We start from the raw sequence: 72089 nt of genomic DNA, 5'->3' as shown, positions 1-72089 counted from the left end.
AGTAAAAGTTTCCTTCATCAAAGCTTCACATAGCAATCTTGGAATTCTTCCTTTATCACCAAAATTACATCATTTTCAGACAATTTGATGATTTATTCTTTGCGATTACGAGTAATATGTCATAATTATAAAAAAAAAACACAATTGACCATGCCAAATTATCATAAATTAATACTAAAATTTAGTGGTTAGAATGTGTTCATGACACACACTAGATTAATTCCAATGAAATTGTTCTTGATAATTATATTGGTATTCACTCTGCTCCTCGAAGTCTAGCACGGGCCTTTCAAAATATATATATATTCTCGCATGCCTTGGACGGGCATACCATTCTCAGATGTACCATCAAGGAAATACCTGGAGAATATATTCGGAGTAAACTTGATCAATGAACTAATAAATCCTATAATGAGTTGTGGGTTGACTCAACAGACATGGCGTCGTGAACATATTATTGACATGTATGGATCTCCAGGTTTCCTTCCACTGATGAAAGGTTAGCATTCCCAGATTCTGAGCATGAAGCAGTTGCCAAACAACCTTCCTTGAAAACACTTTTGGTCTTCCCGGAACGTGATTATATCATCTCTAACAAAGGGGAAAAGGTTCAAATTCAGAGTCTTAAAGATAATGAAGTGGCCTTGTACATGTTTCTATGAAGATTGTATTATTCGTTTTAACCCAACATAAGAACTAATTGCGGCTTACCAAGAGTCGGCAAAAAGTCATATAAATTTCGAGGTTGTGCTCATTTACCTTAGTGACCACACATGACACTTACAAGTGTATCTACTATAAAAATTTAAATGAAGTATTTCTTTTTGAGTCGGTAGCCTGTAGGAACAGGAAGACTTTGGTATGTTGGCCCGAAAGCAAACCTGGACTCTATTCTCCGTTTTGGACCAAACCCGTTCTAATTTGTGTTTGAATACATTTGAAATAGTTTCTTACTAATGTAGTTAATTTACTTGTTATATACAAGAGAATTGTGCCCGGCTCCTCGAGAACCTATATTATCCCACAATGACTTTAAAGACTACGATATGGGGTTAAATTGAAATAGGAAAATTAGGAACACCCAGTCACCCACATCCCACACATGATAGTGTATGAAATTAGGCTCCAACTCACTGCAATGGTAAAACTGGCCCCTAACTGGTTGTGTACAGAACTGTTTTTTCAAACTACACCTTAGAAACATTTTTTCAGTTACAAGTGTACTGGTGGTTGTGTTTCGTTAAATCTTGCTGGGAAGATCAGCACCACATCCTCCCTTGTTAATTTCAGACAGGACTTCAAAATGTATTATTTTAACATATCCTCAAGAGTTAAAATGGGCCTACAAGACAGTGTGGGTAAAAAATATTGATAATGAATAAGCTACAACAGCAGTGAGCTTAAAACTTGTGTATGTGGGCAAAGTGTTAGAGAAGTCTTTTGTGGTGGAGAAAAAGGGGGAAGAGTAGGGTTTCAAGTCACAACCAATAATATGTTGAAGATATGAATCTATCTATCTATCTTATTCTTGGATCAGATATCTGGAAGTGGAGGGGCTGTTTGTTTCCTCCTCATCTCTTTAAATTTGGATAATATCTTAACATCACAGTTCATGATTCTCAATCTTTGTGGGGACTTTGTTAGACAGATTGGCAAACATACCCTACCACCCCACATGTACTCCAACTCCCTCGACCCATCCCTGCTTTCTTTAATAATTATCACCTCCTTATTTATACCCCCAATCTATCAATTCTAACCAAATACCAGATAACAAAAGTACAGAACCTTTGATGCAAAATAAAAATACAGAGACTTCTCTCTCTTTTTTTCTTTGTGAAAGTTTGTCGGCATGGACGTTTTGGATCATGATGATCTCTTTTATGCAGACATAAGCAAGCAGATTTCTCTGCTTATAATGGAGGACGACGACGATATTCATCTCCCTGTCGCAGGCTATCGATACCCTTCTGCTTCTCTTCAGGTACTTTCCATCTTTTTTTTCACTCTTGTTGAAAGTAGACAATTTTGTATAGTCTTCCGTTTTCTTGCATTTTCAATTCATGCATGAAGTAAAAGGTTACTAACACGCAAGCATGAGTTACATATTAATCCCTCCTAACACAACGGGAGAGCCGGTAACTTAAAATGATATGAGTGTTCTGTTAGATATAATAACTTAACAGAATATTTGAATTTTATAATTTTTCCAGCCATTTTGTGGAGTTATTCATCCGAGGCCAACAACACAATCACAAATGTTGTATGAGCAAACTCAGCAAAAAGAACAGAGCAAAGGGACGGGTGTATTCATCCCTCTTTCGACTCAACCAAGAAGAAAGAACAAGCAAGGAAGGTTTACTAATGCACCGTCAAACACCAAGTTTCAGAAGCATTCTGATGATAACTCAAGAGGGCTTCCACAAGGGTTGGCTTCCACCAATTACTATTCTTTTAACCACAAAAGAAGTTGAATGAAGTTCCTCAGAAAAGGCCTAAAGTATAAATTTATATATGCTCAAGCAGTGTGTAGCCAAATAATTCTCTACATTAAAGGATAAATGTACGAGATTACACGGTGATGATGTAGATCAATGCCAGCTGAAAATAGAATTATTAGTTGTTTGGTGGGAAGTTTCATAACGGGTTTGGAGCTAGCTTATTCTTGTAAAATAGCATTGTATGATTGGTTAATTATGTTATCAAGTTTGTTAATTATGTCATTTTGATGTTACACATTTGATTTATTATTTCCTAATTCAACATATTAGTACACGCCTATTTCTTTTAGATTTTTCTGTTAGACATATCTTTGAAGTCTTTGTAACAAGAAATATCTATCTTAATCTACGGTATTTGCAAATGACAAAACTAGAATCTCCAATTTATCTGATCACCGGTTTCGTTGAGTAGCATTTCTGACCACCGCCTTTGTTAAATAGCATTTTTGTCTATCATATTTCGAATTGAGCATATACATTTTTTTTTCTTAATAAAAATTGTGTAATCATTTATGAATTAGATATTAAATAGTTATCATCGTTCTAAATACGCTACATGTCATATTCAACCACTATCCTCACTCTACTTGAACTACAAGCTATATATAGAACTACCATCTACAGATCTGCAGATTTTTAAGAACTCTACAAACATGCACATTCAATACAACTACATAGTCATAATACAATTTCACCGAACACAGATATTTATTAAAATTAATTAAGCAGGAACATAAATAATTTCCAATATACTAAAGGTAGGAACGGTCTCAGAAATCAGGAATTTCTACTTTAGTTCATAACTGTATTTTTCAAACTAAAAGATGTTTCTTCTAGGTGAAGATTGAACTTTCTGTTCCCATAGGGAGCTTTTAGGCCAGCAGTTATGTTATATATATGAATCTCCACTTGTGGGTAGGGGCAATAAAAGCTTGAAATTTCTACCAGGAATAAATAGAAAAGCTCCCATGTGAAGGGAATTGCAAGTTGGAAGCCAACCTAAAAGTTGTATTATGTATTGGGTTCCATTATGTCATCAACAACAAAGTATGATTACAAGATTTAACTTTACTAATGCAACCGTTAGCTAATCACTTTCCAACTAATTACAATCATCACTACACTTTGATTTCCAAATCTAAGAATTTTTATATGAGGTGATATGTTCAACACGCTATTATGAAAATTTAGATGGCGGGATACTATTCTTAAAATTCTCTGCTTTAAATAATTTGCCACATTCGACTCTAGATTGATTAAGATAATTTGGTGAATTGGGTTAATTTATATACTAGTAATTTGTTGTAAACAAAATGTTGATGCAGTGTTTGAGTTATTGTCCGTCTTGCGAGAGTTCAAGAGTTCAACTGTCCAAATAATTAAAAAATAAATAAATTATGTTGTGAGCAGAAGGAAAAAGGTAGGAGAAAGCTATGGAAATGGAATAATTTATAAAAAAATTGAAGTGGCAAGACATTTGGATTTCAAAATCTAGCAGTAATTTCTCACTCGGCCTCAGGACATACAGCTGTTCACGTGTACAATGTTCAAACACCGACTGATTAATAATTTAACAATGATGTAGAGGAAAAGCTATGTGGCTCCACACCTACAATCAAGTAGAAGACACAACTCTGATTCAAATTCATAAAGATTCAGTCATTTAAACTAGTTGAGAAATAGTCATAAAACTATATTGTTGGTTATGCCTTACTGTCCACATTCCATAATCATATTTTGTAGGTTCTTCTGATGTCTACTTGCTATGGACAGAAGATTAGTTAGTTTGAGCCGAAGCATATACTACATGTGAATATCTTTTTTATTGTTACACTTACGAAAAACAAATAAAGGTTTTTTTATTGTGTGCCTGTGGACACATCTATGATAAGCGCGGAAATCATTTTAGGCCAATTTAATTGGTGGAGTTGGCGTGAATGCATGAGTCCACCACTATTATAAGGAATTAACAAATCAGATGCACTAAAATTATAAGTTTCCGGGTGTTAGAGTAAGGTCCCAATAAGATCATATATTTAACACTCTCCCTCACTCGAAAGCTCCTTTATGGGTCAAAGTGTGGAACACCGGTGCCCATCTTATTTGTCTTTAGTGTCCACAATAAATTGTGAGAATATTGGGGAGGCTGGAAATCGAACCTTAGGATCATATATTTAATACTCCCTTCACTCAAAAGCCCATTTATGGGTCAAAAAGTGGAACACTGGCGCCCATCTTTGGGGCATTATTTGCCTTTAGTGTCCACAAATCGAACATTAGTTTTTCGCCAGCCTAAGCTCTGATATCAGGTTGAGTAACCAACTCATCTAAAATCTTAAGGTGTTAGAGTAAGACCCCAATAAGATCGTATATTTAACACAAGAATCAGAGATATGTTCTAAGTGTTTCACAACACGTAACATTGATGAATCTATACTTAAAATCAACTAATTACGTATCTGCTATTCTGTACCTTTCAGGAATTGAAATTTAAGTATAACGATGCATCTGTTTCATGCTTTACTCCAGATATTACCTCAATCCTTTTTTTATTTTTTTAAATCCTGAAGCTGCTCTAATGCTTTTACCACATTGTTTGCGTCAGGTCTTGATTTAGGACTTTCTGAGAGGCATTCAAGTGCAAGGGAAGAAGCCCGTAATGCTTCTTTCACAGTATATTGGCCTTTGATATTTGCATATTTATTCTACATCGTGAGGGATACTTCTCAGCATATCGCGACTATCCGGATAATACGAATTCACTGCTTAGAATATCAAGAACTTATTCAGTGAGTAGTTACCGTACAATTAATTCCTTCTACCATGTAATGTCACGATTAAATATAAGGCAGGGAACTTGTGTCAAGCCTATCTTATTTAATCACCTGCTTTCCCATTCACTATGTTTAGTTCTATTTAATGTAAATTAGAAACTCCTTTCTAATTTCATTCACTCTGGCCAGAGATTCCTGAACTAACATAAGTGGATCAGCATTGAACATTCCCTTCCTACACTGGAAGGGGTAGATCCTTTATTGATCATATACTATCTTCATGTACAAATTTCTATACCCAGTAGAGCCCTTATAATTGTCCCTTGAGACTAAGAACTAAACCAAAGCATAGTTCAGTGTACACAAGATGACTATGATGACCTCAAGTCTAAGGATACTTGTACAACTATCACTATGTGAACAACTGCTGACGCGTGAGTGAACTCCATCAGTTGTTCAGATGTGTGAGTCATGCTCAGTGAACTTATTCTATAATAAGCACCTACATACTAGCTATAGTGTCACCACACAAAGGTCTATTAGAACAGACATCCTTCATAATGAAGCAAGCATAGTATGTACCGATCTTTGCGGATTATTAATTACCAGTTAGTAATCCTACGACCAGGAACTATTTAAGTTTAGAGTTATCATCTTTTAGGTCTCATTATTATGATCTCATCACAATCCATAAAAAGCTTTACTCTAAACTATGGTATATCTTATTTAAACATTTAAATAGATAGAGCCCGCAATAAAAACAAAACAAGTCTTTTATTAATATCAATGAAATCAAAACAGATTACATAAAAGTTATTCTTAAATCCTCATACATGATTGGACTTAGGACATATCTCTTTCACTTACAAGGTCAAAACACATGGCAGTGGTAATTACTTTTTAACTCTAGTTGATGATAAATCTAGAGCTTCTTGGTTGTTTCTGTTGTCTGATAAATCGGTTGTTCATCCAATTATTTCAGACTTTATTCAGACTATTCAAACATAATTCAAAGTTGTCATTAAAGCATTTAGATCTGATAATGGGACATAGTTTGTTAATCATAAAGTTCAGTCTCTTTTTGCTTCATATGAAATTATCCATCAAACTTCATGTCCATATTCCCCAAAACAAAATGATCTTGTTGAAAGAAAACATAGACATTTATTAAATGTTGCTAGGGCATTGAGATTTCATGCTTCATTGCCTATATCTTTGTGGGGTGATTGTGCTCTTACAACATGTTATCTCATCAATAGAACACCAACTCCTTTACTTCAGGGTTTAACTTATGAGGTTTTGTTTCAAAAGAAACCAGATTACTCATATTTAAAAGTCTTTGGCTGTCTTTGCTATGCCACTGTTGTCCCACAATCTACTGATAAATTTGCCCCTAGAAGTATTAAAGGGGTATTTCTTGGTTACCCTTATGCCAAAACTGGCTATAAAATTTTGGATTTAAACACTAGACAAGTGTTTGTTTCCAGAGATGTTAAATTTGTTGAAACTCAGTTTCCTTTTCAACATGTCACATCTACTACACCTTCTGTTCTCTTCACAAACACTTCATCTTCTTATGATTCTGATCCTTTTACTGTCTTTGAGGATGTTTTAAATTCCACTTCTATACAACCTTCTTTATTAAGGGACTACACATTGTCTCCTCCTACGTTGGAACATGGTACTAGTACAGATACTAGATCATTAGTTTCCCCTAATAATTCAGATTATGCACCTCATTCATCTACTCTTGCCCCACAACCAGCGTCACAAGCTCCAGTCAGACCTTCCAGGTCGAGACAACTACCAGCTAAGTTTTAGGATTTCACAGGATTACCTGTTACCCTTCTTCCTCAGACAACAACAAATCATTCAATTGTCAATCATTTGTCTTACTCCCAATTTACTCCTTCATATTCTGCATTTCTAGCCAACATTACTAAGGTACCTGAACCTCAATATTTTAAACAAGCATCTATGTACAGTGAGTGATGTACTGCAATGAATGTGGAAATTGCAGCCTTAGAAGCTAATAAGACTTGGACAATTATACCATTGTACCATTACCTTCTAATAAGAAAGTGGTTGGCTGCAAATGCCTGTATAAGGTTAAATACTTACCAAATGGTCAAATAGAAAGATATAAAGCTAGATTAATCGCTCAATGTTTCACTCAAACTGCAGGATTAGATTTTTTGTTACATTTGCTCCAGTTGCTAAAATGACGACCTTTAGAGTCATTTTAGCTATTGCTGCAATGCAGAACTGGTCACTCACTCAGTTAGATGTGACCAATGCCTTTCTTCATGGCTCCCTACATGAAGAAGTATATATGGTCATTCCTCCAGGTTATCAGATTCCTTCTGAGGTTTTAACACAGTATCCAAATGTACAATTAGTCTGTAGATTACTTAAGTCACTTTATGGGCTTAGAGAAGCCCCTAGGGAGTGGTTCACTACCTTGTCTGAGGCTCTCTTACAATTTGGTTTTACTCAAACATTCAGTGATTCCAGTTTGTTTATACTCAAGCAAGGGGATAAAATTGTAATCTTGTTGGTATATGTGGATGACATGGTTCTTACCGGTAATAATAAGGATTTGTTTTCTCAGGTAACTATTTTTTTGTCCAGTAAATTCATGATTAAAGACTTGGGAACTTTGAAATATTTCTTAGGGACTGAAATAACAAGATCTAGTACTGGTATCTACGTTAATCAGAGAAAATATAAACTTGATATTATTCAAGATGTTAGTTATATAGACGCTAGACCTGCTCAGGTACCTTTAGATCAAAATCATAATCTTACGGCAGAGTTCGAGTCTTCTTTACTGTAACGACTGAGAATTTCGCGACGTAATTAAGTGAATAAAGTATGATTTCAGTGGAGTGATTATAAATTATGTGATTAAATATTGATTAATTGTCTTCATTGTATATTAGTATCTGGGAGCGTAGTTAGATGCGTTCCAATTTAAAGAGTCAGCTTAGGGGTTAAGATGCGTTGTCGGGCCGTCAGATAGAACAGAACCCGTTTTAAAAAAAGATTAAAGTGTTTAAATGTGAAATATGTGTGTTTATGTGAAATGGAATGTTTAAGTAAGTATTACGTTCCAGTGACGTGTCGGTTGGTAAAGATAATTGTGAAGCGTAATTGAAACGCTGAGCGTCGGGCCGTCAGGCAGAACGTGACCCGATACGTGAAAAGAGGAATAATATTAAAAAGGGGAAATTGTATGATCAAATATGAGTTGTGATGTGTGAATATATGTGCTTTCTTGTCTGTATGCATGATTACGCGATCTGATAATTTTTAAACGGATTTAAGGGAATTATTTGATTTAAAATAAGGATTATTGGACCTTTATTTATTTTTATAAAATTATTCAAGAATGGTCAAGGCATGAATTTTATTTTGTTATCTTCAAAATAGTCCTAGGGACTTTCTAAAAGTGATAGACGGATTAATTTCGTGATCGTTGCATTTTTAAAATATTTTATGGAATTAAAATGCTATTTTCAGCATAAACTTGTAAAATCCGTATTAAATCAACCGTTCACTCAAAAATTATTCTGAAAATATGGATGGAAAGATAATTTCGAATCCTATATTTTAAAATTGATATTTCTTCCATTTTCATCTTTTCTGAGAGAGCTATATAATATTCAAATTCGTTTTTGGGAATGAGAATAAAAGAAATTAGAAGTAAAAATCTATTTGTGTCATAATTACCATTCTACCCTTGTCATATCATTATAAAAAGCCACCCACCCTTCTCTTTTTCTCTCCTTCTTCCCCCATTTCTCTTCTTTCTCTTTTTTTCCTCCCTCACTCCCGAGTTCTCTCTCTCTCGGCTCTCTCTCCATCTCTCTTCTCTCTCTTACATGCAACAACAAAAACTAACCCAAATTCAAAGATCTTGTCATCTATAGCTTTAATTTTCGATATTCTACTCATACACCACTTGCATGTAAGTGTTTATGTAAGTTTCATAGTTCCATCTCCTTGGTTGTGTTCAAGAAAATGTAATTTCTTGATATATGATCATAAGAGAGTCTAAAGTGATTTTTGTGGTTTAAAGCTCAAAGAGGAGACCCGTTATGGGCACTCTTAAGTTTGACCACCACCGGCCGTGATCCAAGGAGAGCCGGTGGAATTTTAGGAGTGTGATATAGTTCTAAAAAAAATTAAAAAAAATTCTTTTTCTGAATAAAAATAGAATGTTTATACTTTTATTCAAAAAAATTAAAAATAAATTATAGAACTATACTTTCTATTCATCTTAAAATACGTGACGGACATTATTTTAGAAACGATAACAATTGGAAGGGATAGAGGGAGTAATATATAATTAGAAATAAAATATAATCTTATTAAATATAGCTAACGATTATAAATAACAACACTAAAACAAAATATCTTTTTTATCATCTATAATTTTGCAAATCAATATTTTACTATAATTTAACTACATAAAAATGTTGGAGATGCTATTACCTTGTCACATTATACATTACCGGTTATGTGATAACTACGGTCTCAACACTTTTTAACAGGGTTGTTCCGGAATAAAATCAGGGATCAAATAATTTAAGTGAATTCAGCTTATTTTGTTTTATTAAATAAATCGATCTTAAATATAAAAATAAGCTCGGATACATAAACATATTGAGCTTTTTTATCTATAGAATGATATGAAAACACCAAATCATACGATGATATTGGGCTTATTTGTGTGCAACTTATAAGTGAGCTTATGATTTATAAATCCGTAACAGCTTACCGATGACTGTTTATCGACCCAACTTATAAGTTAAATTTACAACTTATAAGCTGATAAGTTGAATATTAGCAACGACGTACTTTTTTTCAACTTATTATGATTTTTTTGCTTTTTTATTTATTTTAGTTTTATAATATGTATTTGTAAACATTAATCGAATATTAAATTCACGAATTAAGATAATTATATTTAAAAGTTATTTATTTTAGTTTATTTAAGTAAAAAAAATTCTGGCTTATAAATAAAATTATCCAAACACTTATTTAACTTATAAGTATTTATCTATTTATCACTTATTAGCCACTTATTTATTTAAAGTTATAAATTACTTATCTTAAAATTTCCCAAATGGACACATTATATAGGGCTCGGAAAACATGCATGCTACTCTTTATAATTAATTAAAAACATATTAATTAATTATATTAATCCGTAACTTAATCGAATTAACCTGATCCCATATGGCATGCCTAGAGGTAGGTACAAATAGGCCTGTCAATGGAGCGAAAATTCGATCCGATCCGAGGCCATTTTAACGGATATGGATCGACCTATTAAAAATTTGATCCGGGATCCGATCCGATAAAAAATATTCGATTATAAATGGAGCGAATATGGATTTAGGCCGATCCGATCTGTTAATAACCCGATTCGGTTATATATATAATATTTTTTAATAATTCTAATTTTAAACGTATTATCCTCGAGTCAAGTTGTATTATCTATATTTCGTTCGGTTCGGTCACAAGCGTACAGTCCATTTCTATAACCTCATTTCTATAACCCTAGTTCTTTTACCTTTTAGAGCCGCATAATCCAAAGTCTCAATTCATATAACACTTCCATTTCGCAACATCAATTTTTTCGTAGTTAACATTAAAATATTGTACAACTCGGTATGTTTTATTTTAAAAAACAAATTTTAGTTTATAATTTATTTTTGAATTTCGTTGTATTTTACTTGTATTTTAATTTTTTCAGAATTGTAAATATTAAATAAATTTTGTAATAAGTTAAGTTAAAAAATAAATATACATAAATGGAACGGATATCTGATCCGAAATCCGTGATCCGAACGGATCCAGATATGAATCGGCCTATAAAAATTCCGGAGCCGATCCGACCCGAATCCAAATCCGAATTCGAAAAAATAAATGGATATGGATATGGATATGGATTTAGGCCGATTTGATCCAAACTCGATCCATTGACAGGCCTATGTATAAATCAATCATAAATTTTTGTTTCAAAACAGAATTAATTAATTAAGTTTACCAGAACGAGTCCATAATTATTCGGCCAAATTTTTTGCTACATTCGTGTCTCGAACGAGTCCATAATTATTCGACCAAATTTTTTGCTACATTCGTGTCTCTATACTTCGCACTCGAGAATAAATGTAAGGCTTGGTGAACATAGGTGTTGGAGCAATACACAAGCAACAAATTTATATATTACATAAGTGTTTTGCCAACAAAATATTGGTGCGGTGATTAAACTCGTGTTTCATTGCGGAAGGTCACGAGTTCGACTAATGATGTGTACATATATAATATGTGATTAATTATGAGAAAAAAATGTGGGACTTGCATTTTTTTTTCCACCAAATTTTCACTAGAAAATTTGAATAATCATATGTTATTCATTTGTTATTTATTTTGAGTGTTTCAAAGTATTTTAAAAAATTCTCCGAGAAAAGAATGCATTTCAAGTATCACTCGTTGCGGGTACGCAACATCCATTCCTCCACTCAAATTAGGGTTTAAATTGTGGGACTAAGTACTCACATTTTCCAACAAGATTGACAATTTGTCTCCCCGCTTCCATTTCTAATTGAACTTACAGATTTGTACAAGCAGGAACTTCAGATTCACCTGTATTCATTTGAAAATTTAATGCAGTTTCTGTTTCTCCACTTTTCCTCCCTTTCTCAAATTCTTTTGTTTCCCTCTTCTCACGCCGAATTTCCGTTAAGATCATCATGTTTGGATGTCCCGCGATAACAGCATCAGAGCATCTTGTATTTCTCCATTACAGAACGGCTAATTTGACCCTGCCACGTAGTGAAGTTCAAACGCCGCGATGATTCTAAACCTTTTCGGGGCCTTCAATTCTGAATTTTCAAATTCTTAAGCTGCTTTTCTAATTCTATTACCACCTGGTTTGCGTCAGGTCTTGACTTGGGATTTAGAGAGAGATTTAAGTGCAAGGGAAGAAGCTCTTAATGATGCACTTACAGTATATTCGCCTTTCATGTTCGGATCCATGACATGCAAAATCTTGCGCTTGCTGGTAAGATGAGGCTTAGCCCAAGAAACAAGGTCTTGTTTCGGTTCTGAAAGATTTGTGTCTATTACTCTTCGTCCTGCCAAAATTTCCAGGAGAACAACTCCAAAGCTGTAGACATCGCTTTTCATTGTTAAATGACCTTCATAAGATGAGATTGGAATGTGATTAGGAGAGCTATAGATTGAGAACGGCAGCAATTGAATGTATATAAATTATACAAAAGCAAGGAGTCTGCTATTTCTAATCTGTGACATCTATAATAGTCTTAAGTCGGTCGAGAAAATATTATAACTGTACATCATGGACATGGAGATCACCCGCAAACAAGCCTGCTCGACTGGCTATACAGTAGTTACCTTAAAACTAAAGAATAATATGATTTCTTAACCTATGATATTGATGCAGATAAGACGACTTTATAATACGTTTGGGATGACTTTGTTATCCTCTCAACCCTTAGAAAGAGGGGAAGAAGTGACTACAATATATGTTTTCCAGATACTAAGGGCCTAAGGCCACGGACAAAGTTTGATCAACTTTATAAAGGAAAAAAACAGCATCGTTGAAATATGTACAACCGATTTTTGCATATGGTATACGAAAATAAACCTGTAGCCACATATTCAGGAGCAGCATAACCAGATGTTCCCATGATTCTTGTGGAGACGTGTGTTCTTTCATATTCCGGTCCGTCTTTTGCCAACCCGAAATCAGAGAGCTTGGCATTGTAATCCTGTCATTTAGGAATAGATAATTTGAAAGGCTAAATTTAAATTTAATGGGAAGACTTGTTGATTCTTTTTAACAGTCAAATTTCCCCACTTACAGAATCAAGCAATATGTTGGATGTTTTAAAATCACGAAATATCACTCTTGCATCTGGACCGTGGAGATATGCAAGCGCCTTTGCTGCACCAAGAGCTATCTTTATACGAAGATTCCAAGAGAGCGGTTTAACGACAGGGTGCCCTGTATCAAGTAAATTAAGTGTAAAAAGACAATTGTACGGCAGAATTACTACTCAGAAGTTAGAACTAGCTAGATATTTCGTTCTATCATTACCCCTGTTTTCATATTAGACAGAAATTGGTCCTCTTGGAATCAAAAGACTCAAAATTTTCTAAAGATAAATCACGTAGGGACTAGAGTCAAAATTCTTAATCAAGTGGGAGTACACTTGTGTATCTCATTGCAAGTTAAATTGAGATTAAATGGTTAATTTCCCCCAACTCCCACAAAGATGGCTATCCCCTCTTCATGCTACAGGAATCTATTTTTACTATAACTAAAACGAAACACGTATTTCTTGTCTTCATCAACATATACTAGAAATTTTGAGCTAATAAATTTACAATAGTAGTCCTCTAGTCGGGGAATGTCTGACTTAATTAGAGCTAATAAATTTTTGAAACTCACCGATGAGTAGACGTTGTTCCAAGCTCCCCTTAGACATAAACTCATATACTAGAAATCGATCGTCATCTTTTAAGCAGTACCCGATTAATTTTACAAGATTAGGATGAGTGAGTGTCCCCAGATAATTGATTTCTGCCTGTAGTCAAACAGTTGGCAGAGAGTTATTCAACCCAGCTTAACTGAAATTTGAACAAGAAAAATTAAGAAAACACAAAACTAATTACGCTTACACTGATGGTTCCTGGACAAATGCAGGTGGTAATATTAAAGCAGGTATTGGAGGTTATATAAAATGCAAAGGCAACAACCTACAGTTCATTTTTACTTGCTCAGAAAACGGTACAAGCAGAAACGGAGGCATTACTCGTCATTCTCACAGAACTGCTGGGAAAGACAAAACTATGAATGTTTACACAAACTCACATAACCTATATAGGAATTTCCAACTATACGGGCTAGGCGCATAAACCAAATTCCTCATGGTGAAAATATATCCCTAGATCAAAATGATATTATTTATATAGAACACATCAACCGGTTATACAATACGGGTGTGGATTATCTAGCTAAACAAAGAGCCCAAAAAACCAACTTTACAAAGGGCTGGACTTAACGTGTTTGCTCCACCTACTGCTGTCATTCTCCAAGAAGTAATGGAGGAATCTAAAGATTATCTTAATTCTTTTGCCCCTCCTGTAGGGGTGTATAGTAAGGTTGGGCTTCCTAGTTTTGCTTGGAAGTGTTACCAACCTATATTGGAATGAAAATCCTAAATATAAAAAAAAAAACAAGAAAACAACTTAGTTACCAACCACTCCCGGTGATCTTGAAATCCTTCAACATTTAATCTCTTAACTGCAATAGCCAGACCAGCACCCCATTCTGCAGCAGCAAATGTGTTCTCATCAATCCAACCCTGATGAACACGACCTAACCCACCTTCCCCTAAGACACCGTCAGGACGGAACCTGCTAGTAGCTTTCTTAAGATCATTAAATTTAAAACTATACAACTTTAAAGATTGCAGATATTCCTTCTCTTCCCGAGTTAGTGGCGGCATTGCTACATATACTGGTACAAAGGTCCGAGTATTGGTGGCCTGTAACTCGTTCCAATTAACTGACCGTATACCAGTCCTATCTCTTGATGTCTTTGCATCTCTATTGCCTGACAGACAGAAATAAATTCTAGTTACACATATTATATATTAAACAATAAAAAGATTAAAATCACAAGTAGAATGATAACAGAGCCATTCTTTCTAAAAAGTGCTCGTCACAGTGAGAAGTAAATACTCTTAACACAATTTCCCTATGCGGACTTATGTTCATGGACGCAAATCTTGATTTATTCGGTTACACGTGAGAGAGGAGAAAATGGACAGGTTTTAAATTATTGGGACAGTGATAAAAGACATTGCTAGAATACTAATTGAGACAATAAGTTTATTAACTATTTATAAGGACAAGGGGATGAATTATTTGATTTCCATAATAATGATTCTATACATACTTATAGTTAAGATAATCATTTAGATCTGTTGAATATAACTCGATCTGTAAAATGTGTATACATTATAAGATGTAAAGAGTTTAGGTTTACCTGAGAACGAAGATAATGAAAGAAGATAACTGAATTTCATTCAAGGAAAAGACTGCTTATTATGATGCCAACCGCTAAATGCATTTACAATTTCTTCTCCTGTACATTCATGTTCGCGGTTATAAGTAGTATTTTTCACCTTAAGTGTTGAAGAATCTACATCTTCATCGGTATTATATTCACTAGGTACTATCACAGGCAATGAATAATATGTACTTTTTTCTTGCAACACCAATGCAGACTCAAGACTGACCACAACCTGAGCCATAGTAGGACGCAGCTTGGGTTGGGCATGTAAACACTTGACAGCAATGTCAACACATGTATTTAAGGAGTCAGAGGAAATGTCTGCCTTGATACAGGGATCAATAATCTGTTCCAGGAGTCCCTGTTTGTAGCAATGCTGTGCCCATCCGGCTAAACTAATTTGCTCTTCAGGCAGACTTTTATCCACTGCTGGTCTTCCACACAAGACCTCAAATAACACTACACCAAATGCATAAACATCAGTTTTCCTAGTTAGTCTGTGAGTTGCAACATAGTATGGATCTAGATAGCCAGGTGTGCCCTTGACTCGAGTGCTTACATATGTACAAGTCTGGTTTGCTGGACCTGTCTTGGACAACCCAAAGTCCGAAATTTTAGCTGCCAAATTCTCATCCAGCAGAATGTTGGATGTCTTAACATCTCTGTGTATTACTCTGTCCTTTATGCCTGTGCCAGTGTGAAGGTAGTCTAGTCCATGTGCTGCGCCTATGCAAATCTTAAGGCGCTGCACCCATGTTAAAGAAGGCAAAGAAGTATCACCTTTTCTGACCCTTTTATGCAGACGATCAGCAAGGCTCCCAGAAGCCAAATAATCATAAACTAGTATCATCTCCTCACAATCATCACAATAACCAATGAGAGAGACAATATGACTGTGTTGAACCTGGGTAAGCATTTTAATCTCTGTAATGAACTCCTTGCATCCTTGCTTTGACATAGATTTGGATCTCTTTATAGCAACAAACCTATCTTTGAAGTCAATAATACCTTTATAAACAATTCCAAATCCACCTTTTCCAATCACTAATTCTTCCTTAAAGTCGTTTGTTGCTGACTTGATGTCTCCAAGGGAGAAACGCTTACACAGTAGTCCAACAGACAACGGTAAGCGTCTTTTTTGTTGAGCTTCTTGGAGTTTGTGGAGCTTATAAACCAAAATATTTAATAGAGTGATGAGAATCACCACCCCGTTTGAGTTTTCTGTCATTGGACCAGAGGGAAATCAATGTAGAACAAGAACTTTCCTTCCAGCAGATTAGAATATAATCCAAGAAATTAAATTTATAAAAATAGACAATTTTCTAAATAACAAGATGAGAGGAAATAGTTCATGAAACAGATAAGGGCAATGATTGATGAAGTACAAGTCAAAGTCAATTTAGGACAGCAACATATAAGATTCAGATGTGACCTTGGGCAGGGTGACTAGTGTTAAGCATCGGTCCCTTTGTAATCTTAAAATAAAGTGTCAAAGGAAGGCCCTCATTAAAGAATGCTTCCTCGAATTTTATAATATTCAACACTTCATGTCGGTCACATTTATACCAATACCAACAAATAAAAAAATGGGGGTTGGACCTCTCAATCAACATAACCAATACCAACCCAAGACTATTTCCTTAACCATTTTATTAAATATCTTTTTGCAATAATACGGTTTGTAATTGTAGTTGGAATAAAAATAATAGTAGACTTATAAAAAAATAGATATTTCAAAAAAGTTTTGACGAACAAAGTGATTCGAACAATTGTTATCAAATGTGGGGTAAATATTAAAAATCTCAACTACAGATAAGAATAAATGTCTTTATTATTTATTATAGTGTATTATTTTTTAACCGCATGCTACAGTCTTAAAAAATATATATGACATTTTCAAATATTATGACTTATTTGTACTATTTTTTTTAAAATTTAGTTGTTATGAGCTTTTATATTTCTATTTTACGCCATAATATCATCACAATTAAAATTAATAATACCCATAGTTCGTCACAATTAACGTACGAATCGAGTTTTTATGTACGAAAATGATAATTCCCATGAAATAATTTATGTGAATATTGTATAAGATAATTTAACCTACATTTAAGGTCATGTTGATATCACGTTAACTTACTAAAATTATTTGCATAATATTCCATTTGTAATGGAGAAGTAAAATGCTAACAAACTCTTAACTAAAAATCACGCCAACTATGTTAACATCAATCATGTACCTAAATCCATGGCTGACGTACTAATCCTCATATATATATATAGTTTTCATGTGTTATATGAATATCATAAAGTAATAACCCTTTAAGAAAAAAAATTTGTTAGTTAACCTTTTGTGATTGCTGTCATGGAAGACAACCTTGCATTGGTTAATACCACTAGGACTGATTGGAGGGTTCGTGTACGTATTACTAGGATGTGGCCTTCATTTTCTCGCATTCAACAATTCCGAGGTGTTAATCTAATTGTGCTTGATTCAGAGGTAATGTCTTGCGCTTTGTGTAGTAGTAGTATATGATTATTGTTTGTATAGAAGAGTTTCCAATGAGCTTTTGTTGTGCAGGATTGTCATGTCTTTGCATTTGTAAATCGTGTGATTTGGCATGATGTTAACAATATCATACTTGAAGGAAACATATATGCTATTCACAATTTTATAGTAATGGAGCCTGCAGGACTTATGAGGCCTGTATCTACTGATAAGATAATTGTTTTTTCACATGAAACCATTGTCCATCCTATTCCGTTTGAAGTAAATAACATTCCAAGGCACAAGTTTGAGCTTAAAACCATTCCTGAGATTTCTGATCTTGCAATGTCACTCTCTCAACATGTGCTTCCCGTACATGCTATAGGTATTTTTGAATATTATCACATATTTCTTTTTACTTTAATTCATGATTGAAAAAAGCTAAATAGTAACTATTTAGTAGATATTGTTGGCATGCCTCAGAATATTGATCCAATAAAGCAAGTTTATACACGATTTGGTGAGAAAAAGTTTCTTCGATTTGAGTTATTTGATGGCAGGTAAGACCATCATTGCAGTAATAAATGTAGTGTCGCTCAGTGTTGAACAATGTTTATGTGATAGTCTCATTATCTTTCTTTCCATTTCAGCAACGTGGTTAAGATTTTTGCTTGGGATGAATTTACTGTTGATGTAGCAAATGCACTTCAGGGATATGTTGGGTATCCTCCAATTGTTATCTTGACAACCATGAGGCCACTAATCCACAATGGTTATATTTTCTGCTAATCTACATATCTTTACTACAAAATATAATAATTTTTCATTGTGTCAACTAAAGCTTATCGCTGAATTGCTTCTAACAGGTTCACTGCAGATAAGAAGTTCATCATGTTCGCGGATTTATTTCAATATTAATCATCCTGCTATTGAAGTATTGAGGCAAAGGTATCAACACTCTTTCAGAGATGTCAATTATTAGTATATATGCGTCATTAACATTAATTTGAGAGGTATAAACTCTAATGAACATTCCTTGCATTATTGTGTTTACAGGATACTTGCTGGATTGGTCTAAATAAATGACTATTCGCGTGAAGTTTTACATATGGCATTGCAATGTTTTAATGTTTGCTATTTTGCATTATAAAAGCTTAATATGAATTTAAAGAGGATTGTTTTGAAACTTAAGTATTTAGCCAATATTTCTTTTCTGAATATTGAGTTGTATGGATGTTTTATTCAATCTGTTATATGTCACTGCCAATTTTAATGTTATCTTATGACATGTTATAAATCTATAAACCGTCCATGTTGTTATGTAGCCATGATTTAAGTAGAAATCCAATAAAGCAATGATGTTACCATGAAACAATATGTAATCCAACAATGATATCATTTGATTATAGATAACAACAATGTTCACTTTGATCCAATAATGTTACAAACACTGTTTCCAAAATAACAACTTTGTTACTAATTTATACTGAACCTGATTACAGAATAATATACTAAAATTCTTCTAATAATCAAATGAATTTTATCATATGTTGCGACTATAATCATCCATTAATACGCAAATTCTACCAATTGACTCAATCAACTTATCAGTCTGAGCATTGAAATTAGCAAGATGTTCCTTCCACCCGTCGTCAAACTTTTGAAAGGCACTCATCATTTCTGCAGCAGTCAATTTCAAGGTTGTCTCATGTCCACGCAGAGATGAAGACGTATCACTTAGGAATTTTGGTTGATTTTTCATATATGATGTTGGTATTTCTTCATTGCTTTGGGATGATTCTCCACGCTTTTTTCTTGATCCATTCTGCAAAATATCTTCTATGTTGCTGTAAAGGAGAGATGTAAAATTAATAAAGACAATTACTAAGCATTGGTAAAACATTAAAATATATAAACATATACACAATACTTGATCTGTTCTTCCAGGCCAACCGAGCGAGCAAACAAATCTGATTACCTACTTTCCATGGATGCATACAACTCTGAGAAGAAAAAATTTGCGTCTTCCAAATCAGTGTTGAAATCTGCGCAAGTGACAGCCAATGTCTGCAACTCTTGCATTGCCACATTTTGCATCCCTGACCATCGTTTCCTCTTTGCGCTGGATGAAGCCATTTCTGATCCGCCAATAATAATTTTTTCCTCTGTGTTTGTTTGTATGTTTGAGGTGAGTACAATAACCCTTATATAAGCACATAAAATGTAGCAGTTTCCATGTTGTAGAATGTGCAGTTAAGTACCCGCAAGTTAGTTACCATAAAATGTGGTAAGTGCAGGTAACTTCCACCACATTTAGCAGCAAAAAAGTCATGTCTAAAATCTCCTATTACTTCTTCTAAAAATTAATTGCCACATATGTGTAATTAAATTCCAACAAAACCTTCCCGAATCAAATAAGTAGTTACACAACCATAATAAAGTAACATGTTAGAAAAACATGATCAGAACGAGAAGCAGTAGTCTGAGACATTAACAGAACTGAAAAAACATAGTCTTAAAGCTGCTTATATGGGAAAAATATCTCAAGGCCTGTGTGGGAAAGTCACCAGAAAAACTACAGCATGTTCTTCTTCCAACAATTGAAATACAACTGTTTCATGTAATGAGATCTCATTTTCTCTAACAAACTGATTCCAGCCACTTGAAAATCTAAACATCTTCCCCGATTTGACGACACCGACATACCAACTCCCGGCAGTAGTTCTCAAATTTACCATGTCACCAGCTATCCATTGTCCATTTGGTGATTCAATGTAGCTCGGGATATACTACAATATATATGTAAAAAATAAGTACAAGTCAAAGTAATAAAAAAATAGGGCAACTTTGTTATAAAATTTAATAAAATATTTCTGTACCACTCCATGAGATGTGTTGTCCACATTGGATGCTGTCATGACAACGGTAAAAGTCATGTTCTCATTGTTGTGAACATCAACTTCCAGGTTAACAGGAAGTTGAACAGGTTCATCAGCAATCTCCATCTCTGACTCTTTAGTATAAATAACATTAAATTCAAAAAAGAATGAATATGTAAGTTTAAAATTAATTACATGCTTTGTATAGTATATATAACCTGAACTTTGGGAATCATGGTCAAGCATCATTACTTCCACGTTTGATGTATCAAATATCATAACAAAAAAATTTCCTTCACCAAAGTAGGTAAACAAAACTTTGTCAGTCTCGCTCAAACCATATTCTCGCACAAGATCGTCAAGACCATACATCTTTCTCTCAGTTTTAGAACACGTTCCTTCATATCGACTTCCATTTCTCATGTAGAACTGGACTTTAGGTGGTAGCAGCTTCCCAAAGGCTCTCCAGAAATGTGCAGGAATTGGCTATCAAAGATCAAAGATTAATAAAGTACCAGCTTTCACATTTTACTAATAAATGGATAAATTACTAAAGTGCACAGAATTATAGGCTCTGTACAAGTGGATATGGCCGATAACACTGTAATCTACTTTTTTTTACCTAAATATCAGAAACATAAAATAACCGACTCCGACAGGAAATAGTGTTCTTACAATTTCTCCATTTTGAAATGCAGTATTGTTAAGAAACACCAGGAACTTCCATCCTATACCAGTCATTACATCTGAAAAACATATCATTCATAAGACACTTTATTTTTATCATAATAGTCCAACAAGATTTTTATGAAGTTTTTTGTATAGTACCTTGATCATAGAAAGTGTCGCGTGGAATTGTCCTATTCTTGAAGTATATAACCTCGCAGAGGTCATCCTTCAAACAATTTACAAAGAATTTCTCGTTGCCCTTATAAGAGTAAATCAAAGTGGAACCGAACAAACCTCGACAATCAATGTTGAACTCTTTCATGTGACAGAGAGACTGTTCCAACTTCTTGAAATTCACATAGGTTTCATGTCCATTAGCAAGTACAAGAATTACTTTACTAGGAATAGATTCTCGAAGACTATTGACAAAGTTATCAGGTAGTTTCTGGAAATTGACAAATTTGTTTTCACATTAGTACTTTTAAATCATATAATATCATTAAACTCTTCAGGTATGTAATAAGATCAAATGATTATAGAATGCACACTAGCATAATATTAGTGAAATATATCATTTCACGAAGGTCTCTGTCATCACGTGAAAGAGTTACAAAGAACGATGGATTTTCCTCGCTAAAGTACCTAAGCTGATTTAATGTTCGATAAAGAGCACACATAATATGTAGAGTTAAAAATTATGAATATACTATAGTATATTACAAGGATTGATAGTGAATGTTAGTTTACCATCTCTGAATCTTTCAAGGTTTGCATGTTTGCACTACGGAAATCAGTATTTCCACTCATATCTGCAATATAAAGAGGCAATATAGCTCATATTGAATGACAATGATTGTATATCGGAGCCTCTGTAACACTATCATCTCCTAATATATCTAAAAGTAGCAAGACTGTTCCGATGTTTACTTGCCAGAAAAATTGTACTAAATCAACTGTCAATTAAGTAACAAGAATGAAGAACACATTCGAATCATTATACCCATTGCAATAAACAAAACTTTGGAAATCTGTCTATGGTATCACGACTGAAAAAACAGAGTAGAAACAACAAGTATTTACTATTACTAAAGGCCATTGTATTCACCATTACTAAATTATCGAAATTCTATACCGAGTATAACACCAAGTACTGTACAATTACAGCAGAGTATCGCATATCAAATGACTTGGTCATGACTTTAAACAAAATAAAAAACTACAATTGTGAATTCATATATCGAATTCTACATACCTTGATGTTTATTACTGCTAAAATTAAAAATCATTTTTCTCTACTTCTCACATTGTGCGGAGACTACTAAAAAAATGATAAATAGCGCACCGAGTATAACAGATAATGTACAATTGAGGAAGAGTGCCCCATATCAAATTCCTTACAATGATTTTAAACAAAAGGAAAAACTACAATTGTGAATGCATATATCAAATAGAACATACCTACATGTTTACTAATCATAAAATAAAACATCAATTTGCTCTGCTTCTCAAATTATGCGGATACTAATATTCATATCCCAATCAGATTAAGTCTTTACATGCATCAATTAAGATCAATATAACTTGAATTACATTCTCAATGATCATACAGATCAGACCAGATAAGTTAGATAAACTACTGTAACAACCGTTTGGGAGAAATTGAAGCATACAACCGAACTTCAAATTAAAGAAACAGTAACAGAGGATTGAGGAATTAGTACCGTAGCGTAGATTATCTGAGAATTGAGCTTGGTATGAGGATTGATAGACCTTCTACCCCGGGGATTTGAGCAGGAATCGAGATGGTCCTATATCTGCATGCAACCCCTTTTGTACATTAGACAGAAGTAATAAATTCAACTACTTTTGACCTATATCCTTTTTATGAACAAATAAATAAATTTGTATTGTATGACTAAACAATTTAAAAATAATTTAATTTAATTACGTAATAAATCAAATGAGATATGTTGAAAATATTTGAATTTTACATAATTATTAGAATAAATTTAAAAACATAATTATTTGTTTATTGAGTTGTGGACTGAATGTTGTGTTAGCGGAGAAAAAAAATAGTGATTACTAATTTTATAATTATAATATATTACATCATTTTTGAATATAATACGTAAATTTTTATAACTTTAAAAGTCAAGACTTTAGCATTTTTTAAGTAAGACTTTGGCAGTTTTCATAATATAGTTAAAATTATATAAGTTATGGACGGATTTTTTGTGTTAGGGGACAAAAAAAATATTTACTGTATTTTTTAAAAAAGTATTTTAATTAAAAAAATATATACTCAGTTTTGTTGTAAAAATTATTAAAATATTGACTACTAAAAGCGTAAAAGAGAAATGTTAAAATATGAGTTAAGAGACTTTTAATTGGTTAAATGTGAGAAAAAAAAACTAAAATAAAAAATTGAGATTTAAAGTTAAACTATAATATCAATTTTATATTTCAAAATAAACGGAACCTAAATAACTGTTATAAATAAATTAAATAAAACTAGAAGATAATCGTTTATGTTATAAAAATTACAAATTTCGAGAAAAAAATTCAAAATTTAAGAAATACGAAGCGCGCGTAGCGCGAGCAAGATAACTAGTCTTAAAATAAAGTGTCAAAGGAAGGCCCTCAGTAATCTTTGATGCTTCCTCGAATTTTATACTATTCAACACTTCATGTCTGTCACATTTATACCAATATCAACAAATAAAAAAATGGGGGTTGGACCTCTCAATCAACATAACCAATACCAAGCCAAGACTCCTTCCTTAACCGTTACCATTTTAACCTATGTGATAACTGTAGACTCTACACTTTCCAATAATTAAAAAGTTAGTATTAGATTTTCAAGTCATTCCTAATAATTTGAAACGGCTAAAGCCTAGAGCGGTGTTTGATTAATCATCTCGTATTGCCTCTGCATACATAAACACTAGAGGGGTTGAGACTCTCAAAACAAAAATTCAGAAGTAGCCCCAGATTTTGTTGGAAACTATAAAATAAAATCTGTATCCTCTAGCAAATGATTCAACAGAAACGAAATATTATAGTAAAAAATCCCTTCAGTATTACATGGAGATAATATTTCAAGAACAAGGACAAAGGTGAAACCATTACAATCAGTAATATTTTTATATTTTATTCAACACATGTAGAATGCATTTATTTTAATAACTGATATTAATGATCATTATCATAATATACTTTTTAATAATAAAGATTGAAACCTGTCAACAAATTATAATAAGAAAGATTGAAACTATTGTCACGGTGTCTAACTAATATATAACTAAACATTTAATCTATAATCAAATCTAATCTGAGTATATAGAATCTGCAGGTGCATTCCCACCTTAAACCCTTCTGCATGTTCTCTCTTGGTAAAACTGACTGGTGAGTGGTGACTCGTTAGCTGTAACGAATCGAAGTTGAAGCATTGCGATTGGGAGGGATTCACTTCTATTTGTAGAAGTTGTGAGTGGTAAGCTTTTCGAGGGATTCACTTCTATTTGTTCCCCGGGGTTTACAAATCCTGGAGCTGCTCTAATTCTTTTACCACCTGGTTTGCGTCAGGTCTTGATTTGGTAACTCCTGAGAGGCATTGAAGAGTGAGTGAACATGCTGTTAATGCTGCTTTGACAGTGTATTGGCCTTTGATGTCTGCATCCATGACATGCAGAACCTTGTTTTTGCTGCTCAGGTAAGGCTTAGCCCACTCTACAAGGTTATGCTCCCCTGGTGGACGATTTTTGTCAATTACCTGTCGTCCAGTCAAAATTTCCAGGAGAACAACTCCAAAGCCGTAGATATCGCTTTTATAAGTTAGATGACCTTTATAAGAAGATATTGGCTTCGGATTAGAACTTAGAAGAGCCACAAAATGAGAACGGGAAACAATGAATGCATATATATTGTACAAAAAAAACAAGAAGGCTACCCTTCTGCTACCCTGCTTGAGTGGATAAACTTTACTAGCCTAAAAGCCTAATATGGTTTCTCAATCTACAACATTGATGCAAAAAAGGGGACTACATACATTCATGATGATTGCAATTTATATCCTCCTATCTTTTAAGGATTGGGGGAAGAAGTAACTACTACGTCGTGCTGGTAGCAAGTATTAAGTTAGTATCTAATTATATATCTTTAACATTGTCTCACTCGAGAGCCCATTTTTGGGTCGACAGTGGATCACTTGGCACCCTTTTTTTGGGGTAATACTATGCTCTAGTATCCGAATTTAACAATTGAGTTTGTTTTGGGCGGAGGGAATCCAACTTGAGAGTTCTGATACCACATTAAGTTTACCAGCTCTGCTAAAAAGGTGTTTAGAGTTGGGCATAATAGTATCTTTAACAGTACGGCCACACAGAAAGTGTAATAGTTTTTTTTTGTCAGGGTGTGATCAAGTTTCTAAGGAAGATAAAAACACATTTACATTTTGTTTATCTGCTATTGACATTTAATCATTCGGAGTAATAACCTGTATTCACGTATTCCGGAGCTGCATAACCATATGTTCCCATAACCCCTGTGGACACGTGGGTATTTCCCAAATCTGGTCCGTCTTTTGCAATCCCAAAATCAGAGAGCTTTGCATTGTAATTCTGTGAATCAGTAGGAGAAATTTGTAAGACTAAATATAACTGTATGGAAGAAAATAGTTGACAATAAATCTTAACCAACAAATTGTTCCACATACAGAGTCAATCAATATATTGGATGTTTTGAAATCACGATATATCACTCCTGCTAGTGAACTGTGAAGATATGCAAGCCCCTTTGCTGCACCAAGAGCTATCTTTATACGGAGATTCCAAGAGAGCAGTTCAAAGTAAGAACTCCCTGTTTCAAATGAATAAAGTAAGCAATCAGTTAATCTATACAATCATGTAATATTTTATACAATTTCAATTTTGAAATGAAAGATACATGTAAAAGACGATGGCACTCAAGGATAACTTGAACTAGCCATAGAGACTAACATTGGTCATATGGTAACCCTGTTGTCGTAGTAGAGTTAAGAGTAAATCTAGTTCTGGAATAGTAAACATAAATTGTATCTCTAAGGTTGGAACCGAGGAAAATTCAGGTCTCATCAAAGTGATATCCTAAATTTATGTTTCATCCCTTCCAATATATTCTGGGATGCTGATTAGAGTATATTTTTTACATCAGAGTTTTTTTTTGAAATTTAAGAAATGCATAATAGTAATTCTAGTAGGGAACGTCTGACTGTCTCATAGCTTATAAGATCGAGAAACTCACTCCTAAATAGAAGGTTTTCCAAGCTCCCCTGAGGCACAAACTCATATACCAGAAGTCGATGCTCCTCTTCTAAGCAGTACCCGATCAATTTTACAAGATTAGGATGAGTGAGTGTCCCAAGATAATTGATTTCTGCCTGTAGTCCAAGAAAAGGGGAAGAGTTATTTAGAAGCTTGTTTGTAGTTTAAACAAGTTTTTGAAGAAAAAATGGAAGGAAGTACTGCTTACCAACCACTCATTGTGACCTTGTAATCCGTCAAGATTTAAACTCTTTACTGCAATAACCATACCAGTACCCCATTTGGAAGGAGCAAATGTGTTCTCATCAATCCAGCCCTTATAAACACTACCAAAACCACCTTCCCCTAACATACTGTCTGAACCGAACTTCCTGGTAGCTACTCTAAGATCATTGAACCCGAAACTCTTCAATTTCGAGGACTGAAATATTTCTTCCTTTTCCCAAGAATCATTTTCTGAGTCTACTAATATCTTCTTAGGTCTGGCAGCCTGTGATTTTTTACTACTCCCTGGAAGTACACCATCAGTGTAGCTGGACATCTTTGCATCTTTATTGACTGAGATGGAAGTAAGCATTTTAAACATTATTTGGTAAGTTAGTTCGAAATTTGAGCAAGTACAAGAAGAGTCAAACCAACTTATAACAAAAACTTGTCATCGAGAGAAGAAGATAATTTAGCTCAATTTCCTCACTCTAGTTTATGATTCCAATCTTTATTTTAATAAATAGGCAAGAGAAAGTGGTTTTCAGTTGGAAATAGTTCGTTGAGTTTTGAAAGATAGTCTTAAAATTCTAATGAGTAGAACATCTGATTAGCTAATAATATCAAGATCCATTTATTTATTTTATTTTACATGCTTAAAATCCTATAAAATCTTAGAATTAAGCAGAGAAAAATATATCTAAGTACAATGTGTATACAATTACACATTGATATATGAAGAGTTTAGGTTTACCTGAGAACACCCTAGCTGTAACTGAAATTAGAGCACTGAACCTTCTTGTAAATGTCTTTCTAGCTGAAAACTGCTTACTGCGACGTTTTACAATCTCCTCTCCAGTATATACATGTTCCCGGTTGTGAATAGTAGTATTATTCACCTCAAATATTGAAGGATCTATATCTTCTTGGGTATAATCATCAGGTAGTATCTCTACCAAGGAATAAGATGTACTCTTTTCTTGTAACGCCAATGCAGATTGAAGACCGACAACAACCTCAGCCATAGTAGGACGGCGTTTGGGTTGAGTATGTAAACACTTGATAGCAATGTCAACATATGTGTTCAAGGAATCAGAGGAAATGTTTACCTTGATATTAGGATCAATTATCTGTTCCAAGAGTCCCTCTTTGGAGCAATGTTGTGCCCATCCAGCTAAACTAATCTGCTCTTCATCCAGACTCGCGTCAACTGCTGGTCTCCCACACAAGGCCTCAAATAACACCACACCAAACGCATAGACATCAGATTTACTAGTAACTCTGTCAGTAGCAACATAGTATGGATCTAAATAACCGTGTGTTCCCCTAACACGGGTGCTTACATAAGTACATGTCTGATTTGCTGGACCTGTCTTAGACAATCCAAAGTCGGAAATTTTAGCTGCCAAATTCTTATCCAGCAATATATTTGAAGTCTTGACATCTCTGTGTATGACTCTGTTCTCAATCCCTGTACCAGTGTGAAGGTATTCTAGTCCATGTGCAGCCCCAATACAAATCTTGAGACGCTGCACCCATGTTAAAGAAGGCAAAGAAGCATCACCTTTTCTGACCCTTTTATGCAGATGATCAGCAAGGCTTCCAGAAGGCATATAATCATAAACTAGTATCATCTCCTCACCATCATCGCAATAACCAATTAGAGACACTATATGACTATGTTGAAACTTCGAAAGCATCTCAATCTCTGACAGAAACTCTCTGCTTCTTTGCTTGGACGTAGATTTCGCCCGCTTTATTGCAACAATCCTCTCTCCGAAATCAATGATACCTTTATAAACAATTCCAAACCCACCTTTTCCAATCACTAATTCTTCATCAAAATTGTTTGTTGCTAATTTGATATCTGGAAGTAAAAATCGACGACATAATTTTGGAACAGACAATGGTAAGATCTTCTTTTGGTGAGCTTCTTGGAGTTGTTGGAGCTTATAAACCAAAATATTCAGTAGAGTAATGAGAATCACCACCCCATTTGAGGTCTCTGTCATTGGAACACAAGTTTGAGAGGGCATTTAGCTTTCTTAAGGCCTAAAATGAAAGCTGAATAATCAAGATACAGAAGATAGATTAGTTTGCAATTTAGAACAGTTAACTGTGACTGGAAAGTGAAGCTTACTTAATTAACTTATCCACAGGAACCCAAATTCAACACAATAAAAATGACAAGATGCAAGACAACAATTGATGAGTTTTGCTTCCGGAAACACGCGTGGTCGACTTAAAAATTGGTCTGACTGACAGCATTATGTTTATAGTCTGACCCACAACAGAAGTAGGGATTGTCAAATTTTCATATTATAAGATTTGGAAATTGGTCATGTTAATTTCATGTGGACAAGTCAAACTCTCAGAGCAAGTGCAATGCCGCAATGCGCCTGGCGAAGTCCTCTGCTAAAACTCAACTCTAATTTAGCGGCCCCAACAAATAAGTTAGCCATGTTGTTCCAATGCAAAGCCAAACTCTAATTTTGTGTAGGCCATGGAGAGATAAAATATAATTAAAAAATAAAAAAGCAACCAGCAGGCAAGAGTTGGTCATGCCCGACCCGAATAACCTGACCAACTTTCTTATTTCACTCCAAGGCAGATGCAAAGCATGACTTCTTCTCTCTCCGCCAACTCACCCACTCGGGTCTGCATTGCACTTGCCATTAGGCTACAAACTTTTTGCAGCAAAATTAGTCTGTAGTAGGGTCTATATACTTACTGTTACTGATCCTCTTCAAGTTACTGTCAGTTTTTAAATATACTACCAAGTCAAATTTAAATAAGCTTGCCCATCAAAGTACTGGAAATTTTTGCATACCATGACCATCCAGTCATTAAATCTAAAAGCCACTTTGAATTTAGAGTTAAAACGCCCAGATACATGTACATTTTTATAAAGCATACATGTGCATGTCCACCTTGAAGTCTTTGTAGAGCGATGCTTCCAGCTATTGTCAAGGGCGAGCATCCATGACATGCCAAATCTTAAGCTTAAGGCTTAGCCCAGTCAACAAGGCTGTTTCATTGTTGGAAGGAACATGCCAAATACCTTTGGTCCTGTCGAAATTTCTAGAGGAACGACTCCAAAGCTGTAGACATCGGTTTTCAAATATAGATGACCTTTATAAAAAGAGATTGGCTTGGAATTAGAAGAGCTACAATATGAGAATCGGAACAAATGAATGCCTTATGGTGTTAGAGGGCAATGATTGTTATCTTATAGAGTTATGTACACCTTGCAATTAATCTCTAACATCGTGTAGGTTGTGAGACCTGCATCCAAGAAGCAGCCCCATTTCAATGAAGTTGATTGATAATTAAAACTTGAACTGCTCTGCATACCCTTTGCAAAATGTCATTGATCAAGTGAATTGAGTGCAACTAAAAGTAGATAAAGTTCACTACAAATCCAGAATCCTTTGTCCAAAAACTGATGCGCTAATAGTCCAATACTAGGTTAAGAGGATCCTAATTCTGGAAATGGCACGAGCCAGTTGTGTCTGCATTGTTGCAGTTATACATTATGACAAAAGATCTTCAAATCCGGAACTTGACTTGAACCTATCTGGATTTTCAGCACGATTACATAGACAACTCTAGTATGAATGGCTCTTTTGAACTCATATTTTCGGCTACATTTTGGCCATTTACCAAATGATAAAGAGAATTGACGACAAGTATCAACTACACATCCAAAACAGAAACGGTCAGCCATGGAGATATATTAACAACAAAACTAATCGGTAAACACATAAAAGGAAAATGTAATAAGATGACATCTTTTAAGATCAAATATTTACGCTATATTCTCGAATTTATTTTGTAAACTTTATTTATTTCCTTACGTCTTGCATGGGAGTAACCATCAGTAGTAGAAGAAAACTAAAGACTGATATACTGAATGAGACAAATGCAAACTTGGAGAAGAAATAAACTTCAGATAGCAAAGATATACTTCAGATAGCAAAGATAAACTTGGAGTAATAAACATTCATGGTCTCAGTATATTACATTTGCCAGCTATATAGATGATTGGAATATGCAAACAAACAGTAAGTAAAAAGACAACTATATCACTAGAGTGCAGATAATGACAAATAATAAGCAACATGTTGGGGTCCTGCAATATGGGATGGAATGATATGTGGCATTAGCAGGTGGTATGAGCAGATTCACTTCATTACTCCCCCCTCAAGCTGAGCTGGGGGCTTGGTAACAGCTCCAAGCTTGTCCAAGAGAGAATAATGTTGTTTGACAGACAATGGTTTTATTAGGATATCTGCCAGTTGAGACTGAGAGGGGACGTGAACAGTAGTTATATCACCAGATTTGATCTTGTCGCGAACAAAGTGGCTAACAACCTATATGTGTTTGTGCGTTCATGCAACACGGGTTTTGCAGCAATTGACAAGGCGGCAATGTTGTCACAATTAAGAGTAGCAGGTGGGAGAGAGGTTAGACCCATATCTTTGAGGAGTGATGATAGCCAAGTTATTTCACAAGCAGTCAACGCCATGGTGCGATACTCCGCTTCAGCAGTGGAGCGAGCAACAATATTCTAATTTTTTGACTTCCAGCTGACAGGAGAATTCCCCAAGAGCAGACAAAATCCCGAAGTAGACCTGCGAGTGACAGGACAGTTTGCCCAGTCGCTGTCCGAGTAAACTTGAATTGAGGCATTAGAAGAAGTGGCAAGTAAGATGCCCTGAGCAGGATTCCCAACAAGATAGCGGAGTAATTTTCTTGCAGCTTGCATATTGGCATTAGTTGGCAAGTGCATATACTGACTGAGAAGGTGCACAGGAAAAGTGATGTAGAGGCGTGTCACAGTTAAGTATATAAATTTTCCAATCAATCGTTGGTAAGGGTGAGGATCAGGAAGTGGTGTACCGGTGGTGGGTGTTAGTTTTAGGTGAGAGTCCATAGGGAGTTTAAGTGGTGAAGCAGATCTCATGCCAAATTCTTGTAGAAGATCCAAGGCATAGCGTTTCTAAGATATAAAAAACCCAACAGATGACCTACTAATTTCTATTCCAAGGAAGTAACTTACAGGACCAAGATCTTTCATATGAAACCGTTGGGCCAACATGACTTTGAGATGCTCAATATCAGAAGAGGAATTACCAGCAATTAACAGGTCATCGACATAAATTAGGACAAGTGTAATAGAAGTACCCGAGACTTTGGTAAAAAGGCTATAATCCGTTTTGGATTGGTGAAAACCCAAGGCTTGAAGTGTCTCAGAGAGTTTACTGAACCATTGACGAGGAGCTTGACGAAGCCCGTACAAGGATTTGATTAGTTTGCACACAAGTTGGAGATCTTTGACACATAAGTTGTTAACTGAAGCAGCAGAAATACGGGAATCCAATCCAGTGTATCCTTGTGGGAATTTCATATAGACCTCTTCGTCCAAATCTACATGTAGAAAGGCGTTGGAGACGTCCATCTGAACAGTAAACCAATCTTGTATAGCAGCCACGACAAGAAGAGTTCGAACAATTGTGAGCTTTGTAACAGGTGCAAATATTTCTGCGTAATCAATCCCATAGGTTTGTTTGCACCCAAGCACTACGAGTCTTGACTTATAACGCTTGATAGAGCCATCCGAATTGTATTTCACTTTGTAAAGCCATTTACAGTCGATGGGCTTTTTCCCAGGTGGCAAGGAAGTGATTGTCCAAATGTTGTTTGCTTCCAAGGCTGAGAGTTTGTGGTTCATTGCATCAATCCAATGTGAATGTTGCACGAATTGTTTAAATCTTATAGGATCAGAGTTGGATGTCACAGCGGCAGAGAAGTAGTGAAACTGTTGTGGCAGAGACAAGTCAATCACTTGGATAATATTTGAAGAGGACTGTATATTATGAACATAGTTGTCAAGGTAAGGAGGTTGTTTTGTGACTCTTGAGGAGCGTCGAACAACAGGTTGAGCAGGTGATGTAGTGGGAACAGTAGGTGAGGGAGTGAGACTCTCATTGACAACAATGTCATCATAAACAAAAGAGTCAATGGAAGGTTGTGGCATAGGTACGGGTGTAGGTTGCAGGTATGAGTTTGTGCTAGAAGCATTAAGTGGAAAAATATCTTCGTGAAACAACATCTCGAGACACAAAGATCTGCCTAATTGTTATATTGAGAAGCTTATATCCTTTTTGGGCAAATGGGTATCCAACAAATACACAAGGTACCCCTTGAGGTTCAAGTTTATCTCCATGAGCAGATGGGTTAGTTGCAAAAACCATACACCCAAATTTTTTAACCTCATCATATTCAACAGGTTTGCAAAAAAGAGTTTCGTAAGGGGTTTTGTTACCTAAAACCGGAGTTGGCATGCGGTTGATGACATAGACTGCTGTTATTATGCATTCGCCCCAAAATTCCGAAGGCAAGACAGCTTGAAAACAAAGACATCTTGCTACCTCAAGTACATATCTGTGTCTTCGTTCCACTTGAGCATTCTGCCGTGGACAATTGACACACGAGGTTTGATGTTGAATCCCATGTTCGACATAGAAAATTCTGCACCCTGCATCAGAGAATTCTGGAGCATTATCCGATCGAATGGTTTGTATGTTAGTGTGAAAATAAACATTCACATAGTTAGAGAAAGCCTGCAGTGTTGACAGATAGTCAGACTTGAACTGAAGTAAATACACCCATGTTACACGTGTGCAATCATCGACTATGGTCCAGAAGAATTTATACTTGCCCCTGGTAGCAAGTCTGTATGACCCCAGGTGTCGATGTGGATCAACTCGAAAGGTTTTTCAGCATGTGACTTACTCAAGTCAAAAGGCAGTTTTGTAAACTTCGACATGGGACATGTGACACAAACCTTTTCTGGAGGCAAAATCACAGATCTTAATGCAGGAATGTAGTTGAGCTTGTTCATTGGGGCATGGCCCAACCTATTATAATAAATTCTGATAAATTTCCTTTGTCTTCTGAGCATGATTGTGCTTTAAATCTGATAATCTTGCATGCATTTCGTTCAAAGCTGTAGTATCCCTGCTAATTATATCATTATTATAATAAATGGTTAGTATTTCTTCTGCTAATCCACCTTTACTTGTGCCAATGACACATGCCTTTCCTCCTCGTATCATATCTTCAAGTTTAGACTTCAATGTTGCTATGCCGATTGCTCTCTTGTTACACAACCAGTCGCCAAATTGCTCTATTGTACATGCCATGTCCGTCTTTAGGCTAGTATTTTCACCTTCTATAGTAGTATTCCTGCCATACTTAAATATTTGACAGAGTAATATGGGTTTTCCTGTTAAGTCAGTACAGGCATCAAAAACCTGTATACCATAAATTCCTCCTGGTCCGTATGAATTCATGTAAGATTGAAGGCTTTGTGTTATAGTTGATGGTAGTTGTGCTATACTTGATAAGGTTTCATCTACCATTATTTTGTCAATAAATCCTAAGAGTAATAGGTTTTTTACTACAGTTGAATCTGCGTTTTCCCTACAGATATACCTTGGGTATTTTCCAAATTTCCCATTTCTCAGGATTGTAGTATTGGTTTTATAATCATAGTACTTTTGTATTTTTTCAAAGGACTCGGTATATTCTTTGGTAAAGGTTACACGATCTTTTAGGGTAATGGTGTTGATAGTATTTTCTGGTATGGTTATTGTTTTGATAGTAGGAGTATTGGCTAATCTTGATACAAAGGTTTCTGGGGTTTTTTGTAGGTTGTTTAATATTCTGAGTTTTCCTTCTAAAGTAGTAGTGAGTTGGCTGATTTCCTCGTTAATAAAGTTTATCTGGTCATTCTTTTCCTTTATCTTCTGAATTACTTCTCCCACCTGTATCATAATACTGCTAATACTTTCCATTTTCCCTGCTAAGATAGTCTGCAAGAATATTTTTAGTACCTGATATATTTTTTACAATAAAATCATAATAACTAAAAACTGCTTGCCAATTTCTTCTTTTATTTAATTCTGGTAAATGGTCAATTTTATTGAATATAAATGATCTTACTTGAGTATTATCTGTTCTAACAACAAATTTTACAGGTAGTAAATGATAATGAAATCTTTTAATCCCTAATTTTACAGCTAATAGTTCCTTTTCATTAATATGATAATTCTTTTCATTGGGTTTCCATGTTCCAGCTGCATATCCACATATTAAAGGGTTTTCTTTATCAATATCATCTTTTTCAAAAGCTACTAATACTGCTCCCCATCCTATATCACTAGCATCTGTAAATAGTTCTAACTGATCACTATCTTTGGGTAATCGTAGTTTAGGTAAATTTTCTACCTTTATTTTTAATGCTCTTATTGCATTTGTATGATCTTCCTTCCACTCAAAAGTTTTATTTTTCTTTATTAAATCTTGTAGTGGTTTTCTTAATTTTGGTAAATCTTTTATATAATCTGAAGCGTAATTTACTATTCCTAAGAATTGTTGTACTTCTTTTTTATTTTCTAAAATTTCTTTAAAATTCTTTATTTTTGTTGATATATGTTCTTGTAATTGAATTCCTTCAGAGTCTATAATATATCCTAAATATTCTATTTTGTGTTTAAATATTTCTGATTTCTTTTCTGATAATAATATTCCATGTTTTCTAATAGTCTGAATAAATATATCTAGATGTTTTGAATGATCTGTTAAATTATCACTAAATATTAATATATCATCTATATATACTAGAATAAAATCATTCATTTCTCTAAATATTTTATCCATTCTTCTTTGGAATATTTGTGGAGCTGTTCTTAATCCAAATGGTAGTACTATCCATTCATAATGTCCTTGTGGAACGCTAAATGCTGTTAAACATCTAGATTCCTTAGTTAATTTTATTTGCCAGTATCCACTTTTACAATCAAATTTACTAAACCATTTTTTATTACTTGTTTGGTTGATTAAATTTCTTTTATATGGTAAAAAATATCCATCAAATATAGTCTTTTTATTTAGTTCCCGATAGTCTATTACCATTCTAGCTTTTCCTCTTTTTACTTCATTATGATTTCTTACTAAAAACGCTGGGCTACTATGCGGACTTTTACTTTCTTGTATTAGTCCTAAGTCTAATAATTCTTTTATTTGAACTCCTAACTCCTTTTGATCTGTTGGACTATATCTTATTGGTCTGTTTCTAATTATATCATTAGGGTTTATTAGTTTTATTTCAGCATATATTTTTTCTTTTTCCCATAACTTCATTGGATGTTCTCCAAAATTTATTTTTAAGGCCTTTAAATATTTTTGTTTTAATAGTTCTAAATTTATTTTTCTTTCTTCTTTAATATTACTTATTTCTATTGATTTTACAGGTATTATTCTTTTTAATACTATCCATTTTTCGCAAGGTGTTAACAAACTTATCCTATCTTGTTTTATTATTTGAGTTTTAAAAGAATCTAAAAAGTTATTTCCTAGTAGCATTTGTTGTTTCATATTATTTTCTTGGTATATTATAGGTAACCTAAATCTTATTTTTCCTAATATAAATCTTACATTTTCTGCTATTATATCTATCTCTTTTTTATGGTTATTGAATCCTGTTACTATTATTCTATTTTTTGTATGCTTCCATTTGTGTTGAGTAAATACTTCTTCTTTAGCTAAACAAATATCTGCTCCACTATCTATAAATATCTTTTGTTTTATATATTTCGTAGGTTTATATTCTACCTGTGCTTCAATATATATAGCTACCATTTTATTCTATTCAGTAGTTAAACTTTCATTATTACTATCATTTTCATTTATATAATTTATTTCTTCTGGTTCTGTTTCACTTATATAGAATACTTCTTCATCATACCAGTTATTATTATCTTCTCTTATGTATTCTAGTTTCATTATTAATTCGGTGGTATCTATGTATTTTACTCCTTTTTGCTGTAATTTAGGACACTTATTTGCATAATGTCCCTTTTCATTACAATTCCAACATTTACAATCTGCTATTTTTGTTTTATTTCTTTTTCTAAACTTTCTCTTATATCTAAATCTCTTTCTATTTTCAGGAGTATTTCTATATTTTTTAAATTTTCTTCTTTTAAATCTTCGATTAAATGGTTTATAAGGTCTATAGGTTTTATTTTGTTTTCTATAATATTCATTTTGATTATTATAATCTAGTTTCCTATATTTCCTATACTTCTTTCTAGTTTTATAATCTTGATTATCACATCCAAATATTAATTTTTTCTCCGTAAAATTACAGATTTCTCTTAATCCTTGTTTTTTATCCTTTTTAATTTTCTGTTGAATTCTATATTCTTCACATTTTCGAGTTAGATATGCTCTTAATAATCTAATTCTTTCTCCTAATGTATTTTCTTTAGGTTCTAGATTATTATATTCTTTAGTTATTTCGGTATTATAAGGTGAAGGTAGATGATCATAATACAGTTGTTGATATACTAAGCTTTCATTAGGTAAAAACTTAGCTTCATAAAAGAATTTAGTAAAACTTATAGTATATTCTGGTAATTTACTAATCCTACAACATTTCATATTATTTAGATACATTGTTATTTCTAATTTTCTTTCTACTGTTATATTTTCTTGAGCTACAAACCATCTTTCTCCTAGAAATTCTCTTTTTAATAATATATCAAATGCGTTTAACGTATCTTTCCAGCTTCTAGCATACGTTCTTACTTGTCCCTTTAATTCATAAATAATATTTTCTAACCAAAATGCTGCTTTTCCTATAATTGTTTTTGATATTAGTTCAAAAACATAATCCAGATATTCTATATTTTTTGAATTCATTAAGGCTATATACATCCCTAAATTCCAGTCTTTTATTCTTCTACTTATTTCTTGATCGTCGTAGACATTATCTAAATCTAGAAAATATCCATTTATATTTATTCCTTGGTGTATTGATCCTATGAAATCTTGTACTTCATTTTGTTGTCCTATAGGTATATTTCCTGGCATTTTAATATTATTTTTAGTTATTATATGATCTTCTATTTCTTCTTCTGGGTATGCATCGTTATCCATTATATTATCTGATTCGGTTTCATAATTTGTTTGTTTATGTGAAGTTTCTCTTTCTTCTATATCACTTTCATCGCTTTTCTCTTCATTTGTTATTATTGCATTTACGGTTTTTCCGAGGGCTTCTAGTATTTCTTTATTTTCTTTTATTACTAATTCCTTTTCCTCATTATCTGATTCCTCTAAGTAATTTAATCCTTCTTCTCCTAGATTACTATCTGATGTTCTTGTATTACTGCTCTCATCTTGTTCTTTGTTCGTTTCTGGATTACTATCGTCAGACTTAATAATTTCCTTTCCTTTTAATTCTATTTTTAATTGATTAATCTCATTTTTTAAATTATCTATTTCTTTTAATACACTTATTACTTCTAACTTTGTTTCTTTTAATTCTTTCTTTTGGGTTTTATATTTTTTTTTTATAAAATTTATATTTATTTAACCATTCTATATTAGTTTTAGTTTTTAATTTAGCATTTTCTTTTCTTAATTCTTTTAGTTCATCTTCTCTTATTTCTTGTTTTATAGGTTCATATTTTTGTCTTTCTTTTTCCAGTAACTCTTTTCCATGTTTTTTAAGAAATGTTATAGCACTATGTTCTGTTATAGACATTTTCCTAAAATTTTCCTGATTTATGAAGCTCTGCTAAACCATTTATTGTTCTTTTAACGCCTATAGTTATTTTCGGTTTTGCTTTGCTTATATCCATTAATATAGGTTCTTTAGTTCTTCCTATTACTGTTATAGGTACTAGTTCTGGTTCTTCTGTTTCATCTTTAATTACTTTCTTTTCTTTATTTTGTTCTAAACTATTTTGTATAATGGTTAATTTATCTAATATTTGTTTAAAGATTGGGATTTCTGATATATTCCATAACGCTGTTATTTCTTCCTTAATTATCTTTCTACTAATTTCTTGATTTTCTTCCATCTTTTTTAATATAGAGTTTAAACTTTCCTTTATAAATATTTCGTTCCAAATATCTTTTATTTGGTTTTCAGTATTATTCATATTTATAGACTCGTTTTCTCCATTCTCCTTTAATTATCCATATTTTTCTTTTCTTACCTTTTATTTTCTCTAATTCTTTTACTTCTTCCTCTAGTTTTTCTTTTTCTTTTAAGTATTGTAGTTCTTTTTCCTGAGACATAATTAATGTTTCTTTTATTATCCTATTAATAGTTTCTATTTCATCTTTCTTTTTATTTATTTCCTTTTCAGGGTTCATATTCTGTCTATAAATCTTAATTTATTCTGATCATTTATTTCTATTCCTTCATTGGTTATATTATATTTTATTTCATTTAAGAAATCCATTCCTAATAATAGTTGATAACTAACGTCATTTTCTATTACTCCTAGGCTTATATTATATTCTAAGTCTAAAATTTTTAATCTTAATTTTATACTTTTTGTTATTATTGTTTCTCTCGAGCTATTTGGTTCAGTTATTATTTGAGGTTCTATTTCCTCACATTTGTTTGAGTCAACTTCAGTTATATGTATTTGACTTTTTGTTGCTCCGGTATTTATTTCTGTTATAACTTCTTTGGCAAATATTCCATTAAATATTATTGTTTTTATTCTTAATTTATCTGATTCGTAACACGGTAATTTTATTAAATCTAATTTTCTACTGGTCATACTCATTGATCTAACTAAATTTATAGGGTTGTGTTCTCTTCTAAAACTTAATCTAGATCCTTCTAATATTGGTTTAATTCTTTGTGTTGGAATTATTTGTCTATTACTAAAGTCTATTGTAAATTCTTCTGGGATTGTTATTTGAGATTCTTCTTTATGTTCAATTTTTTCTAATATATCATTATATAATTTTGGTACTATTATTCCTAATTCCGTTTGTTTCTTTACATGATGGTTTCCAGTCATAGCATATACTATTTTAGTTTCTATACTAATTACTTTACTTCCCTTTTGCATTTTTATTCCATCTAATTTATAATATAATGTTAAAATTTATAATACAACCTGATTTCAGCATATCATTAAGAGATGAAAATAAAGAAAGATCTTTAACATTATATTATAAATTAGATGGAATAAAAATGCAAAAGGGAAGTAAAGTAATTAGTATAGAAACTAAAATAGTATATGCTATGACTGGAAACCATCATGTAAAGAAACAAACGGAATTAGGAATAATAGTACCAAAATTATATAATGATATATTAGAAAAAATTGAACATAAAGAAGAATCTCAAATAACAATCCCAGAAGAATTTACAATAGACTTTAGTAATAGACAAATAATTCCAACACAAAGAATTAAACCAATATTAGAAGGATCTAGATTAAGTTTTAGAAGAGAACACAACCCTATAAATTTAGTTAGATCAATGAGTATGACCAGTAGAAAATTAGATTTAATAAAATTACCGTGTTACGAATCAGATAAATTAAGAATAAAAACAATAATATTTAATGGAATATTTGCCAAAGAAGTTATAACAGAAATAAATACCGGAGCAACAAAAAGTCAAATACATATAACTGAAGTTGACTCAAACAAATGTGAGGAAATAGAACCTCAAATAATAACTGAACCAAATAGCTCGAGAGAAACAATAATAACAAAAAGTATAAAATTAAGATTAAAAATTTTAGACTTAGAATATAATATAAGCCTAGGAGTAATAGAAAATGACGTTAGTTATCAACTATTATTAGGAATGGATTTCTTAAATGAAATAAAATATAATATAACCAATGAAGGAATAGAAATAAATGATCAGAATAAATTAAGATTTATAGACAGAATATGAACCCTGAAAAGGAAATAAATAAAAAGAAAGATGAAATAGAAACTATTAATAGGATAATAAAAGAAACATTAATTATGTCTCAGGAAAAAGAACTACAATACTTAAAAGAAAAAGAAAAACTAGAGGAAGAAGTAAAAGAATTAGAGAAAATAAAAGGTAAGAAAAGAAAAATATGGATAATTAAAGGAGAATGGAGAAAACGAGTCTATAAATATGAATAATACTGAAAACCAAATAAAAGATATTTGGAACGAAATATTTATAAAGGAAAGTTTAAACGCTATATTAAAAAAGATGGAAGAAAATCAAGAAATTAGTAGAAAGATAATTAAGGAAGAAATAACAGCGTTATGGAATATATCAGAAATCCCAATCTTTAAACAAATATTAGATAAATTAACCATTATACAAAATAGTTTAGAACAAAATAAAGAAAAAAAAGTAATTAAAGATGAAACAGAAGAACCAGAACTAGTACCTATAACAGTAATAGGAAGAACTAAAGAACCTATATTAATGGATATAAGCAAAGCAAAACCGAAAATAACTATAGGCGTTAAAAGAACAATAAATGGTTTAGCAGAGCTTCATAAATCAGGAAAATTTTAGGAAAATGTCTATAACAGAACATAGTACTATAACATTTCTTAAAAAACATGGAAAAGAGTTACTGGAAAAAGAAAGACAAAAATATGAACCTATAAAACAAGAAATAAGAGAAGATGAACTAAAAGAATTAAGAAAAGAAAATGCTAAATTAAAAACTAAAACTAATATAGAATGGTTAAATAAATATAAATTTTATAAAAAAAAAATATAAACCCAAAAGAAAGAATTAAAAGAAACAAAGTTAGAAGTAATAAGTGTATTAAAAGAAATAGATAATTTAAAAAATGAGATTAATCAATTAAAAATAGAATTAAAAGGAAAGGAAATTATTAAGTCTGACGATAGTAATCCAGAAACGAACAAAGAACAAGATGAGAGCAGTAATACAAGAACATCAGATAGTAATCTAGGAGAAGAAGGATTAAATTACTTAGAGGAATCAGATAATGAGGAAAAGGAATTAGTAATAAAAGAAAATAAAGAAATATTAGAAGCCCTCGGAAAAACCGTAAATGCAATAATAACAAATGAAGAGAAAAGCGATGAAAGTGATATAGAAGAAAGAGAAACTTCACATAAACAAACAAATTATGAAACCGAATCAGATAATATAATGGATAACGATGCATACCCAGAAGAAGAAATAGAAGATCATATAATAACTAAAAATAATATTAAAATGCCAGGAAATATACCTATAGGACAACAAAATGAAGTACAAGATTTCATAGGATCAATACACCAAGGAATAAATATAAATGGATATTTTCTAGATTTAGATAATGTCTACGACGATCAAGAAATAAGTAGAAGAATAAAAGACTGGAATTTAGGGATGTATATAGCCTTAATGAATTCAAAAAATATAGAAGATCTGGATTATGTTTTTGAACTAATATCAAAAACAATTATAGGAAAAGCAGCATTTTGGTTAGAAAATATTATTTATGAATTAAAGGGACAAGTAAGAACGTATGCTAGAAGCTGGAAAGATACGTTAAACGCATTTGATATATTATTAAAAAGAGAATTTCTAGGAGAAAGATGGTTTGTAGCTCAAGAAAATATAACAGTAGAAAGAAAATTAGAAATAACAATGTATCTAAATAATATGAAATGTTGTAGGATTAGTAAATTACCAGAATATACTATAAGTTTTACTAAATTCTTTTATGAAGCTAAGTTTTTACCTAATGAAAGCTTAGTATATCAACAACTGTATTATGATCATCTACCTTCACCTTATAATACCGAAATAACTAAAGAATATAATAATCTAGAACCTAAAGAAAATACATTAGGAGAAAGAATTAGATTATTAAGAGCATATCTAACTCGAAAATGTGAAGAATATAGAATTCAACAGAAAATTAAAAAGGATAAAAAACAAGGATTAAGAGAAATCTGTAATTTTACGGAGAAAAAATTAATATTTGGATGTGATAATCAAGATTATAAAACTAGAAAGAAGTATAGGAAATATAGGAAACTAGATTATAATAATCAAAATGAATATTATAGAAAACAAAATAAAACCTATAGACCTTATAAACCATTTAATCGAAGATTTAAAAGAAGAAAATTTAAAAAATATAGAAATACTCCTGAAAATAGAAAGAGATTTAGATATAAGAGAAAGTTTAGAAAAAAAAATAAAACAAAAATAGCAGATTGTAAATGTTGGAATTGTAATGAAAAGGGACATTATGCAAATAAGTGTCCTAAATTACAGCAAAAAGGAGTAAAATACATAGATACCACCGAATTAATAATGAAACTAGAATACATAAGAGAAGATAATAATAACTGGTATGATGAAGAAGTATTCTATATAAGTGAAACAGAACCAGAAGAAATAAATTATATAAATGAAAATGATAGTAATAATGAAAGTTTAACTACTGAATAGAATAAAATGGTAGCTATATATATTGAAGCACAGGTAGAATATAAACCTACGAAATATATAAAACAAAAGATATTTATAGATAGTGGAGCAGATATTTGTTTAGCTAAAGAAAAAGTATTTACTCAACACAAATGGAAGCATACAAAAAATAGAATAATAGTAACAGGATTCAATAACCATAAAAAAGAGATAGATATAATAGCAGAAAATGTAAGATTTATATTAGGAAAAATAAGATTTAGGTTACCTATAATATACCAAGAAAATAATATGAAACAACAAATGCTACTAGGAAATAACTTTTTAGATTCTTTTAAAACTCAAATAATAAAACAAGATAGGATAAGTTTGTTAACACCTTGCGAAAAATGGATAGTATTAAAAAGAATAATACCTGTAAAATCAATAGAAATAAGTAATATTAAAGAAGAAAGAAAAATAAATTTAGAACTATTAAAACAAAAATATTTAAAGGCCTTAAAAATAAATTTTGGAGAACATCCAATGAAGTTATGGGAAAAAGAAAAAATATATGCTGAAATAAAACTAATAAACCCTAATGATATAATTAGAAACAGACCAATAAGATATAGTCCAACAGATCAAAAGGAGTTAGGAGTTCAAATAAAAGAATTATTAGACTTAGGACTAATACAAGAAAGTAAAAGTCCGCATAGTAGCCCAGCGTTTTTAGTAAGAAATCATAATGAAGTAAAAAGAGGAAAAGCTAGAATGGTAATAGACTATCGGGAACTAAATAAAAAGACTATATTTGATGGATATTTTTTACCATATAAAAGAAATTTAATCAACCAAACAAGTAATAAAAAATGGTTTAGTAAATTTGATTGTAAAAGTGGATACTGGCAAATAAAATTAACTAAGGAATCTAGATGTTTAACAGCATTTAGCGTTCCACAAGGACATTATGAATGGATAGTACTACCATTTGGATTAAGAACAGCTCCACAAATATTCCAAAGAAGAATGGATAAAATATTTAGAGAAATGAATGATTTTATTCTAGTATATATAGATGATATATTAATATTTAGTGATAATTTAACAGATCATTCAAAACATCTAGATATATTTATTCAGACTATTAGAAAACATGGAATATTATTATCAGAAAAGAAATCAGAAATATTTAAACACAAAATAGAATATTTAGGATATATTATAGACTCTGAAGGAATTCAATTACAAGAACATATATCAACAAAAATAAAGAATTTTAAAGAAATTTTAGAAAATAAAAAAGAAGTACAACAATTCTTAGGAATAGTAAATTACGCTTCAGATTATATAAAAGATTTACCAAAATTAAGAAAACCACTACAAGATTTAATAAAGAAAAATAAAACTTTTGAGTGGAAGGAAGATCATACAAATGCAATAAGAGCATTAAAAACAAAGGTAGAAAATTTACCTAAACTACGATTACCCAAAGATAGTGATCAGTTAGAACTATTTACAGATGCTAGTGATATAGGATGGGGAGCAGTATTAGTAGCTTTTGAAAAAGATGATATTGATAAAGAAAACCCTTTAATATGTGGATATGCAGCTGGAACATGGAAACCCAATGAAAAGAATTATCATATTAATGAAAAGGAACTATTAGCTGTAAAATTAGGGATTAAAAGATTTCATTATCATTTACTACCTGTAAAATTTGTTGTTAGAACAGATAATACTCAAGTAAGATCATTTATATTCAATAAAATTGACCCTTTACCAGAATTAAATAAAAGAAGAAATTGGCAAGCATTTTTTAGTTATTATGATTTTATTGTAAAAAACATATCAGGTACTAAAAATATTCTTGCAGACTATCTTAGCAGGGAAAATGGAAAGTATTAGCAGTATTATGATACAGGTGGGAGAAGTAATTCAGAAGATAAAGGAAAAGAATGACCAGATAAACTTTATTAACGAGGAAATCAGCCAACTCACTACTACTTTAGAAGGAAAACTCAGAATATTAAACAACCTACAAAAAACCCCAGAAACCTTTGTATCAAGATTAGCCAATACTCCTACTATCAAAACAATAACCATACCAGAAAATACTATCAACACCATTACCCTAAAAGATCGTGTAACCTTTACCAAAGAATATACCGAGTCCTTTGAAAAAATACAAAAGTACTATGATTATAAAACCAATACTACAATCCTGAGAAATGGGAAATTTGGAAAATACCCAAGGTATATCTGTAGGGAAAACGCAGATTCAACTGTAGTAAAAAACCTATTACTCTTAAGATTTATTGACAAAATAATGGTAGATGAAACCTTATCAAGTATAGCACAACTACCATCAACTATAACACAAAGCCTTCAATCTTACATGAATTCATACGGACTAGGAGGAATTTATGGTATACAGGTTTTTGATGCCTGTACTCACTTAACAGGAAAACCCATATTACTCTGTCAAATATTTAAGTATGGCAGGAATACTACTATAGAAGGTGAAAATACTAGCCTAAAGACGGACATGGCATGTACAATAGAGCAATTTGGCGACTGGTTGTGTAACAAGAGAGCAATCGGCATAGCAACATTGAAGTCTAAACTTGAAGATATGATACGAGGAGGAAAGGCATGTGTCATTGGCACAAGTAAAGGTGGATTAGCAGAAGAAATACTAACCATTTATTATAATAATGATATAATTAGCAGGGATACTACAGCTTTGAACGAAATGCATGCAAGATTATCAGATTTAAAGCACAATCATGCTCAGAAGACAAATGAAATTTATCAGAATTTATTATCAGGCCAAAGACGGAGACCAGTGGCAACTCTAAAGAATATAGCAACAAAAGAAGAAGGATGTTCTGATCCCTTTGCATAAATATTTGTTAGGCCCTGAAAGGGTGACCTAACCATGTAATACAATGTAATACTATTTGATGAAAGTTAGGCCCAATAGAATTTGGTGACCTAACAATGTAATAATAACGATGAATTGATAGGCCCAATGAGAATTGGTGACCTATGGATATTATAAATGATATTTCGGCCCAATGAGAATTGGTGACTGAAAGCATATTACAAATGATATTTCGGCCCAATGAGAATTGGTGACTGAAAGCATATTACAAATGATATTTCGGCCCAATAAAAATTGGTGACTGAAAACATATTACAAATGACGCTACGACCCAAATTATATTGGTGACTGTAAAAAAAAAAAAAAAAATTATAATAATTTTCAGGAAAAAGAAAAAGACAGCAGCAACAAAGAAGAAAGGTTACTAGAAGAAAAAGACAGCAGCAGAAAAGACAAGGACATTTACCAGAAATTTTATCTCTAAAGTCAAAAAGAAGGTGGAATGGCAGACAAATTACAGAAAGTGGATTCAGCTTTTGAAAAAGAGGAAAGAAAAAGAACGGAGGAAATTAAAAGGGAATCTTAGAAATAGAAATTAGTAGAATCAACAGAGATGGGAAAACTCTATAAAAGCCATCTTGTAAATCATTAAGAGATATCAAAAATTTTCATCAATGGAAATAGCTGTTTATAAATTTTCTATGAGTAGCTAAACCTTTCTCTCTACAATCTCTATACAAGAAAATATTGTGAGATCGAAGTAAATATTATACTATGTCTATGTTTAGTAATTGTTAAGCCAGATATAATATTTTATTAAGTATTTTAGAGGATATCCCAGGCGATCCCAAGGTCAGGCTATATCCCAAAGCAAGGAAGCGAGAAGGGAAGGAGAGCCAAGACAGGTTGACAGCCATAGGTGATCTAGGATACTTATAAGGTATTATTCTGAATTTATGATTGCTAAATTATGATATTAGTAGAATGTTTATGGAACAGATCACAATATGAGTATTGTTATGAGGTTGTAGATATTTAAATGAAATATGCTGATTTTTGGATATAATCATGTATAAAATTGTTTATCATATATCTGTGTGCCTTCCCTCTTTAGGGTTATCAGATATAAAAAACGATCCCCGCGATATAATATTTTATTAAGTATTTTAGATGATATCCCAGGCGATCCCAAGGTCAGGCTATATCCCAAAGCAAGGAAGCGAGAAGGGAAGGAGAGCCAAGACAGGTTGACAGCCATAGGTGATCTAGGATACTTATAAGGTATTATTCTGAATTTATGATTGCTAAATTATGATATTAGTAGAATGTTTATGGAACAGATCACAATATGAGTATTGTTATGAGGTTGTAGACATTTAAATGAAATATGCTGATTTTTGGATATAATCATGTATAAAATTGTTTATCATATATCTGTGTGCCTTCCCTCTTTAGGGTTATCAGATATAAAAAATGATCCCCGCGAATCTGGTATCAGAGCTAGAAAATAGGCCGGAAAAAATGAAAAGTAAATTACTGTAGCAAAATTTTGGAATGAATAGTAACCGATGAATAGTAAAAAATGAATAGTAATTATGAATAGTAAAAATTAAAAATTAAATGAGACCTCCAGCAAAATTACTAAAAAATAAGAATAAAAGTTATAAATCTAAAATAATAGCAAATCTATTAATTTATTTTATAGTAGAGAATAAAGAAACAAAACAAATGTGTAAGAAAAATCTATATAGACAATTAATATATTTATATAAATAAAATAAATATTATATGGAAGACTATAAGTTAGAAAGTATTAAACTAATAGCAGATAAAAACTTTACTTTTAATAAAGATATAAATCAACATATTGAAAGTTGTAAAATAAGTATGCAAATAATAAATGAAAAATTAGATATTATAGCTAGGTTACGAACAATGTTGAAAGAGAGAGATGAAAAAATTAGAAGACTGGAAGAAGAAAAACTTTTAATAAAACGAGAAAAATTTATTAAAGAAACTAATTTAGAAATTCAAATAAAAGAATTAAAAGAAGTATTAACTGAACAATATAAATTAATAGATGATTTAAGGCAAAAAATTTAAAAAAATGAATTGGATAGATCCAAATGCAATAACTAGAAATAATAGAAAAATAAAAGAATTAATAAAAAATCAAGAAAAACTAGAAATAGAACTAGATAAATTGCAAGAAAGAAAAAATGAAATTGAATGGACAAGAGAAAATACGGATGAAATAATAAGATGTTATCAACAACTTGGAAATATGATAATAACATTTAGAAATAATAAACTAAGAATTCAAGGACTTAAAAGAATAATTTTATCGAGTAATATAACTGGATAATAATACAGTTTGAAAAAATGTCATTAGAGAAATCAAGTGAAACACAAGATGTATATTATCAAATGGATGAATACGAAGAAGGAACATCACAAACTCTAAGTTTTAAACCAGATATATATAATCAAATCCAAAGTGAAACAGAAGAACTAATAATAAAAAAGATATTCAAAACATCATATTTTGAAAGAAATAAAGAAGTTAGATATATAGCTCAAAAACATGAAAATATAATAGACATAGATACAATAAATGGAAAAACAAAAATAAATTTAATAACAGATGGTTTGATAAAAAAAAGAACTATCTAAATTAAAACAAAAAGAAGCAAATAAACTAAAAAATATTTATTTTGGAGCAATAGAATTTACAATAAAAGCATATTTTCAGAAAAATATTGATACTCCCATACAAATATATGTACTAGACGATAGAATAATAGGAAATATACAAGATTCATTAATAGCAGTAGTAAAAGGAAACTTAATATATCAGAAATTAAAATTTATAATACAACCTGATTTCAGCATATCATTAAGAGATGAAAATAAAGAAAGATCTTTAACATTATATTATAAATTAGATGGAATAAAAATGCAAAAGGGAAGTAAAGTAATTAGTATAGAAACTAAAATAGTATATGCTATGACTGGAAACCATCATGTAAAGAAACAAACGGAATTAGGAATAATAGTACCAAAATTATATAATGATATATTAGAAAAAATTGAACATAAAGAAGAATCTCAAATAACAATCCCAGAAGAATTTACAATAGACTTTAGTAATAGACAAATAATTCCAACACAAAGAATTAAACCAATATTAGAAGGATCTAGATTAAGTTTTAGAAGAGAACACAACCCTATAAATTTAGTTAGATCAATGAGTATGACCAGTAGAAAATTAGATTTAATAAAATTACCGTGTTACGAATCAGATAAATTAAGAATAAAAACAATAATATTTAATGGAATATTTGCCAAAGAAGTTATAACAGAAATAAATACCGGAGCAACAAAAAGTCAAATACATATAACTGAAGTTGACTCAAACAAATGTGAGGAAATAGAACCTCAAATAATAACTGAACCAAATAGCTCGAGAGAAACAATAATAACAAAAAGTATAAAATTAAGATTAAAAATTTTAGACTTAGAATATAATATAAGCCTAGGAGTAATAGAAAATGACGTTAGTTATCAACTATTATTAGGAATGGATTTCTTAAATGAAATAAAATATAATATAACCAATGAAGGAATAGAAATAAATGATCAGAATAAATTAAGATTTATAGACAGAATATGAACCCTGAAAAGGAAATAAATAAAAAGAAAGATGAAATAGAAACTATTAATAGGATAATAAAAGAAACATTAATTATGTCTCAGGAAAAAGAACTACAATACTTAAAAGAAAAAGAAAAACTAGAGGAAGAAGTAAAAGAATTAGAGAAAATAAAAGGTAAGAAAAGAAAAATATGGATAATTAAAGGAGAATGGAGAAAACGAGTCTATAAATATGAATAATACTGAAAACCAAATAAAAGATATTTGGAACGAAATATTTATAAAGAAAAGTTTAAACGCTATATTAAAAAAGATGGAAGAAAATCAAGAAATTAGTAGAAAGATAATTAAGGAAGAAATAACAGCGTTATGGAATATATCAGAAATCCCAATCTTTAAACAAATATTAGATAAATTAACCATTATACAAAATAGTTTAGAACAAAATAAAGAAAAGAAAGTAATTAAAGATGAAACAGAAGAACCAGAACTAGTACCTATAACAGTAATATGAAGAACTAAAGAACCTATATTAATGGATATAAGCAAAGCAAAACCGAAAATAACTATAGGCGTTAAAAGAACAATAAATGGTTTAGCAGAGCTTCATAAATCAGGAAAATTTTAGGAAAATGTCTATAACAGAACATAGTGCTATAACATTTCTTAAAAAACATGGAAAAGAGTTACTGGAAAAAGAAAGACAAAAATATGAACCTATAAAACAAGAAATAAGAGAAGATGAACTAAAAGAATTAAGAAAAGAAAATGCTAAATTAAAAACTAAAACTAATATAGAATGGTTAAATAAATATAAATTTTATAAAAAAAAATATAAAACCCAAAAGAAAGAATTAAAAGAAACAAAGTTAGAAGTAATAAGTGTATTAAAAGAAATAGATAATTTAAAAAATGAGATTAATCAATTAAAAATAGAATTAAAAGGAAAGGAAATTATTAAGTCTGACGATAGTAATCCAGAAACGAACAAAGAACAAGATGAGAGCAGTAATACAAGTACATCAGATAGTAATCTAGGAGAAGAAGGATTAAATTACTTAGAGGAATCAGATAATGAGGAAAAGGAATTAGTAATAAAAGAAAATAAAGAAATATTAGAAGCCCTCGGAAAAACCGTAAATGCAATAATAACAAATGAAGAGAAAAGCGATGAAAGTGATATAGAAGAAAGAGAAACTTCACATAAACAAACAAATTATGAAACCGAATCAGATAATATAATGGATAACGATGCATACCCAGAAGAAGAAATAGAAGATCATATAATAACTAAAAATAATATTAAAATGCCAGGAAATATACCTATAGGACAACAAAATGAAGTACAAGATTTCATAGGATCAATACACCAAGGAATAAATATAAATGGATATTTTCTAGATTTAGATAATGTCTACGACGATCAAGAAATAAGTAGAAGAATAAAAGACTGGAATTTAGGGATGTATATAGCCTTAATGAATTCAAAAAATATAGAATATCTGGATTATGTTTTTGAACTAATATCAAAAACAATTATAGGAAAAGCAGCATTTTGGTTAGAAAATATTATTTATGAATTAAAGGGACAAGTAAGAACGTATGCTAGAAGCTGGAAAGATACGTTAAACGCATTTGATATATTATTAAAAAGAGAATTTCTAGGAGAAAGATGGTTTGTAGCTCAAGAAAATATAACAGTAGAAAGAAAATTAGAAATAACAATGTATCTAAATAATATGAAATGTTGTAGGATTAGTAAATTACCAGAATATACTATAAGTTTTACTAAATTCTTTTATGAAGCTAAGTTTTTACCTAATGAAAGCTTAGTATATCAACAACTGTATTATGATCATCTACCTTCACCTTATAATACCGAAATAACTAAAGAATATAATAATCTAGAACCTAAAGAAAATACATTAGGAGAAAGAATTAGATTATTAAGAGCATATCTAACTCGAAAATGTGAAGAATATAGAATTCAACAGAAAATTAAAAAGGATAAAAAACAAGGATTAAGAGAAATCTGTAATTTTACGGAGAAAAAATTAATATTTGGATGTGATAATCAAGATTATAAAACTAGAAAGAAGTATAGGAAATATAGGAAACTAGATTATAATAATCAAAATGAATATTATAGAAAACAAAATAAAACCTATAGACCTTATAAACCATTTAATCGAAGATTTAAAAGAAGAAAATTTAAAAAATATAGAAATACTCCTGAAAATAGAAAGAGATTTAGATATAAGAGAAAGTTTAGAAAAAGAAATAAAACAAAAATAGCAGATTGTAAATGTTGGAATTGTAATGAAAAGGGACATTATGCAAATAAGTGTCCTAAATTACAGCAAAAAGGAGTAAAATACATAGATACCACCGAATTAATAATGAAACTAGAATACATAAGAGAAGATAATAATAACTGGTATGATGAAGAAGTATTCTATATAAGTGAAACAGAACCAGAAGAAATAAATTATATAAATGAAAATGATAGTAATAATGAAAGTTTAACTACTGAATAGAATAAAATGGTAGCTATATATATTGAAGCACAGGTAGAATATAAACCTACGAAATATATAAAACAAAAGATATTTATAGATAGTGGAGCAGATATTTGTTTAGCTAAAGAAGAAGTATTTACTCAACACAAATGGAAGCATACAAAAAATAGAATAATAGTAACAGGATTCAATAACCATAAAAAAGAGATAGATATAATAGCAGAAAATGTAAGATTTATATTAGGAAAAATAAGATTTAGGTTACCTATAATATACCAAGAAAATAATATGAAACAACAAATGCTACTAGGAAATAACTTTTTAGATTCTTTTAAAACTCAAATAATAAAACAAGATAGGATAAGTTTGTTAACACCTTGCGAAAAATGGATAGTATTAAAAAGAATAATACCTGTAAAATCAATAGAAATAAGTAATATTAAAGAAGAAAGAAAAATAAATTTAGAACTATTAAAACAAAAATATTTAAAGGCCTTAAAAATAAATTTTGGAGAACATCCAATGAAGTTATGGGAAAAAGAAAAAATATATGCTGAAATAAAACTAATAAACCCTAATGATATAATTAGAAACAGACCAATAAGATATAGTCCAACAGATCAAAAGGAGTTAGGAGTTCAAATAAAAGAATTATTAGACTTAGGACTAATACAAGAAAGTAAAAGTCCGCATAGTAGCCCAGCGTTTTTAGTAAGAAATCATAATGAAGTAAAAAGAGGAAAAGCTAGAATGGTAATAGACTATCGGGAACTAAATAAAAAGACTATATTTGATGGATATTTTTTACCATATAAAAGAAATTTAATCAACCAAACAAGTAATAAAAAATGGTTTAGTAAATTTGATTGTAAAAGTGGATACTGGCAAATAAAATTAACTAAGGAATCTAGATGTTTAACAGCATTTAGCGTTCCACAAGGACATTATGAATGGATAGTACTACCATTTGGATTAAGAACAGCTCCACAAATATTCCAAAGAAGAATGGATAAAATATTTAGAGAAATGAATGATTTTATTCTAGTATATATAGATGATATATTAATATTTAGTGATAATTTAACAGATCATTCAAAACATCTAGATATATTTATTCAGACTATTAGAAAACATGGAATATTATTATCAGAAAAGAAATCAGAAATATTTAAACACAAAATAGAATATTTAGGATATATTATAGACTCTGAAGGAATTCAATTACAAGAACATATATCAACAAAAATAAAGAATTTTAAAGAAATTTTAGAAAATAAAAAAGAAGTACAACAATTCTTAGGAATAGTAAATTACGCTTCAGATTATATAAAAGATTTACCAAAATTAAGAAAACCACTACAAGATTTAATAAAGAAAAATAAAACTTTTGAGTGGAAGGAAGATCATACAAATGCAATAAGAGCATTAAAAACAAAGGTAGAAAATTTACCTAAACTACGATTACCCAAAGATAGTGATCAGTTAGAACTATTTACAGATGCTAGTGATATAGGATGGGGAGCAGTATTAGTAGCTTTTGAAAAAGATGATATTGATAAAGAAAACCCTTTAATATGTGGATATGCAGCTGGAACATGGAAACCCAATGAAAAGAATTATCATATTAATGAAAAGGAACTATTAGCTGTAAAATTAGGGATTAAAAGATTTCATTATCATTTACTACCTGTAAAATTTGTTGTTAGAACAGATAATACTCAAGTAAGATCATTTATATTCAATAAAATTGACCCTTTACCAGAATTAAATAAAAGAAGAAATTGGCAAGCATTTTTTAGTTATTATGATTTTATTGTAAAAAACATATCAGGTACTAAAAATATTCTTGCAGACTATCTTAGCAGGGAAAATGGAAAGTATTAGCAGTATTATGATACAGGTGGGAGAAGTAATTCAGAAGATAAAGGAAAAGAATGACCAGATAAACTTTATTAACGAGGAAATCAGCCAACTCACTACTACTTTAGAAGGAAAACTCAGAATATTAAACAACCTACAAAAAACCCCAGAAACCTTTGTATCAAGATTAGCCAATACTCCTACTATCAAAACAATAACCATACCAGAAAATACTATCAACACCATTACCCTAAAAGATCATGTAACCTTTACCAAAGAATATACCGAGTCCTTTGAAAAAATACAAAAGTACTATGATTATAAAACCAATACTACAATCCTGAGAAATGGGAAATTTGGAAAATACCCAAGGTATATCTGTAGGGAAAACGCAGATTCAACTGTAGTAAAAAACCTATTACTCTTAGGATTTATTGACAAAATAATGGTAGATGAAACCTTATCAAGTATAGCACAACTACCATCAACTATAACACAAAGCCTTCAATCTTACATGAATTCATACGGACCAGGAGGAATTTATGGTATACAGGTTTTTGATGCCTGTACTGACTTAACAGGAAAACCCATATTACTCTGTCAAATATTTAAGTATGGCAGGAATACTACTATAGAAGGTGAAAATACTAGCCTAAAGACGGACATGGCATGTACAATAGAGCAATTTGGCGACTGGTTGTGTAACAAGAGAGCAATCGGCATAGCAACATTGAAGTCTAAACTTGAAGATATGATACGAGGAGGAAAGGGATACTACAGCTTTGAACGAAATGCATGCAAGATTATCAGATTTAAAGCACAATCATGCTCAGAAGACAAAGGAAATTTATCAGAATTTATTATCAGGCCAAAGACGGAGACCAGTGGCAACTCTAAAGAATATAGCAACAAAAGAAGAAGGATGTTCTGATCCCTTTGCATAAATATTTGTTAGGCCCTGAAAGGGTGACCTAACCATGTAATACAATGTAATACTATTTGATGAAAGTTAGGCCCAATAGAATTTGGTGACCTAACAATGTAATAATAACAATGAATTGATAGGCCCAATGAGAATTGGCGACCTATGGATATTATAAATGATATTTCGGCCCAATGAGAATTGGTGACTGAAAGCATATTACAAATGATATTTCGGCCCAATGAGAATTGGTGACTGAAAACATATTACAAATGACGCTACGGCCCAAATTATATTGGTGACTGTAAAAAAAAAAAAAAATATAATAATTTTCAGGAAAAAGAAAAAGACAGCAGCAACAAAGAAGAAAGGTTACTAGAAGAAAAAGACAGCAGCAGAAAAGACAAGGACATTTACCAGAAATTTTATCTCTAAAGTCAAAAAGAAGGTGGAATGGCAGACAAATTACAGAAAGTGGATTCAGCTTTTGAAAAAGAGGAAAGAAAAAGAACGGAGGAAATTAAAAGGGAATCTTAGAAATAGAAATTAGTAGAATCAACAGAGATGGGAAAACTCTATAAAAGCCATCTTGTAAATCATTAAGAGATATCAAAAATTTTCATCAATGGAAATAGCTGTTTATAAATTTTCTATGAGTAGCTAAACCTTTCTCTCTACAATCTCTATACAAGAAAATATTGTGAGATCGAAGTAAATATTATACTATGTCTATGTTTAGTAATTGTTAAGCCAGATATAATATTTTATTAAGTATTTTAGAGGATATCCCAGGCGATCCCAAGGTCAGGCTATATCCCAAAGCAAGGAAGCGAGAAGGGAAGGAGAGCCAAGACAGGTTGACAGCCATAGGTGATCTAGGATACTTATAAGGTATTATTCTGAATTTATGATTGCTAAATTATGATATTAGTAGAATGTTTATGGAACAGATCACAATATGAGTATTGTTATGAGGTTATAGACATTTAAATGAAATATGCTGATTTTTGGATATAATCATGTATAAAATTGTTTATCATATATCTGTGTGCCTTCCCTCTTTAGGGTTATCAGATATAAAAAACGATCCCCGCGAATCTGTCAGATATAAAAAACGATCCCCGCGAATCTGGCTGTGATTAACCAAACTTGGGGATGCAAGATAAGATGTATCCTTCATATAGTAAAGCACATTCTACAGAGTTCCAATTGCCCGTGTGTGTTGTGTTTGAGCATCAACAATTTTGCATCCTTCAGGTAAGAAAGTGACAATACATCCACTGTCTTGTGACAGCCCGTGGATAGACAATAAATTATGCCTAAACTGTGGCACATACAACACTTTATGAAGTATCAACCCATTCTGCAATTTGATGTCCCCAATATGGGAAATCTTGGATGTGGCCCCTGTTGGAAATTTGATAATTAAATCAGGAGAGGCTCGTTGCACATTCATCATGTTTTCAAGGCTAAAAGTCATGTGGTCACTAGCCCCCGAATCTATAATCCAGACATTATTGTTTATCATAGACATATGACATATAACCATTCCTGGAAAAGTAATTCTCCAACTCATCATCCGTGTCAAAATTATTGGCATTCTGCATAAGGCTACCAGCACCAGCAGGCAACAATTTTAACAACTGCTGCATTTGTTGAGAGGTAATAGTCACATTATCTTGGACATAGTTATTACTTTGAGTTGCTGAATTGGAAAACTTTGTATGTGCAGGTCGAGTAATGTGATGATTAGAACCATTGTTATTGGGCTTCTGTGGTGGTTTATACTTTCTGTGCCACCTAGGATAACCTACTATTGTCCAACATCGAGCAGTGCTCTGATTTTTTTTGACCAGAATTAGTGCAAGAAGGGCCTTTATACTCAGAGCGAGGGCCTTTATACTCAGATTGAGTGTTACCATACATAGCAGAGATGTCAACATCAGCTAGAGTAAAAAGTTCATGTTGGGATTCTTTGTAACACCTCAGTCCCATATTGAGCAAATTTGGGACTTCTATTTAGTTTATAAGACAAAGTACTACTACTTCTTGCACCAACAAATCATGATCTTTTGGGGGTCTGTGGTGGGCTAGTCATTACCCAAGTTGGCTACATTTGGGACAGTAGGCTTTAGCTTATTTCGGACTCGGAATCGGTACTTGACCCGGTTTTCGAAAAAGACTCGGGATTTGACCCGGGTTGTTACATATAGTATCAGAGCCGACTCTCAAAATCTTGATTCGTCAAGTTGCCGTAGGTGGGGACACGAAAGCTGGTGGTATTATCCCGCAATGGACAGAGATCCGGAGGCGGAGACATGAAGCCAACCGGTATTATCCCACAATGGCTAGAGAGGCAAAGATCCAAACCCATGGGCTATCTGTTTAGGCCTGACGAGGACGTCAGGAATTTAAGTGGGGGAGTTCGTAACACCTCAGTCCCACATCGAGCAGATTTGGGACTTCTATTTAGTTTATAAGACAAAGTACTACTACTACTTGCACCAACAAATCATGATCTTTTGGGGGTCTGTGGTGGGATAGTCGTTACCCAAGTTGGCTGCATTTGGGACAGTAGGCTTCGGCTTATTTCGGACTCGGAATCGGGACTTGACCCGGTTTTCAAAAAAGACTCACAATTTGACCCGAGTTGTCACATTCTTCCTGTTGGATACTCCCTCCGTCCCAACCAATTTTTTACGTTTGGTTTGGGCACGGAGGTCAAGAAATATGTATAAAGTAGTGAAAAAGAGAAAGAAAAGTGGGTGAAGTGGAGGGACCCATTGATTTTTAATGTATAAAAGGGAGATAGTGGAGTAAAAGTAGTGTGAAAAGGAAGGAAAAGTGGGAAAGTGGTGGGACCCCTTGACTATTTGTGGTAAATTTTGAAATGTAAAGAATTGAATGGGACATCCCAAAAAGGAAAGTGTAAAGAAATGGTTAGGACAGAGGGAGTAATAACATAGGCAGACTCTACACTTGGTAATGGGTTTTGCATTAATAGTTGACTATGCAAAGAAGCATAAATCTCGTCAAGACCATTCAAGAAAAGAAACAAACGAGATTCAGCTTTATAGGTCTCAATAGCTGCAATAAAGGTTTTGACATCCTCTGCTACAGTGTTTATGTTGTGGATATGTTGTGAACTTGATGATTTCATTAACAAAATACCTTAGTAGATTTAACTTAGTGAAAAATGTAGCACTCGACGGATAAGCAAATATAGTCTCGACGGATGACTCATTACAGTCCCGACGGATGACTCATTATGGTCCCGACGGATGACTCATTATAGTCCCGACGGATAATGATTTGTTATCCATCGAGTGAGTAGCTTATGTAATAATAAGTCTGTAGCACATTTCTGCATACATCTTTGTATAGATTCTGTAGTAGCATACAAGTCATGTTGACTTTAATTAGATATGAAGAATAGGTTGATTAAATGTACATAATTGATGTCTTGTAATTCTGCATAAATGAAATGAAGTCAAGTTCCAAATAGCTACTCGACGGATGATCAACAAAGCTACTCGACGAATGATCAACAAGACAACTCGACGGATGATCATGTACTCAACGGATGATCAATTCAAATATCCGTTGACAGTGACAATACAGTCACATGCGTCGAGTGTATGCAAAAGGAATGTGGAAGCCTATTCAACTGGGTTTTTGAGAACAAAGAAGTATTGCCATTTCCATGCTATTATGAAGATATTCAAAGATGCTGGAATAGAGTAATGAAGCAGCAGAGTATTAGACTTGATAGGTTTTGTTTTATTATCTTGTCTTATTATTTTATAATCTTGGTGATATATAAACCAAGAAGTAGCAAATAGAACAACAACAAGACTAAGAACATTTTTCTCAGAGAAACATTTGTAAGCTGTATTTCTTAGCATTTCTCTGTAAACTTAGTTATTCATATTTGTAAGCAGCTGTGAGCTAATTTAGCTACACAGAGTTCTCTTGATATAATATATATCTCTGGTGGATACATTCAAATCCACCAGAAAGTTTTTAAAGACTTGTGTTTTTAATTACTTGTGTTTTGATTCATTCCAAGTTATTATTCCGCACTTTGCAAATCAATTCACACATATATATATTTTAAGGTAGAACACTTTTAAACCAAGAAAAAGTTTCAAGAATTCCATTCAACCCCCCTTCTGTAATTCTTGTTGCATTGTTAGGGACTAACAATTGGTATCAGAGCAAGCTCTTGATAAACAAAGAGTTTAAAGATCACAACAAAATACCAAGATGAACAAGAAGGATGTTGGAGTCAAGATTCCTTTTCTGGACAAAGACAATTACCATCACTGGAAGGTAAAGATGCATCTTTATTTACTTTCTCAAGAAGAGGCCTATGTAGACTGCATAAAGAGAGGCCCTCATGTACCAATGAGAGCTGCAACTGGAAATGAACCATCTGTCCCCAAGCCAAGGCATGAATGGTCTGATCCTGATATTGAACAAGTCAGGAAGGATAAGAAGGCCATGAATATTCTGTTCAATGGAGTTGATGGTGACATGTTTGACAACATCATCAATTGCAAAACTGTCAAGGAAGTGTGGGATACTATACAGATTATCTGTGATGGCACCGAACAAGTTAGAGAAAACAAGATGCAACTGCTAATTCAGCAATATGAGCACTTTCATTGTGAAGACAGTGAGTCTCTCACTGACATTTTTAGTAGATTTCAAAAACTACTAAATGCTCTGAAGTTGCATGGAAGGGTCTATCAGACAAAAGAATTCAATCTTAAATTCCTTAGATCTCTTCCAAAGGAATGGAAACCTATGACAGTCTCATTGAGAAACTCTCAAGATTACAAGCAGTTTACTTTGGAGAGACTTTATGGCATCCTGAAAACTTATGAGCATGAAATAGAGCAAGATGAGAGGATGGAGAGAGGAAAGAAGAAAGGAGGATACATTGCACTAGTTGCTGAGTTAGAGAAAGAGGAGAAGATGAAGATGGAAGTTGTTGAATCAACTTCAAAGGTCTGTGAAAACAAGGGCAAGGGGCTGGTAGCAGAAAATGAAGATTCTTTGAGCCAAGATGACATAGAAGATATTGATGAACATCTAGTATTCTTTCCAGAAGATTTGTCAATCTCAAGTTCAAGAAGAACTTTGGAGCAGCTAAGCCAAATAGAAACATGGTGGATAAATCAAAATTCAAATGTTTCAAATGTGGCTTGGCAGGGCACTTTGCCAGTGAGTGTAGAAAGTCAGATTCCAATAAGAAAAAGTTTGAGCCTGTGGATTATAAACAGAAATATTTTGAGTTGCTCAAACAAAAGGAAAGGGCTTTCATTACACAAGAAAATGATTGGGCAGCAGATGGTCTGGATGAGGATGAGGATGTCAGCTATGTCAATCTAGCCCTAATGGCCAAGTCTGATGAAACAGAGACAAGTTCTTCAAGTAATCAGGTAATCACCACTAACCTTGCACATTTATCTAAAGCTGAGTGTAATAATGCAATAAATTACATGTCTACAGAATTATATCATTTGCGTGTTACACTTAAGTCTCTTACTAAGGAAAATGCTAAAATCAAAGAAAACAATTTGTTTTTAAGTGAGAGGAATAATGTGCTAAAGTCTCAGTTCATTGAATTTGAAAAATTGAGAATTGAGTGTAAAATTGCTAAGGATGAATTAACTGAGTCCTTGAAGAAAGAAGAGATCTTGAAGAAGCGGCTTGAACGAGAACAGGAGGTGATTAAGGCATGGAAAACATCTAGAGATGTCCATGCTCAAATCACCAAAGTTCAAGGTATTGAGTCCTTTTATGATGCAGCCTGGAAGAAGAATAAGGAGAAGCTAGAATCCAATTTGGTTGAAGGATTACAAATAGATGTAGACTCGACGGATGATGAGGGTCATCCGTCGGATAACAAAAAGGGTTATCCGTCGAGTGATATAAATCCTCATTCGTCGACTGTGAGCAAGCGTGTGAGTAAAGCCAAACTTATTAAGTTAAATGAAAGATATGGATCAGTTTCCAAGAATTTTATTCCAGGAGAAACCAGTCAAGTGAAGAAGGAGAAAAAGGCTAATGTTGGTCATATAACAGTCAAGCACTTGAGTGACAGACTGGAGAAAATTGAGGTTAAAACAGATGCTAAAAAGAAAAATAATAGAAATGGTAAAATAGGAATTAACAAGCATAACAACTACACACCTGATAAATATGCTCCCAGAAAAATATGTGTCAAGTGTGGTAGTGTAAATCACTTGTCTGCTAATTGCAAATCTACCATGCCTACTTCCATATCTGTGCCACCTCATTTTCCCAACATGAATGTCATGCCTTCTATGCCTATGAATGCTATGTCTGCACAGAATATGAATGAACAATTTGCTAATATGTCATTTGCACCTAATCCTTATTATGCTGCATTTAGTATACCATAAATGTCATTTAGCATGCCTTACTGGAATAACATGTTTACTAATAGCATGCCATTCTCTGTTAATCAAAATATGCATGATAATTTTGCTATAATGAATGGTTTCAAAGGTCCAACTCAAATGACTAAGGATGAACCTGATATTCCCAAGTCAAATGAGATCAAACCTAAGAAACAGAAAAAGAAAGCTAACAAGGCAAGACCCAAGGAAACTTGGGTACCAAAATCAACTTGATTTGATTTGATGTGTGCAGGGAAACATAAAGAATCTATGGTACTTGGATAGTGGTTGTTTAAGACACATGACTGGTGATTCTACCCTGCTCACAGAGTTCAAGGAGAGAGCTGGCCCAAGTATTACTTTTGGAGATGACAGCAAGGGTTATACTGTTGGATATGGCTTGATTTCAAAAGACAATGTCATCATTGAAGAGGTTGCCTTAGTGGATGGTCTCAAGCACAATTTGTTGAGTATCAGCCAGCTTTGCGATAAAGGCAATTCAGTAACCTTCAACTCAGAAGCCTGTGTTGTGACAAATAAAAGAAGCAACAAAGTGGTTCTCACTGGAGTGAGAAAAGGAAATGTGTACCTAGCTGACTTCAACTCATCAAATGCAGAATATGTTACTTGTCTTCTCAGTAAAGCAAGTCAAGATGAAAGTTGGTTATGGCACAAGAAGCTATCCTATCTAAACTTCAAGACCATGAATGAACTTGTAAAGAAAGAACTGGTTAGAGGCATTCCTCAAGTGGAGTTTTCTAAGGATGGATTGGGTGATGCCTTCCAAAAAGGAAAGCAGATCAAAGCATCATTCACAATGAAGCTTGATTCATCAATTGAAGAACCTTTGTAACTGCTACACATGGATTTGTTTGGACCAGTCAATGTGTTGTCCATTTCAAGGAAAAGATTTTACTTAGTAATTGTTGATGATTTCTCAAAGTTCTCTTGGATATATTTCCTAAAGTCTAAAGATGAGGCTAGTGAAATCATTATCAATCACATAAGGTAAGTCAATAATCATCCCGATTTCAAAGTTAGAAGAATCAGGAGTGATAATGGAACTGAGTTCAAGAATTCTACTATGAGAGCATTCTGTAAAGAAAATGGGATTATGCATGAGTTTTCAGCAGCAAAAACTCCTCAATAAAATGGAGTAGTAGAAAGGAAGAACAGATCACTTATTGAAGCTGCAAGGACAATGGTTGAAGAGTCTAAGTTACCAACATACTTCTGGGCTAAAGCTGTAAATACTGCATGCTACACTCAGAATATTTCTCTGGTTAATCAAGCAAAATGCATGACTCCCTATCAATTGTTCAAGAACAAGAAGCCAACTCTAAATTTCCTTCATGTCTTTGGCTGCAAATGTTATATCTTGAGAAATCAAATGATCAGAATGGGAAGTTTGATGCTAAAGCAGATGAAGGAATTTTTGTTGGATATGTTGTTGGTAAAGCATACAGAGTTTACAATCTGAGAACCAACATTGTTGTGGAATCAATACATGTTGTGTTTGATGATAAAAAGATTGAAGGACTACAAGATGGAGATTACCATGAGAGCCTCAAATTTGACAATGTGTAGATGGTCAGTGATGACAGTGATGATGAAAGTGATCAAGAAACTACTACTAAGGATAGTGCAGGAAAATCTACCTCCAATGAAGCTGTTAACTCAACATCCATCGAGTTACAAAATGCATCATCCGTCGGTAGACAACCTGCATCATCCATCGAGAGACAACCAGCCTCATCCGTCGGTACTCAAAATTCACCATCCGTCGGGTTATCAAAAGGAGCGGAAAGTCAGAATAGATCACTTACAGAAAATTCCCCTCTCTCAAATCAAAGATCCATAAACTCAGGGGGAATTTCAAACAATCAAAACTCAATCACACATCAAGACAACAATGAGGCCTCTTCATCTAGAGCTAATCTACCTCAACAAAGGAAATGGACAAAGGATCATCCCTTTGAGCTTATCATAGGTGATATATCTTCTAGAGTTCAAACTAGGAGAGCAACTCAAGAAGAATGTCTATACAATAGCTTTCTTCCTAAGGAAGAACCAAAGAAGGTAGAAGAAGCTTTGTTGGATCCTGATTGGATTTTAGCTATGCAGGAAGAGCTAAACCAATTTGAGAGGAATAAGGTATGAAATCTGGTGCCCAAGCCTAAAGGAAAGAATCCAATAGACACCAAATGGGTATTCAGAAATAAGATGGATGAAAATGGCATAGTAGTTAGGAACAAAGCTAGATTGGTTGCTAAGGGCTATTGTCAACAAGAAGGAATAGATTTTAATGAAACATTTGCTCTTGTTGCAAGACTTGAAGCCATCAAAATTTTCTTAGCCTATGCAGCCCATGCCAATTTCAAGGTCTATCAAATGGATGTCAAGAGTGCCTTTCTAAATGGAGATTTGGAGGAGGAAGTCTATGTCAGTCACCCTCCTGGTTTTGAAGACTCAAATTTCCCAGATTATGTCTACTATCTATTGAAAGCACTCTATGGACGGAAGCAATCACCTAGAGTCTGGTATGACACTTTATCAAAGTTCCTTTTGGAAAATCACTTCAAAAGAGGTACGGTAGATAAAACTTTATTCTTTAGAAATGTTAATGGCTCTAGTATGCTTGTTCAAATTTATGTAGATGACATTATTTTTGGCTCTACAGATGAAAAAGTTTGCAAAAAGTTTGCCAAATTGATGCAAAGTAAGTATGAAATGAGTATAATGGGAGAACTAACTTACTTTCTTGGTCTGCAAGTTAAGCAAGTTAGTGATGGAATATTCATTAGTCAAACTAAATACATTTATGATCTTTTAAAGAAGTTTGATCTAATTGATTGCACATCTGCAAAAACTCTCATGGCCACTGCAACTAAGCTTGAATTAAACACTACTGAAAAGTCTGTAGATATTTCAAGTTATAGGGGCATGGTTGGCTTACTTCTATACTTAACAGCTAGTAGGACATATATAATATTTGTTACATGTTTATGTGCTAGATTTCAGGCTGGTCATAGAGAATCTCACTTAGTAGCTATTAAGAGAATTTTCAAATATCTCAAGGGAACACCAAAACTTGGCATTTGGTACCCTAGAGATTCTGGTTTTGATCTAACTGGTTATTCAGATACAGATTATGCAGGTTATAGAATTGATACAAAATGTACAATAGGAACCTGTCAATTTCTAGGAAACAAACTTGTGTCCTGGTTCAGTAAGAAGCAAATTCAGTTTCTACTTCTACAGCTGAAGCTAAATATATTGCTGCTGGCAGTTGCTGTGCACAGATTTTATGGATGAAAAACCAACTGCTAGACTATGGTTTGAAAGTTGAAAGAATTCTCATTTTCTGTGATAACACAAGTGCAATTGCCATCACTAAAAATTCAGTACAACATTCAAGGACAAAGCACATAGACATCAAGTACCACTTCATAAGGGAACATGTAATGAATGGTACTGTGGAACTACATTTTGTTCCAAGTGAAAAGCAGCTTGCAGATATATTTACCAAGCCACTGGATGAATCCACCTTTTCAAATAAAAAGCAATTACTTTTCTGGAACATTTTATGACTCGACGGATAACTGATTTATCCTTATCCATCAAAGTGTCTTGTTCTTAGCCGTTGATTCTCTGAACATTATCCATCGAGTATACTTACAGTTTGTAAGCATAACACGACGGATAATTGAAGGAATTTTTACAGTTTATTTTTAAACAGCTATTTTGGGCAATTCTTATTGGTTACTTTATTTTACTTTATTATTTTTGACAGTTATTTTTGAGATAGTATAAAAGCTTAATTCATTTCCATTACTTTTCTTTTATCATTCTCAAATCATCTGCTCTAAATTCTCTCTTTCTCAAAAGTAATTATCATCTCTATCTCTGTAATTTCCACTCTCTAACAATGGCACCAGTAGTCAAGATCATGTCACAAACTGGATTCATCTATGAGAAAAAAACTTCACGGCTCTAGTAAACAAGGGGATTCAACAGTCTGGTGACAACCACAAAATGATGGATTTTGTGAAGAACTGCAAACTCAACTATGCCATGCTCGAATCACCCACCATCTTCTGTGAGGTTGTCGAGGAAATGTGGTCAACTGTTGTGTACAACTCAACTGATAAGACCATCACACTCACTATTAAAGGTAAAGAATTCTGTATTAACAGTGATGTTGTTAAAGCATGTTTCAAAATTCCTGATAATACTGTAACTTCACCACACACAGACACTGAAATTGTTAATATGCTTAACTCCATGAACTATGCACTCTCTAAGGAAGGAATGTAGTTATCTATGTGATGTAGTTACTAAGGTATTCTCTGGTAAAATCAGTAATTTTGATTCTGTCAATATCTCTATGCTTAACATGCTTTACATGCTAGTTACTGATAAGTACTTTAACTTTAGTGATCTTGTTTTGTTTGAGTTGGGGTTTAAGTTAGGACAGTTAAATAAGAGGGGTAAAAATATTTACTATGCTAAATTTTTCATGATGTTAGCTAACCACCTCTCTGAGGAAATTGTGCTTGAGAACCCAACCAACAAACTAGATTGTTGGGTTCATGAGAGAAGAATTATTGCAGATTTGAACAGGGTAAACCATCACAAAGAGGTGTCACTCTTCTATTTCCTTGTAATGGAAGTACCTCAGGTAAGTTCAGCTGTACCTGCTCTTCCAACCTCTTCAATTTCTTTGCAATCAAGTGTAATTATGGCAACTGTGTCACTGACCCAACAGTTGTCTACCCAAGCTACCGAATCAACAAAAAATTTTTAAATCCAAGTCAAAGAAAGCCCCCTCTGGTATCTCTCAAAAGATACCAGTTGCAAAATCCACCAAACCAAAAGAGGGGAGTGTGAAGGTGGGTAAGGTAGGTGAGGGACAGGGTGAACATAAAAGAAACCCTAAGGATAAGGTTGGAGAGGTGAGTGTTTCCCAGCCTAGCCACACTGCAGTTTCCCAACAAACTGCAGTGCTGAACAAGGATAAAAGCTCATTTCTAGTTGCATCCTCCCAAACGGATGTAACTATTGAACAAAGCTCTCAACCAAGAGCACGGGCCAAAAGGGTAAGGGACACAAGCTCACCCCAAACCTATGCTAGAAAGAAGAAATCAAAAACCATTGGGGATGCACATGGTACACACACTGTGCAAAATGGAGCTAAAGACACAATCACTGCACCTTCACAAAGTCAGTTTGATGTGGCTCCAATAAATGTGGAGTCACATCCAAAATCTTTAGTAATAGAAGCACCCCAAACACCAAATTCTCCCACAAACTCTCTAATGTGGACATGATCAACACATAACTCTGTTGGGGAAGCCAAAATCTAGTGCAAGTAAGCATCATCTTTTGGATGATTTGTTGGCTCACTTGCCAATTCTTTCAGGAACTGTTGAGACATCTGTGCCAAAATACTCATCAATCTGCACAGAGTCCACAATAGTTTCCACTCCAAACTCATTTATTCCTACTCTCTCGATGGATATTGTTCATCCGTCGAGTAGTGATTGCATCCCGACGGATAAGCTTAACAGCAGTTATCCGTCGGCTAGCCAAAGTACTACCCCGACGGATGTCCCCTATCCATCGAGTGTCTTTGCACAGCTTCAAATTTCCTCAATTATCTCAAGTGCAGAAGACTTAGTGTAATACAATCACTTCTAGGACTGAGGGAAGGGAGTGAAAATATGAGTGAAATTCTGGGTTGCTCCCAGGAAAAAGGAGAGGAAAATAGTGAAAATATGTAATCCATTTCTTCAGGATTGGCAAAAGAGAGTGAGAGGAGTCCCACCTTAGATGGTGAAGGTGAGGGTGTGAGGGTGGGGAGCCAAGGTGAGTCCTTGATGCAAGAAAAGAGAGATTATGAGAGAAAAGCAGGTACTGAAGATATAAGGGTAGATGTTATTGTAAGTGATTTAATGAATGTCCAGGATGTAGACAGGAAGGGACTATCTCAGCAACCTCAAGCTGTTATAGATTCTACCTCCCTTGATGCTGGGACATTTACTCACCCTGTTTCAGTATATCAAATTCTAGCTGAACAGGGCAATGACAATGCAGAAAGGATGTTTAACTTGGTGCACACCACACAGTCAATGCTAAGAGCTAAGGATGCCATCACAGCTTTGCCCTCTACAGCTGGTGATGTTGATTATGAGACTGGTGGTTCATAAGAATTCTTTGGAGGTGAAGGTGGAGATAGTGAAGAAGAGCCATTGGACATAGGGGGAGAAGTAGGCTCCAGTTCAAGATCAGGCATGCCATCATGGGCATTTTCAAAGCACTGTGATGAACACTACTTCAAGACAACCCTGATTCAACTCATAAATCGGACAAATTCTGCTCTTCAAACCACCACAAATGCCAACACCAAAAAGCTCCTTCAAGCACATCTTGCCTCTCTACAACTACAACAAATTCAAGGTTTTCAACATGCTCGAGATGTCAACACTATCAAGGGTGATATTGATGAGATGAAAAAGGCCATTTCTGATAAGATAGAATCTAAACTTCCAGAAGCTACAATGCTTGACATCAAGAGACAACTCAGGAAAAATTCTGATCTTGCCACAAAGATAGATGCCTTAGATACAAGAATGTCAGCAATGGAAGCATCTCTTACATCAATTCATCTATACCAAGCTCAACAGATAGACTTGCTTCAGAAACTGGTGGCTGCACAGACCTCCTCTACTCAACTTGCTGATAACAAAAAGGGGGAGAAAGAGAACTCTAGGAGTGAGGGGGAGCAAAAAGTGCTCAACACTGAAGTTAGCAAAGTAATTATGCCTTCAATTACTTTCACCAAGCCACCAGCCAAAGACAGCATAGATCTGATAAATAAAGCAGCAGCCAATATAAGAGCAGCTGAAAAGGAGCAGTTGATTCCAATCAACTGGGAGAAAATTGATGAGGACATTCAAAAGAAGTTTGGGCTAGCAAAGAAGTCAGAAAAGTCAGCCATTCATCACTCTCAAGTCAGGCAAATCTCTGTGAATGAAATGAGCATGAACTATCTGGAAAGAGGGCAGCCATCCTGCATTAAATCTCCAAAGGCTGAAATAATTTTGAAGCCAAGGGTGAACTATCCAAAATCATCATTAAAGAACCCCTTGGACACAGTGTATGAGACACCTAAGCCAGATGAGAAGAAACTGTTGTCAAGATCCATTGCCTTCTACAAGGATCCAGCTGATTCAGCTTTGAAAAGGAGAATTGCTAAAGTTTTCAGGAATGGTAAAGAAATTTGTTTGGTGGCTGGACACCCTCAATTTGCTAAAGCAAAGAGAGAATAAAAGGCAAGATTTAAGCAAGAAAAGAAGCAAGCTGCTCTAGATACTAAAAAGGTTAAACAAAGGAAAGAGCAAGCTGCTATCTTAGCCAAATTGCAAGCTGTGAAAACCACTCAACAAATCTCTGCCAAGCCATCTGAAATCACTGAATCTCAAGATCTAAAGAAGCAATGTGAACCACAACAGAAGAAGTCTCACAGATACAAGGAATTGGCTAAAAGAACCAAAAGGAAATTGGACCTTGTTGATAAAGAATTGGAGGATCAATTTCCCAAGGAATCCACTTCAACTACAACTCAAGCATCAAAACCCTCAGTGGTATTTGAAGACATTAAGGTGGATCCTTACAGGAACATTCATGGTGAACCTATTGTGCCTAAGGATGAACCAATAGACTGGGAAAGTCTACCAATTCCTGACTTCAATTTGCCAATCCTTAACAAGCCAAAGAGAACAAAGTCAAGGGCAGTCAAGAAAGTGAAGTTGTCACCTCTCAAATCCAAATCTCTAATCAAAGCTCAATCCAAAGTCAACAAAGGAGATTACATGTACATCTGTGACATCAAGGAATTCTCAGATCTAAACTGTAATAACCCCAAAAATTTTGGACTTTTTGTAACTCTTATGAATAGTGATTTTGCTGATTATGTTGAATAAGAAAACTTTTCATGCCACACTATGTAGGGGTTCTTTTATTGATATTCTGAGATCTTATTAGTACTCTATATGTTATATAAGTGTATGTAAAGATCGTCAGAACTCAAATTCGAACACTTTGATTTTTCCCGAAAACTCACCAGATATAGAAAGAATTGAGTATAAGGTAACATGATAAAAAGGATTTAAATTCAAGGATTTTAAGAGAGGATCATAAAAAAGGAATATAAAATATTGAGAAAGGTTTAGGGGAAACCCAAGTAATAAGATCCCGGATATGATCCCTCGAACGATAAACGCGAACGAAAGTTAAGCGAACCGTATAACAGATAAGCGGTCATTAGCCAAGCAATTTAGGGTTAATCAAAAAAGTTAGGGGATGATGATGTCATCACACCAACAAGAAGAAGACAAGTGTAACAAGATGACCTAAGCTTGATGACATAAGCATGACAAAGTGGGAAGGATTGGTTGGTTGATTGTGAGCCACACATTTTTCACCATGGTAAAAAGCAATTAACCAACAAAGGAAGCAACCAACCAACAAATATCATAACACAAATACAAATTGGAAGTTGACTTTCCATTTCCAAGAACATCTACTCTCGGCTTCTTCATCTTTTTAAAGAGAAGAAAATCAAATACCAAGATCCAAGCCTTGTTAAATTGTGAGGTAATTATCCAAGGTCCTTTGTACTTAGTTATGGTTATCCTAGGAATATAAGCTTCCATTTCCTTCACAATCTCCTTCAATAAATTATTGAAGAAGAGAGTGAATAGTGTTTTCAAGAACTTGAAATTTTTGATCTTGTATTTTTGTTTAGATATAGCTTTTGTAAGGATTTTCAAGGGTTGTTTCAAACTCCTTAGTTACTTCTACTCACCAAGGAAGGTATAATCTCATACCCTAGCCCTAATTTTGAATGTTTAGAGCTTGTTATGTTTGGTATAGTTCATGAGAAGCATGATTCATGTATATTTAGAGTTTGGTTGGATTTGTAATGAGTTTGAGTTGTAAATCTTGGTTATTAGTTAATGAACCTTAGTATGGTTAGTAGCTTTTATCTGTGATTAAATGACTTGGATAAAACATGAAGTAATGGACTGGTGTAGTGAGTTTTGGATGGATTTTGGTTGTAATGTTGGTTGTAAGTTGGTTTGTGATTGATTTGGAGTAGTATAAACTTTGGTAATCGCGTAAACATAGCCGTCGTAATGCCCGATTTACCTTAGACTATTTTTATTCTTAACTTCAGGACCCGTGAACTCACTGTTAGATTCTGACCATTGCCATTTTTAGATAGTTCATGTTACAAGATTCATTTTGATATGTAGTTCGCTTGAATCCGATGTACGGTTTAGGAGAAATGACCGTTTTAAGTAACGGCGTTTCGCGAACGAACCATTTCCCCTCGCCTTACTTTGAAACCTTGGTTTAGGTCCTTAAATGACTAATTAGAGTATGAAACAATTGTGTAAGGTTAATAAGTCAGTTGGTAGGGTATTCGCGAAAGCGTCGCCTTAAAATTCGTAGCGGATAATTTACTAAAAATGGTGGAGCCGAGGGTACTCGAGCGACTTATGTGAATCGTAAGCGTATAAGCGACCATAAGAGAACGTTAGAGTCTAATTGATTAAAGTCTATTTTCTTAAGCAACTTTGGTTTAATTCCAACTTATATGTTGTTTATAGGTTACCAGACTCACCCCAGGCCTTTTACTACCCCCAGTCGCTCAGGCAAGTTTTCTACCCGTTATATTGTTGTTGTGATGTATATATGTATATGCATTATCTTGTGATAAGTGCATGGTTATTATTAGCAAAGTCTTGCGATATATTGGAGCATGTGATATGATATTTATATGCATGCCTGTTTCAAAATCTTGATATCTAATTGTTGATTCAAATGCTTATAAGTTACATAATACCTATGCCAGAGATAAGCAGTAGTTGCGTATACCCTTAGTATAGGGGACCCAAAGGTGAACATTTTCTAAACCGGGAGTCGATGTTCCCGAGTATAATATATATATATATATATTTATATATATATATAGATATAGTTTTCAAAACTATTAATCGAATAAGGTTTATTCGATAACTTTATTTTATTTAATGAATATTATTTTGAATATTCATTCGAGGACTTATGACTCCGCTTATTTGATTAAATAATATTCTTTATTTCATTAAAGAATAATGTTTCGATAATCAAACTTATTTTCGATTATTCAAATAAAGATCATACTTTTGTATAAGTATATCTTTGGTTATTTATTATTCATTTCAAGTATGAGTTTTAAAACTTATACTTCAATTATTTTTATAAAGATTATCCTTATGGGAATATTATTTAAATAACAATATTCAGATATTTTCTAACATATCGGGACTGATATATTTTATTAAATCAGCATCACTCTAAACATTCTTTAAAATGTTTTCGAGTCTTCAAAATGATTTTAAAAGTTAGAGCGGATCCCAAAACTCATTTTTAGATTTAAGATCTTCCTTTCAAAGGGGATTTAAATACTCGCTCAAAACCTGAGGGATCCGGCTATGTGGTGTATTTTATGTTCGCAATGAGGTTACTATTTTGAGAAAACATTTTGATTACTTGCCCAACGTTCG

The 72089-nt window shown here is 32.9% G+C and overlaps 2 protein-coding genes, 1 long non-coding RNA gene and 1 pseudogene across 3 annotated transcripts; 1 reads left to right on the top strand and 3 right to left on the bottom strand.

The window, feature by feature from the left end:
- Positions 1 to 1328: 1328 nt before the first annotated feature.
- On the top strand, positions 1329 to 2723 carry LOC141684289 (uncharacterized). Its single transcript, XR_012560622.1, has 2 exons — positions 1329 to 1984; positions 2214 to 2723. It is a non-coding gene; the product is annotated as an uncharacterized LOC141684289 (long non-coding RNA).
- An 8850-nt stretch (positions 2724 to 11573) lies between these two features.
- LOC141684595 (putative serine/threonine-protein kinase PBL11) lies at positions 11574 to 15545 on the bottom strand (annotated as a pseudogene).
- A 168-nt stretch (positions 15546 to 15713) lies between these two features.
- Positions 15714 to 16752, bottom strand: LOC141684596 (putative receptor-like protein kinase At5g38990). The gene is made up of 2 exons (XM_074489648.1): positions 15952 to 16752; positions 15714 to 15851 (listed from the first exon to the last, which is right to left on the bottom strand). Exons 1-2 carry the CDS (start codon positions 16618 to 16620, stop codon positions 15783 to 15785), a joined length of 738 nt encoding a protein of 245 aa, XP_074345749.1. The 5' UTR covers positions 16621 to 16752; the 3' UTR covers positions 15714 to 15782.
- A 7791-nt stretch (positions 16753 to 24543) lies between these two features.
- On the bottom strand, positions 24544 to 29207 carry LOC141684073 (uncharacterized). The gene is made up of 6 exons (XM_074488907.1): positions 27687 to 29207; positions 26937 to 27286; positions 26709 to 26844; positions 26143 to 26285; positions 25924 to 26047; positions 24544 to 25271 (listed from the first exon to the last, which is right to left on the bottom strand). The coding sequence occupies exons 1-6, from the start codon at positions 28966 to 28968 to the stop codon at positions 24964 to 24966; spliced, it is 2343 nt and encodes a 780-aa protein (XP_074345008.1). The 5' UTR covers positions 28969 to 29207; the 3' UTR covers positions 24544 to 24963.
- Positions 29208 to 72089: the final 42882 nt, after the last annotated feature.

Source organism: Apium graveolens, chromosome 9 (genome assembly GCF_009905375.1).
Source record: "Apium graveolens cultivar Ventura chromosome 9, ASM990537v1, whole genome shotgun sequence".
Taxonomy (NCBI): domain Eukaryota; kingdom Viridiplantae; phylum Streptophyta; class Magnoliopsida; order Apiales; family Apiaceae; genus Apium; species Apium graveolens.
The sequence above is the reverse complement of the archived record's forward strand: the minus strand, read 5'-3'. Positions and strand labels throughout refer to the sequence as shown.

What these genes read in the sequence shown, in the direction of transcription:
- LOC141684596 (XM_074489648.1), bottom strand. Translation starts at nt 16,620, where the DNA reads ATGACAGAAAACTCAAACGGGGTGGTGATTCTCATCACTCTATTAAAT. An exon ending in CAAACCAGACTTGTACATAT is followed by an intron (nt 15,852 to 15,951) that starts GTAAGCACTCGA and finishes CATTTGGTGTAG; the next exon opens with TGTTATTTGAGGTCTTGTGT.
- LOC141684073 (XM_074488907.1), bottom strand. Translation starts at nt 28,968, where the DNA reads ATGCCCTCTCAAACTTGTGTTCCAATGACAGAGACCTCAAATGGGGTG. An exon ending in TACAGCTAGGGTGTTCTCAG is followed by an intron (nt 27,287 to 27,686) that starts GTAAACCTAAAC and finishes CTTCCATCTCAG; the next exon opens with TCAATAAAGATGCAAAGATG. An exon ending in GGAAAACCTTCTATTTAGGA is followed by an intron (nt 26,286 to 26,708) that starts GTGAGTTTCTCG and finishes CATTTGAAACAG; the next exon opens with GGAGTTCTTACTTTGAACTG.